We start from the raw sequence: 72,089 nt of genomic DNA, 5'->3' as shown, positions 1-72,089 counted from the left end.
TAATTAAGACATGCCACACAGTGCTTTAGTGAAGGACTCCTTTCATGCACAATCAAGTGAGTCACGACAAACGGACATTGCTCACGTGTAGAAATGTGGAAGGTAATGTGTCGCCCTAATGGAGTAATTCACCCTGAGTTACTGGAGAAATATTTGAAATAGGACAAGAAGGGGAACAGCTTTCTGCAGTCACCCACTGCAAGACTAAAGTATAGGTTTTAGCACAATGCTCGTATAGTAAATCATCATCATCATCAAATAACTGTATTCAATTCATTGAATCATAAAAGTAAGCATCACACATGAAACATCTTTAAAATTTTCAAATGCAACATTTGGGGTGGATAAATATATAGATGTCACAATATAACCATTTTGTGCATAAATTTAAACTTTCAGCATATTCTATCGCTATTCGAAAATAACAGAATGGATTTAAACCCTTCAATCGCAATGCCCAGTTTTCCTAACACAATTCATAACGTTTCCTAATTAATAATGCAGTTCTGATGAAATTAAGCACACCACTACAGATGGCAACTGAAGACAAAGATAATAAATAATTAAAGACCTCTTAATACGAACTAGGACACATGTCCTCAAAATTGGCCTAATAAAGCTGGCCCTTATATAATGTGTAAAAGAGCATAAAGTGCATTGTGCTTTGTTGGGCTAAATTATTACATGAACAGGGAGTCAGTCTCTCACACCAGCACACTGGTTTAGGAAAAGCCAGAAGAAAGTGCACTGTGCAGAAACGGAACCTAGTCAGAAGGAAGAGTGATTGTGTATGGGTGCTAAAAGATAAATACAATTCCTGGACTCTTGGCTGCCTATAAACTAAAAGCTCGTCAACCGAGTCAAGCATTCCTAATTCTTTGTAATAAGCATTTTTATAATTGGTTTCATATTAGCTGGTATGCTGTCGGGATTGTCATAATAATTTCCCAGACCAATCTTATTGAATGCATTTTTAACATAACAGACTCAAGGGACAGACAATACCTTTTCCAAGCTCATACAGTCCTTAATGATCCCTCCAGTAAATGACAATTCCTCTGAAGACCACACTTTCCCCCATAAAATGAATGGGGCAATTTTAATTCTGTCTTCAACATCATCCACTCCCAGTTCGGAGTGATAGAATTTGTATAGGAGAACTAATAGGGACCATCAATAGTCTTGTTTGTTTTCCAGAATTTGTATCTGGTTACTTTTTTGATAGCCCCATACTCTTGCCCCATAGGTTGTAACTGACCGGCATTTTGATTTGTATAAAGTAAGTATTTCTGCGACCGGCTTATGACCCAACTTGCATGCAAAGCGGAACAAGCCCTCTATGATTCTACTAGTATGTTGGGCCCTCACTGTGATCAAATGGTCCCAATTTAGGTTATTATTGAAGACATTCCCTAGATATGTGAAGTTAGGTACTTTGTCTGGAGTATTTTCCTTTACCACAAATGTTCTCGTTTTTGTTTGTATTGGGCCACACACCATGATAAAAGACTTGCTCAAATTTACTTTAAGATCCAATGCCATCATAAAGTCAGTAAAAGCAATCAAAGCTTTTTGTAGGCTATTAACAGTTAAAGTCATCAATACTGTATCATCCACATATGACAAAAGGGGACCTGGCTTTCCTCCTATGCTCGGATAGTCAAAGTGCTGATCTAATAAATATTTCTTCATCCTAGTTGTATATAAAAGAAATAAAAAAGGGGCCAGTATACATCCCTGTCTGACACCCTCAGTAGACGCAATAGGCCTAGTTTTTCACCCCCTGGTCCGTAGCGTATAGAGACAGAGGTTGTCGAGTGCAATCTACGCAACAGGGTAATGAGTGCTTCCTCAAAGCCCATTCTTTCCATTAATGTCCACAGCTTCCCCCTGTTAACTGTGTCGAAAACACTTGATAAGTTCATGAAGGCCAGGTGGATTGACCCACCCTTGGCCTTCATGTACTTACCCATAACTAGGGACAGGTTGAGACATTGTTCGTTCGTTCCCATTCCCTTCCAGAAACCATATTGTGATTGAGATATAAGACCGGAGTCATTATCCAAGGTTTCCAGATGGGCAAAGATTACCCTTTCCAGTACTTTACATGTTGCATCAATTAGGGATATGGGCTTATTGCATACGCGATCATTCCAATTGCCTTTCTTATACATCGGCACCACCACAGCCTCTTTCCATGTAGTAGGGATGCGACCCACTATTATTGCTTTAAAAACATGTGCCAAAAAAGGAGTCCATAATTGAGATTGCCCTTAATCATGTCTAAAGGTACCCCGTCTGGCCCTGGGGCTTTTGCAGAGATGCCCTTTATCAGCGCCTCTTCAACCTCGCTGGCAGAAATGGATAGACTCAATTGGGTCGCAGTTTCCAAATTAATAATTGTATTGTCTTTTTGGTCTTGCAAGGATACGCCGTTTGGGTTAAATATTTTCAAAAAGTGGTCTACCCAGGATTCCCCTGTTATAGTTGATTCCATATTTCTAACAGCGTCTGCAAAAAAAGGACGATTTATGACTTCCCAGAAGCCCCTGGAATCCTTAAGAGCTCTCTTCAAGTCTTCCCAGGCAAGTCTTGTTAATTCATCCTTCCAGAGCCCAATTAACTTGTTTATAAAGTTGTCTTGTCGAACTTATTAAGGCCCTATCACGGGGGACCATGTGCAAGACTTTCTTAAGGTCTTTTAGGGCCCTAGAACACTCTGCATTAACCCATCAAATTTCCTGTGGGTCATTGTTCTTCTTCACAACCTTAGTCAAGTTATTGGCAACCTCTTTACAAATGTCTTCAAAATCCTGTATGACCGCCTCCGAAGTAGAAGTCTCAGATAAACATATCAAGATCTTGCCAGTGTTAGCTCTGACAATACTCTTTTAAAATTGTACAGCATCTATTTTAGACCATTTTATTTTCACCCCCTGGCTAGGATTATAATTTGTAGGATATTCATCGCCTTTGCCCTTTACTGCCATGATTTGCAGACTAGTGGTCAAAGGGTTTTGATCACTAGTAGGATTAGGTTCTACCGAAAAACTTTCCACCAAATGTGAAAATGTACATGCTATCAACATGAAATCTATAGTGTTAGTCCTGCCCCCACCCATAAATGTTGGATACTGGATAGGAGGGGTACAAACTAGAGTATCAAGAAAGCAGAGGTCATTGACTATAACTATATCATTTAGTGCTTTGCCCTGCGGAGTATGTTGAAAATGAGCAAAAGGTTGGTTTTCAATATCTAACATCCCACATGCCCCATGCTTACTATAACGGCATAGGGTGCAATTAAAATCTCCTGTCCATATTATGCATACAGGGAAATAAACACCCGCAGCCTTATTAATCTCCTCTTTAACGGAGTAAATAATCCCCCCATCATTTTGGTCAAAGATATTATAACACCAATCAATCAATAGTATTGGGACTACAATTAAATTAGAGATCATGATAATCTTGTACCAGGGCAAGTCCACGATGTTCTCTATCTTTACTGATCCATATTTGACAGAGATGATGGGCCCTAAACCTCCCTTTGCCCTCCCTGCGGGTGACGGAGTGGCCTCTACTGTAAACAAACAAAAGCCGTCAATAACCACTTCCTCTCTGCACCATGTTTCCTGGAGGCAAATAATATCAAACGTCTTAATATATAGTAGCCAAGTCTCATCAGCGAGTCTAGTTCTAATACCTGCAATGTTCCAGGAGACTATTCTCAGTGCGTGGACATATTGTTGGTCAGTGGCCACCTTATCTCCCCTAAATCCAACAATGGGCTGTTCTGCATGCTCATTACTTATATTACCGTTAACCCTTTCCTCTCAGTCTATGTCCAGATGTAACGGATAATTTGGACTATTAACTAAACCAGATAGGAGACGAGGGGCCTCAGTACTTTTTAATAAACCAAGGCTATATTAGATTCATTATTTAGGTAATCAGTATTCTTTCGGCCTCTAATTTTAAATTCCAGTCAGTCCATGTCTCTGAGGCCACTTAATGCCTCCTAGCGATTTGAATGATACCAAGGAGGGTACGAGGTATGCTGAGGATCTGGTCTGTGTTGCTCCCTTTCTACATCAGACCACAAGGGCCTAGTTGGCTGATAGAAGAAGCCCAACGGAAGAATTGAAACCCCCCCCCTTGAGCTCACAGACCAGGTATTAGACCTTTCCAGAATGGCCTTAAATAGGCCTGGTGATCTAAAAGTTAGGACAATACAGTCGCCTGAGAGGTTCTTGGTGGATTTTCCAACCCACCCAATCTGTCGTGCCATTTTAAATTCTGTAAACAGCGGATCGTCGATCCCAGTCTTGGGGCTTAGAAAGTGAAGTGATTTGTTCATCAAGGACGACCAGTGTTCAAGTGCGCCGGGAAACAATGGAGGAACATTTGCTAAAATGATCGTATAGGGGGTTGGTGCAAGAGGTAAATGGAAAGTTGGGTGACCGTCCCCTGGAGGCCTATGCTCCTATATATTTACTCCTAATATACTTGGAGTATGATGCCTCCCTATCTCTGAACTAGAACCATCTAGAGTATTGGAGGCCTGGGCATACTTGCAAGTGGAATCCTGTAACTGTGAACAGTCTTGAATTCTATTCTGAAACTGCCCCCCTCCGCCCCTTTCATGCGATACATCACTCTGATTTTCGGTGCTGTTAACAGGTTTTTGTTTGCCCATGGTCCCATTATTGGCATTGCTCACCCTCCCATTGCAATTTACCATAGGCGGGCTGCTAATTGACACTGGTTTTTCAAGGTTTGATAACCTAATCTCGATTTCAGTCAGTCTTTGTATCAATGGTTCTAAGAGGCCTGCAACCTTGCTTTCTAATTTCCCCAAAAAATCGCCCTCAATTAAAAGTGCCCCCCCCCCCCCGAAACTGTGTCCGTGTTCAGTACAATGGGCTCCTGAGTATGCTCTTTATCAGCAGGATTATTCCTGCTCCTTAATGGCTTGGGCAATTGGGGTTGATGGTTATTTACAGTTTGCCCCATTCTTTTCTTTGCAGGAGGTGCAAGACAATTGCCATAATTAGTTTTTGCCTTCGCTTTTTGACCCCGAGTAACCACATTTCGTCGGCGTCCCAGCAGCAACAGATTGGTCATTGGAATCAATACTATCACATATAGCAGATGCATCCGTAGATTCAGTAACTGGGGCAGTAGTATGTAATCTACTGTCCTGGGATGCATTAGCTTCCGGGTTTGAACAGCAAGCCGGGACAGTTATAGTGCTAGCAGGGAAGACAGTTCTATTATCCTTATTGATTAAGGGTTCGAAAGAAAGTCTCAGCTCAGTAAGTTTGATTTCGTGCATGAGAACTGACTCTGCCCTTAACAGAAATGCGCCCAGAGTCTCAGCTACACCCTGCCCATTGCCCGACTTTAGCTTACTCATAGTAATCTCGCCCTGAACCCACTACAAGATGGCATATCAATATCACAGTACCTTTAATGTTCAACAAGGTTGAGTCCAGTGCCGAAAGTGGTGCTGATTCAAAATAGAAATAAGGTGGCCCAGCCCAGCCTCCTTCGGCCTCTGACGGGCTTCGTGATGCGGGAGTTCCGTGCCGCTTATATGCGCCTCCAGCCACAGGATGAGGACGTGGTGGCGTGCGCGCCGCTTGTGGTGCTGGGAGGGGTAGCTCCTCAGTATGCCGAGAATTCAGCCCCAATTTAACCCCAATTACTCCAATGGCGGTGGCAGCAACAGCGATAAGCAGTAGGGGCGTAACAAAGGCCCCCGCAGCCCCCGCAGAGAGTGGGGGCCCCAGGCTTTCCTACATTTGAAGGGGCCCCCTCGGCCCCACACTGAAGTGAGTGCTGAAGCACAGGCCTGAGCAATGAATGCATCAGGTCTGTTTAGCTTCAGCCTTTGTAACCGGCAGGCAGCAGTGCTCTGAAGAGCCCGGCACAAAAAAGAAACAGTTTAAATTTATTAGCTTTAGTTTCTTGACAGCATAGAGAGGCCTGGAAGGAAAGACACCCCAGCGCTGGAGTGCAGAAAGAAACATTGGGCAACCAGGAGAGGTCAAAGGGCAGTTCAATGGAAGAAGCAATGCAGAGGGTAGAGAGAGATGGTAGAACTGTGTGAATAAGGGGGGGCACAGAGGGACTTGGTGCAGGAAGCCTGGGGACCCTTCAGCCTTGCACCTTGCTAGGGGCGTAACCACAGCCAGTGGGGGGAGGAGGGGGCACTCTGCAGTAAATGAAGGGGGCCCCCTGCATGAGCTGGCCCAGTACTGAAGAGAAACAAAGTTACAATGTTTCTCTTCAGTCAGACCAGGGCTGAAAAGAAACAAAGTTACAATGTTTCTCTTCAGTCAGAGCCAGAGCCAGACCCGGAACAAGGATGGGGTGGGGGCCCCAGAGACAGCATTCCCCACAGGGCAGGGCACTGCTCAGGAGTCAGACCCTGAGAAGGGTGGGGGCCCCAGAGACAGCATTCCCCACAGGGCAGGTCACTGCTCAGGAGTCAGACCCTGAGAAGGGTGGGGGCCCCAGAGACAGCATTCCCCACAGGGCAGGGCACTGCTCAGGAGTCAGACCCTGAGAAAGGCGGGGGCCCCAGAGACAGCATTCCCCACAGGGCAGAGCACTGCTCAGGAGTCAGACCCTGAGAAGGGTAGGGGCCCCAGAGGAGACAGCATTCCCCACAGGGCAGGGCACTGCTCAGGAGTCAGACCCTGAGAAGGGTGGGGCCCCAGAGGAGACAGCATTCACCGCAGGGCACTGCTCAGGAGTCAGACCCTGAGAAGGGTGGGGGCCCCAGAGACAGCATTCACCACAGGGCAGGGCACTGCTCAGGAGTCAGACCCTGAGAAGGGTGGGGGCCCCAGAGGAGACAGCATTCCCCACAGGGCAGGGCACTGCTCAGGAGTCAGACCCTGAGTAGGGTGGGTGCCCCAGAGACAGCATTCCCCACAGGGCAGGGTACTTCTCAGAAGTCAGACCCTGAGAAGGGATGGGGTGGGGGCCCCAGAGACAGCATTCCCCACAGGACAGGGCACTGCTCAGGAGTCGGACCCTGAGAAGGGTGGTGGCCCCCTGAGACAGCATTCCCCACAGGGCAGGGCACTGCTCAGGACCCTGAGAAGGGTGGGGGTGGGGGCCCCAGAGACAGCATTCACCACAGGGCAGGGCACTGCTGAGGAGTTGGACCCTGAGAAGGGTGGGGGCCCCAGAGACAGCATTCCCACAGGGCAAGGCACTGCTCAGGAGACAGACCCTGAGAAGGGTGGGGGCCACAGAGGAGACAGCATTCCCCACAGGGCAGGGCACTGCTCAGGAGTCAGACCCTGAGAAGGGTGGGGGCCCCAGAGACAGCATTCCCCACAGGGCAGGGCACTGCTTAGGAGTCGGACCCTGAGAAGGGCGGGGGCCCCAGAGACAGCATTCACCACAGGGCAGGGCACTGCTCAGGAGTCAGACCCTAAGAAGGGTGGGGGCCCCAGAGACAGCATTCCCCACAAGGCAGGGCACTGCTCAGGAGTCGGACCCTGAGAAAGGTGGGGGCCCCAGAGACAGCATTCCCCACAGGGCAGGGCACTGCTCAGGAGTCAGACCCTGAGAAGGGTGGGGGCCCCAGAGGAGACAGCATTCACCACAGGGCAGGGCACTGCTCAGGAGTCAGACCCTGAGAAGGGTGGGGCCCCAGAGGAGACAGCATTCACCACAGGGCAGGGTACTGCTCAGAAGTCAGACCCTGAGAAGGGTGGGGGTGGGGGCCCCAGAGACAGCATTCCCCACAGGGCAGGGCACCGCTCAGGAGTCGGACCCTGAGAAGGGTGGGGGCCCCAGAGACAGCATTCCCCACAGGCCGGGGCACTTCTCAGGAGTCAGACCCTAAGAAGGGTAGGGGTGGGGGCCCCAGAGACAGCATTCCCCACAGGGCAGGGCACTGCTCAGGAGTTGGACCCTGAGAAGGGTGGGGGCCCCAGAGACAGCATTCCTACAGGGCAAGGCACTGCTCAGGACCCTGAGAAGGGTGGGGGCCCCAGAGACAGCATTCCCCACAGGGCGGGGCACTGCTCAGGAGTCGGACCCTGAGAAGGGTGGGGGCCCCAGAGACAGCATTCCCCATTCCCCACAGGGCAGGGCACTGCTCAGGAGTCGGACCCTGAGAAGGGTGGGGGCCCCAGAGACAGCATTCACCACAGGGCAGGGCACTGCTCAGGAGTCAGACCCTAAGAAGGGTTGGGGTGGGGGCCCCAGAGACAGCATTCCCCACAGGGCAGGGCACCGCTCAGGAGTCGGACCCTGAGAAGGGTGGGGGCCCCAGAGACAGCATTCCCCACAGGGCAGGGCACTGCTCAGGAATCAGACCCTGAGAAGGGTGGGGGCCCCAGAGACAGCATTCCCGACAGGGCGGGGCACTGCTCAGAAGTCAGACCCTGAGAAGGGTAGGGGTGGGGGCCCCAGAGACAGCATTCCCCACAGGACAGGGCACTGCTCAGGAGTCAGACCCTGAGAAGGGTGGGGGCCCCAGAGGAGACAGCATTCACCACAGGGCAGGGCACCGCACAGGAATCAGACCCTGAGAAGGGTGGGGGCCCCAGAGACAGCATTCCCCGCAGGGCAGGGCACTGCTCAGGAGTCAGATCCTGAGAAGGGCGGGGGCCCCAGAGACAGCATTTACCACAGGGCAGGGCAGGGCACCGCACAGGAATCAGACCCTGAGAAGGGTGGGGGCCCCAGAGACAGCATTCCCCACAGGACAGGGCACTGCTCAGGAGTCAGATCCTGAGAAGGGCGGGGCCCCAGAGACAGCATTTACCACAGGGTAGGGCACTGCTCAGGAGTCAGACCCTGAAAAGGGTGGGGGCCCCAGAGGAGACAGCATTCACCACAGGGCAGGGCACCGCACAGGAATCAGACCCTGAGAAGGGTGGGGGCCCCAGAGACAGCATTCCCCACAGGGCAGGGCACTGCTCAGGACGCTGAGAAGGGTGGGGGTGGGGGCCCCAGAGACAGCATTCATCACAGGGCAGAGCACTGTTCAGGACCCTGACAAGGATGGGGGTGGGGGCTCTCAGAGGCAGCATTCTCCACAGGGCACAGCCTCTGAGAAGCTTTGGATACGGCAGCACAGAGGAGAGCTGACAGGGGTCGGAGAAGGATTGCAGCTCCCTCCAGGAACAGCATCTGCTGGGACCCATTTGAAGGTAAACAAGCATTTGCAATATATGGTTTTGCAATATATGGTTTTGCAATATATGCATTTGCATATACGCAAGTCATATAGGGTTTGGATTGGAATAGTTAGCTATGGAATTGTGTTGTGTGGATTGGATCTGTGTCGTGAAATAATGTGGCATGGTGTGTAGTGTAATTATGTGGATAGAAATTTTGTGGGATTGAGTAAACTAGAATTATGTGGAGTGGGATTGTGTGTCATGGAGTGGGATTGTGTGTTTTGGAGAGGGATTATCTGCAATGGTATTGTGTGCTGTAGAGTGTAGTGGTGTTTACTTATGTGGTGTGCTGTTAAATATTGTAGCATGATGTGGAATTTTGTGGTGTAGATTAGATGTATGTGGTGTGTTGTGTAATTGTGTTGTTGGTTTGAATTATGTAGTTTGTTGAATTATGTGGTGTGAAATGGAAATGTGTAGAGTTCAATTTGTGTGACGTGGAAGTGTGCGCTGTTGAGTGAAAATTATATTCAGTGGTATTAGGAATGTTGCTACGTGGTGCTGAGTGGTATTATGAGTAGTGTAATTATGTTGTGTGATGAATTGTGTGGGGATGAATTGTGTGACATGTGGAATTATGTGGCATGGTGTGGTGTATAATTGTGCGGAGTGGAATTAGGCAGCATGTTGCAGAGTTGTATTTTGTGGAGGGTAATTATGTGTTTCAGAGTGGAGTGTAAATATGTTGTGTGAAGTATAATTATATAGGTTGAAGTGGAATTATGTATAGTTGAATTGTGTTGTGTGGAGTATAATTATGTGGTTTGGAGTGGTATTAAGTTGTGTGGAATGTTATTATGTGATGTGGAATTATGTGGTATGGCGTGAAGTGGAAATATGTGTTTTTTAATTTTTAGGATTGCAATTATGTGGTATGAAATGCTGTAGGGTTAAATCATTTATAGTAGAGTTCTGTGGAATGGAATTGTGAGATGTTCTAATGTGCTGTGTGTGGTAGACATGTGTGTCGGTCTTCTATTTTTATGCCCCCATGTGTGTCTGTCTTCTATTTTTATGCCCCATGTGTGTCCGTCTTCTATTTTTATGCCCCCATGTGTGTCCGTCTTCTATTTTTATGCCCCCATGTGTGTCCGTCTTCTATTTTTATGCCCCCATGTGTGTCCGTCTTCTATTTTTATGCCCCCATGTGTGTCCGTCTTCTATTTTTATGCCCCCATGTGTGTCCGTCTTCTATTTTTATGCCCCATGTGTGTCCATCTTCTATTTTTATGCCTAATCCTTGGACCAATCCGGTCTAAGCATATTAGACACTGGATGCCTTGCGTGTTGGACGCCAGGAAATCATTCAAGCCGACTAATCCGGTAAGTGAATCCCTCTATCCTTCCTTCGGCACCGTGTTTATTTAATTTTCTGCATAGTACTGATGCGCCCCTCTTTAATAGGTATCCTGGCCAGCCGACGGAATCCACATTGTCCGCGGCTTCCGCGAACCCGACTCTGGTGAGTGGCTGTGCTCCTAGACAGAGCCTCCACGGCTCTTCACTTTTAAGCACCGCGACTTCTTGGTTCTGACCCCCTTTTTACCCTTGCAGGGCTCTCGCGTTTGTATCGTCTGCCTGAGGAGCCAGCCTCTCTCTAATGAGGCGACTCGGTAAGCCTGGTTTTCACCCTTAACATAACCCGCGCCGCTTGCCCCTCCACGCCTCCTCACGTCTACACGCCCCACTCATCTGGAAATCGCCTTCACCCATCGTTACTAGTCCCTTCACTCTTGACTGCTAATATGGAAACCACTTGCGCCGGTATCTCCTTCACGATTTTTCACGCCCACGCGGTTTGCTCGGAATCACTATTACTCGCTGTAAGGCAATACTGCGAGCCTTTTATCAGTCACTGAGACACTCTCACTGTCATTATCAAGTCTCCATCATCCGGATCACATTTATCAGTGCACATCACCAGCACTATAGTCCACGTGATTCAATTGACCGGTACGTCGTTGCTCACTGGTCTCACTCATGTCACCAATTACTGAATTTTTGTCCTTGTATATGTTTTGAATATCTTCTTTCTCTCCCCCCTTTTAGGCATTTAGAGGCTTAATTAATCTAAGGCTTTTCATTGTATTTGTCCTGATGATGGTCCCTGATACTTTATAGGGGTCCGAAACGCCGTCGACCTTTTATGCACTTGAACTGAATTGTGATTACTACTGAAATGTCTAGTGCATGTATGTTATACTCTGTACAATTGTACTGTTTATAGAGTAACGCTGTTTTGCCTTACAAAGCCCTTCTTTGCTGTCTACATCACCACTTGTACTCGCTCTGTTAGTACTGGACACAGGCTTGTTGTCCACTTTGGTTGATTGTTGGAAGGTATTCTCTATGTGACTTCAATACATAAATACTGAGTAAAATCTCTGGAAGACCCCTGTCCGGCTGGACATGTCTGTCCTGAAAATATAGATTGACTCTGTCTATATTTTATTCTTTCGTTATTGCTTTTGTTTGGGACCACTGTTGTTTTTCAAAAGTGTGTGGTAGACTTAGCATAGTTGCCAAGGTTTCAGATTACGATGTGTGAAATTTTCATAATTTCAGTGTAATTATGAGTGACATTTCAACATGACAGGGGCATAACAATCAACCACATTCCAATAAATTAAAGGATACTGTATTAAGAACATGTTTAAGAATTAATTAAGATCATCAGGGTAAGACATATCAGAGCTGGCTCTAAAAGGAGCCCCCTAAAAGGCTGGGGCCCTGGGCCAGAGCCCACGTTGCCCATGTCTTAAAACGTCTCTGCATGGCTGGCACTGTCCCTTGTGGTGATGTAGCTAGAAGTGCTGGTACGATCCATTTAACGCTATGGAGTCCCTTGAGAAATGCTGCACTGTCCTTTTAGGCACTATGGGGTACGGTTCAAAAGTGTCGCCACTGTCCATGAAATGCTTTAGGACCTGTATGTACTGCCTATGAAATGTTACGAGGTCTGCGCGGATTTATGTATGTACTGTCCGATTTGTGTATGCACTTCGCATTGGAATGCTGTGTGTCTTTTTAGAAATGCGGTGCTGTCCTATGAAATTGACTGAGATCTGTTTGGGTTTGCCTATGTTATCCCTTGAAATGGTTGGGACTTTCTAATTTGTTTGGATCTGTTTGTACTGCCACATGATATTCTTTGGAATCTGTTGATACTGTCCAAAGAAATGTTCTGGGAACCGGTTGTACTGCCCCATAAAATGCCCAGGGATATGTTTGTACCCCCATGGAATGCTCAGGGATATGTTTGTACTGCCCCATGGGATGCTCAGGGATATGTTTGTACTGCCCAATGGAATGCTCAGGGATATGTTTGTTCTGCCCCATGGAATGCTTTTAGATCTGTTAGTGCTACTGCCCAGTGGAATGCTCAGGGATCTGTTTGTACTGCCCCGTGGAACGCTCTTAGGTCTGGTGGTGCTACTGCCCCGTGGGATGCCCTGGGATCTGCCTTTACTGCCCCATGGAATGCTGTTAGTTCTGTTGGTGCTACTGCCCTGTGGAATGCTCAGGGATCTGTTTGTACTGCCCAGTGGAATGCTCTTAGGTCTGGTGGTGCAACTGCCCCGTGGAATGCTCAGGGATCTGTTTTTACTGCCCCATGGAATGGTGTTAGTTCTGTTTGTGCTACTGCCCTGTGGAATGCTCAGGGATCTGTATGTACTGCCCCGTGGAATGCTCTAGGTCTGGTGGTGCAACTGCTCCATGGAATGCTCAGGGATCTGTTTTTACTGCCCCATGGAATGGTGTTAGTTTTGTTGGTGCTACTGCCCTGTGGAATGCTCAGGGATCTGTTTGTACTGCCCCGTGGAATGATCATAGGTCTGGTGGTGCAAGGTTCTCTTCGTACTGCCTATGGAATGTTCTGGGATATGTTTGTGTACTGTCGCATGAAATGCTATGGGATCTGTCTGTGCTGTCCCACGAAATGCTGTGGAGTCGGTTGGATGTATTGATACTGTCCCATAAAGTTCCGTTGAGAAGTGCTGCTTCGTGTCCTAGAAGATGCTCTTAGATCTGTTTGTGTTTTCACTATGCCACCGCACGTGCAGCAGACTCGCAGAGATCGGCATAATTCGTACTGCCCCATCAGCAGTGACGGATGCCTGCTGAGACTACTGGCTCTGCATCTGCCCCACTAAATGTAATCAAATTATTCGGAAAAATGCTTCTGCCGGTCCGTGGAAAGCATTGTAGGTATGTTGAGACGTGCCCAGGGTGTTCCGTTAAAAGTGTGCTAAGTGTCAAGCGCGCACTGTCCCTTTAAACGTGATGCACCATTCTAGATGCTAAGTGCTGCTGCTATACCATAAGATGTGTATTTGTAAGCGCACATTCACCCCGAGGTATCTTGGCGCTGAATAACAGATGTTTCTTATTACCCAACTCAATGGTACTTATTTTATCGACCTCAGATGGACCCACCGGGATTTGAACCTGTGACCATGAGGTCCACACAGGTCCCTGCCATGGAAGCGTTAGTCCACTGAGCAACCAAACCTGGCTAATTGCCAATGAAAGTGCTTGAAGGGGTGAGGCAGGCGGTGTCCCTTTAAATGTGATGTAGCTGTGGATTCGAACTGCTATCACTGTCCCATTGGTGCGGTTACAGGTTTTGGTTGTGAATTGCCGGTAATTTGGCTGCTTTATTCTTCGTAGTGTATTGGGTGAGTTACTGCGTTTGTAGCTGCTGTTATCATGTCACCATTAATTTATTCAGGACAGTGGGGATTTTGCAGGCCAACCAAGCAGGGAAGAGCCAATGTAGTTACGTGAAAGTGCCAGCTCTATCTGTAAAGTGCTGCTACTGACTAAATGAATGCCGTCATGTTGGAAAGTGCTGGGATCGCCCCAAGTAAAGTGCTGTGTTCCTCGTTGTGCGAAAAATTAGAAGTGCCTTACGCCCTCCTAGGCAGTAGTGTAAGGCTTGTTTTTTTATTTATTGCTCATGTTGGCCTTCATGTCCTTTTCTTTAACATCAATGGTGTTCTTGCAGAGTGTTGTGTGAGTGACTTTGATGTATTGGTCAAATCTTTGTGTCTATATCAAACAATGAAGGATTTTATTTATTTTTTGGAGTTTTTCAGTAGGTCAGTTTGTCAGGTCTTCCTATGAAGTGTATATGACGTCGACATGGTCCTGTGTGCTGCCAGACCCATTGGATGATTATCAGTGTCACTTCTACAGCACATAACAGTTGCGCTGCGGATGAGTGGGACAGCCTTGGCCACGAACAAGGATGTATGGTGGCCAAAGCAGTGTTGGCAAGTGTTGGCCGCAATGGGGTTCTTCCTTTGGCGATCTATAAAATCCATCAGCTAATGGACAATTCCTGTGGCATTGTGACCTATAGAAAGAGCGGGTCAACCCTACATACTCCACAGGGGCCTACAGCTGTAGTCATGCCACAAAGACATGGTGGGCCAGTCCGGGACATATCAGCAAGAGGACTTCATGGGTCACACCTTCTTGAAGGTTTGCAGAACACTAGCCATGAAAGGACAGATGCTCATTTAACAGATCAAATATATATTTTTTAGTTTACATGTTGGGGGGTTTTGCATCAACGTAGCAGCTAATGGGTAGCGTAAGGTCACTTTGATTGTAGACGGTGGGACACTACTCAAGCCATTGCATGTCCCCTTGAAAGCAGAAAGACTTATCTAGTTACACAGGTGGTATAGTCCGATTTTCCCAATTGATAAGTGAAATTTGTGTTACAAAATCATCAAAACCAGGTCCTGTTTTTCAGGAATTTGTGATTGTGGCACATACATAGTAGAGGAGGGAGGGTCTAGAGTCCAAGGAAGTAACACTAAGGCTGAAGAATAAGCAGAGATCAGCAGCTGGCTGGCCTGTCTCAAAACTGGGACATTTTCTGAAAAGATCAGTGTCTCTGAAAGCGTGTGAAGGTCAGGACAGAGTCAGTTGTTTCTCAGGCAAACATGCTTAATTTGTGCCGGTGGATGCATGTTGTAGACTCAGCGTTCAATATTTGGGCATCCAGAATTATTTTTCATTTCCAAAGATTGACCTAGTGCAATAGAGAGAAAGGCAGACAACGGAGAAAGAAGCAGGAAGAGAAGGATACGACTGCAGCAGTGATAAAAGCAGGACTCGGGATGAAAATAATCCCAGCTGTGAGCTAAGAGGCAGGGTGGGAGTGTGTACTGGAAGAATCAGGCATGGGGTAGAATAAAAACTAGGCTCCCAGTTTTCTATTGTGCCTGCGAAATTCTTATCTGTTGCTCACAGCTTGTATCTAGAGAGATGGGTTGGTAGATGAGTGAATAAATGGATGGTAATATGGACAGAAGGTCTTGGTTTGATATGTGTTTCGATGCAAGAGGATGGATGGGTGGGGATGAATGAATGGTTGGATTGATGTGTTAGGTTGGCTGAATGGCTGGGAGGGTGAATAGATGGATGGGTTTTGCTAGTTTGATGGATAAAGGGTTTGGATGGATGAATAGATGGGGTTGGATAAGTGGGTGGGTGGATGGGTCATTTGGGTGGTTTAGTTGGTAGCATTTGACTCGAAAATGGTCACACAAAAGTGTCCGATATTGGCACAGCAATGACAGTGTGATTAAAAATGCTCCCGCCCTCGTCTGCATATTTGTGAGCATCCTCATAATGCGGCCATATTGCTCTCGCTGGCTGTTGCTCACCCATATCCATTTATGATTGGTGCCAGGGCAATTGTGTCTGCAAGTGTGTGGTTTTTACACCAGTCCTTTATCAAAGAAATAATATTGGGTCATTCCCCATTAGGCTTCTAGTGCCAGCCCTCTATATTTGAGTAGCATGTGAGCTGGTGGGATTTAAATGTCCCCCATTGCATTATGCTTCCCTCTTCTCAAAAAGGGGAGCAGATGTTAAGTGTCTTGCGACATCTTCCATGGCATGTGCGAGCTGTATCAAAAAGGTGTGCAGTCACCTTGGTCCTACACGTTTCCTCAGTGGGTTCCGCTTTTGAATCCAGTCCTGGATTTGCTCTGGTAAGCGCTCGGTCAGCAGGGGCCCTTGACCATGAGGGATCATCTACCTTGTCCCACCCCTAAGGACCATCGGAGGTTCAGTGGGTGGTAATTGGATAATTTGGAAACAGGGAGGGCATCATGGTGGGGCGGCTGGGGCCCGGCCGGCCATAAAAGTAAAACATATTGTAGGGAGGTACATACTTCACCCACTCTCCATCTCATGCCGGTCTTACACCTGAAGGAAATTCGCCAACATATACTATAAAATCAATAGATTTATTTATTTATTTTGAAAGTTTTATATAGCGCGAACAAGATCTTTGCAGATATCAGAGCGCTTTACAGAAGAAGGTTATAGCATGTGAGTACATATCAATTGGGGTGGGGAAGGTACATGTGGGAGCATAGTTGGACTCAACAGCATATTCAGGTCAGACAGATGCATCCAGATACAGATACAGATACATATACATAATAATGATACAATTAGGAATATATACGTATAATAATACCACTGTAAGATGCAGACACCCTATCTTCGTCTGGCGTGTAAATAAATGTGGTAGCACTCGGTGCATCCAGGTGAGGAAAAAGTGGAATGTGTAGGATACAATTAGGAATATATACCTATAATAATATCACTGTAAAATGCCGACACCCTATCTTCGTCTGGAGTGTAAATATATGATGTAAATATATGAGGTAACATCGGTGCATTACAGGTAAGGAAGAGTGGAATGTGCAAGATCCAACTGGGAATATAATGCCCCTGTAAATAAAATACCCTGTGAACATATAATATAATAGCATACGGTATAGCAACATATTATACCACTGTAGAAAGGCAGACACTCAGTCCTGAGGAACGTTAAATTACAGAGAACAAGGTGTAAGTGTAGGTATAGTACTGATAGTATATAAGGGCAGGATACCAGTGCAGACAGCAATTACATGAATCAGAAATCACAGATCAAAGTGACATTAATTAGCAACCAAGAAATATGAGGTAGCAAACTGTGCATTACCAATGTTCAAAATACAGGTAGGAGTGACACTAGAGAGCAATCAAAATATATGAGGTAGCAGTCTGTGAATTACAAATGTTCAAAATACAGGTAGAGATGACCCTAGAGAGCAGCCAGACATATATGAGGTAGCAGTCGGTGCAATACAGGAGAGAAGAGTGAGAATGTGTGCAGGTTGCAGAACTGTGTAGAATAGTGCAAAATACAAAAGAAGAATGCGATATATGGGAGAGCAATCGGTGCATAACAGGAGCGGAAAGCGGGGATGGGTGCAGGTTGCGGAAATGTGCAGAATAGTGCAGAATACAGGTTCAAGTATAATGCTGATCGAGTATAAGAGCAGAACACAGATGAAGCCAGTAGTGTACATGAATCAAAAATCAAAAATCGGAAATGACATTAGTTAGCAACCAAGGTATCTGAGGTAGTAGTCTGTTCATTACAGGTGTTAAAAATACGGGTAGAAGTATAATACTGCATTGATAGGTATAAGAGGTGTTTTGAACATTACAAATGTTCAAAATACAGGTAAAGTAAAGTCTGTGGTGGGTGGGATTGGTATAAAAAGGCCAGTTCTTAGGTTATGTTCAGATGGCCTCCTGAGTAGCACATGCAGAAACCAGCGTCTTTTGTAGTAGTCCTTTGTCTGTTGTTGAAGTCCTTTAGAGAGTTAGGTTTCCCTTTCTACTCTAGGGCAGGTCTGGTTAGTCCATCATCTGTGTTAGTTGGTGGGGAGGAGAAGGTACAGCTCCAGTGTTGCAAGGAGGAGAGGAGCGCGTCTTATCTCTGTTTTGGTGACCCCTGAGCTCATTGGTATGTAGCCTCATGGTCATCTGGTGGGCAGTGGAGGAGATTTATGGCTCTTCTTTATGGCCCCCGCCATTTTAGTTAGTGGAGAGTGCAGGGACCGCTTTGAACACAGCATTAATTTTGCATGCCAGTACCGCTGTGTTAGACCATTCAGAGCATTCATAGTAGTTATTTGCGTGTCTAAAACTTCGGGAACCTCATGAACACCGTGCTCACCATGCTGCAACAGTGTTAATCAGGACAAGCAGCTCCCCAACTCGCCTGTGCAGACACTGCCTTTGGGAGCAGACTAACTTATACTTGTGCGCCAATTATTGGGGGGGGTGGCGGAAGGGCATCTGACTGAGAGACACGATGTGAGCAATGATCCACAATCTCACCGAGAGTCTCACAGGGGTAGGGTTGCCCTCGCTCACCTACACTCGTTCAGACCGCTCTCCCCCCCATCTGCAAGGTTACATCCCCGATCACAGCTCCAAAACATCTCAGGGAGTGGAGTGGGGGGGGGGCGCAGAGCACAGCTTGTAGAGTGGGGGGGGACACAGAGCTCACCTTGGCAACAGAGCGCTTGCTTTCTCTGGTGTCGCCGAGTTGTGTAGATTCCGACCCGGAGCCCTGGAGCCCCGGTGCAGCAGTCAGGCAGGAGCTCAGCGAGCAGGACAGCCTGTGGGGCACCGGGGGTCTCGGCGTTGATTGCATCTCACCTTGGCAGCAGGACGCTTCTTCCACCGGTGTTGCCGCGTTGCGTAGAATCCGACCCGGAGCAGCAGTCAGGCAGGAGCTCGGCGAGCAGGACAGCACAGCTCCCGACGGGGCACCGGGGGTCTCGGAGGTGATTGCAGGCAAGCAGGAACACTCCGCAGCGGGGTTCCCGTCATCCGTCCGGCGCCAGCATTGCTCCCGGTCAGGCTCCAATTCCCCGATGACCGGCGCCAGCGGAGGTGATTGCAGGCGGGTCCGGCACCACTTCCCCCGATGACCGGCGCTAGCGGTGGTGATTGCCTGCGGGTCGGATACCTCTGGAGCACAGCACAGCTCGTCACGCTGGCAACCACTGGCTCACAAGCAGCCACAACGTGCACCAGTCGAGCGCGGTGGGCTCCTGGCAATCGACATCCGTGTCGTGCTCTGCAGACTGGCCAGGGGGGCCCAGGGACCGAAGAGGAAGGTGTGGATGGCTCGTCTTCTCCTGCGAGGCTCAGCTTCCAGGCTGGTCGGGGATCCTCAGCAGCTTTCGTCCACCGCCAGGCAGGTAAGGAGGTTACTGATATTTCAAATCCAGTTACTTGTTCCAGTTACTCTTGTGTTGCTTAGCACAACACGGAGGGGTTGCAGCTGGGTGCTAACGGGGATAAAACCCAAAATTGGGATCCCCAGCACTTGGAGCTCCCACCAGGAGCTCCTACCCGGCGGCCATTTTGTCAATCTACAAGCTAAATGAAACCCTTTCCAAACTATATCTAGATTTTAGTATTTCTACTAGTGGTTGTCTAATCTCACATTGGAACTCTAACGGAGCCAGTATATATTGATGAACATCATGATCCCTGTAATAGGCAATGTTTCCTTAATTCACTTACCGCTTTAATTTGTTTATCTACTTTAGTTGATCATTGTCGTACTAAATCCTATTTTACATCATTAGTGACATTCTAAAGTCTTTAATGTGGCTTTAAGTTTAGATGATATAATGTTTGCTGTGCTCCCATTTCTCACATATGTCTCCGTCATGTATTAGTTATTCCTGGAAGACATTCCGGCAGTTTGTCCATTCAACAAAACTTAGAGCTTCCTTTATCAAATGCCTCAGAGCATTCTACGAGGCAGCAATGTCTATATATACCTATCTGTGATAAACACGCCACTTCTACCACTTGTGAGTTTAACCTGAGGAATTGCTGGACTGAGATGTCGAGATGATATACTGTAAGTGGTGGGCCAGGCTGCGGGGGGGGGGGGGGGCTACATGAGCTTTGCAGGGGGGCACCCTCAAGTTTCGTTACGCCACTGATAAGCAGAGGAGTTCCTTTTGGCTCCCAAATACCTGGTCGAGTGGGATCTGTGACTGTATTTCTTGAATTATCCCATGACATCAGGAGGTCTTCAGTGGACTAGTATGTCCCCTAGCAACTTGCTAGTACAACGTGGAAACTCAATACAAAAACTATGATTAATACCTCCTTAAATTGAGAAGAAAGTAATATTGTGTGTGTCTAATTTCAGTGGGAAATATTGTCTTTCTATTTTTCAGGAACACTCTTGGATTCAGCGAGGTTAACATAAAAGGAAAGGAACGATCTCCAGAGACGTAAATGTTTTTAGCAATAAAAGAACTTTGGCAGTGCATGCGCACCATTATCTCTTAATTCAGAATGACTTGTTGGTTGTTTTTGATTTCTTTGCAGGGCCGAACAACATTGCTTGCTGTTACGTATTTGTGAGCCCGACGGAGCCCAGAGGAACCCCAAGATCTCGCCGCTGGGAGAGGACGATGATTCAGGAGCCTGCGTGAAGTAGCCGTGACGAAGCCTAGATGGAAGCCAGGATCGCGCCGCAGGAACAGGACACATGCAGGTTCGCTTCGGGAGCCAGCCATAACGCAGCCGAGAGGAACGCCAGAATCCCGCCGCAGGAACAGGACGTGTGCAGGTAAGTGACCGGAAGTGCTATGAGGTGCTTTATAGTAAATCATTGTGGCCAGGGCTTAAAGTGAGCCGGATCCTTCTGGTGCTCAGCACCTGGCAGTTCTAAAAAGCAGGTGCTAAGACTGGTCCCTATCGGGCTCTCCATTTTTGCCCTCATCCTCAGGGTGGGAAAAAAAATCCTAACTCTGCAGCAGTACCACCCTTCACTGCCCGTGAAGTAACGTCAAAGAGCCTCTTAATAGTAACTAACTAAGCTATAGTTGTTGCTTACTTATCTTATGCAACTAACAACCATAGACAAAGTCAATCGTTCTAGCTTGCTGTAGGTGCAATGTTACATGATGTATCAAATAGCTGAGAGAACTGACAGAAGCAGCAAAATAACAGCCGGGCGGCACACTATACCAAGCACAGATTTTTTTAGCTTGCGTGTTGTCAAAGGCCACGCCCTTAATTAAATAGACAACGTCCCTTTGAGAGACCCCCTGTGTTTTCATCCCTGACAGTGACCCTTGAATTAAGTTGCACCAGTGATCACAAATACAGCCACCCTATCTCTTGTCCATGTGATGGTTATTCAGGTCATCAAGGAAAGGATGTTTCTGGGCCAGTGCGCCCTTCTTACCCTCCGAAACGACAGGAGGAGCTGGACGGCCACTCTTAAGCGTGTGATGTTTACGCCCTACGCTTCCACCTCAAACATCAGCGTGCTTGCTAAAGCCTTATACAAATGAACAAGTTGTATCCAATCACGATATGGGCATTTCAGTTGCTAGGCTACGGATGTAAACACCAACTGACACGAAGCCTTGAAAGATATCACACCCGTTTGTGTTTGCTGAGGAATTAGATGTTGCTTGTTTTATTAAGTGGTGTACGTTATCAGGTACAATATGCAATGGACATAAAACAAGATGTTCTGATTATGCAAAAAAGATCAGTTTATTAGGTGATTAAAGTGTAAAATGCACTAGTGACAGACAGAGAAGATCTAATGGCCTATGTGGGATTCAGAGAGATAGTTCCTGTAAGATTATGGGATCCTCCTGAGTGCACATTGAATGTATTTTTAAACGTCATACTGGCCCACGCTACTAAAACCTCAGTGGTCAATTGAAGGCTGTTCACCAGTCCAGGTGCCCAAGTGGGGAATGAGGGATATCATTATTGCAAGAGTAAAATCTAATGAGTGGTCAGTGTGAGGAAAGGCCCCTTTTTAATTGGCTATCCCCTTTTTTGCTGAATTTTATTCAGGTTTCTAAATGCTGCACACTGTGGCACTGGTGTCCAGTACCCAGTGCAGGTGCTATGTCCCCTAAACATGTAGTAATTGGCTAATCCCTGATCGGGGTATTTTGCTTCCATAAAAAGCCACAGTTTATACGGTAGAAACTGCATTGAAAGTTAAATGTTACCTGGGGGCTGCAGCCCTTATTGTGCTATCCAATAGTGTCACAAGGAAACTATGGAGCCAGGACTACCATTTTAGCCTGACTGCTGCAGCTTTACCCTGCAGAGTGCACCCTTTTCGATAACCTGTTTTGACAAGTAAAAAATGCTCCCTTGCAAATATTAGTAAGTCACCCTCATGGAGTCCTTGTACCCATTAGGTCAGGTGCACAGAATTTAAAAGCTGGAATAATAGCGAGAGTCGCAAACGCTATTTTGGGAGCCGTGACTTGCAAAATAGCATTTGTACATGCTATGACCCTTTATTGCTGTCGCAAACGGGTCGATCTCCGGTTTGAGAGCGCAAAAAAGGGTCATACATCTGGCCCTTTGAGAATTACCTAATTTTGGTCTGTCTTGCTTAGATTCCTTTATTTTAAGAATTATCTTTGTGTAGCTGTACAGCTGTATGTTGCTCAATATCATATCCACAAAAAGGAGAGAGTTCTATCAATCTCACTATTCCTTCCTCCGAAGGTAACGCACATCATACAAAATGTTATAGTGAGACCTAAGAAAGAAATAATTTATACTACTTCTACTATGTAGATGAGATACCTCTTTTTGGAAAAGAAGCCCTTGTCCGCATCTCATGGCATCAAATCAAATCAAGGCGTACTAGTACAGAGCGGCTTATCACCCGAGAAGGTATCCAGGTGCTATGCTGCAGGTTTCATTTGAAGAGCCAGGTCTTGAATCCCTTCCTGAAGTGGGTCAGTGAGCATAAGGTGCCGAGGTGGAAGAGGAGGGCATCCCGGGACTTGGCAGTGAAGTGGGAGAAGGAGTGTCATCCAGAGGAGCAGCAGCTGATACGTACTATCTGTGCGAGTGCAAGGTGTGCAGAGTGGTTGTTCATGGGAGGTCAGTGGAAATGCAGGCAGTCCTTCATGTAGGCGGGTCCTTGGTCATAAAAGGCTTTGTTGGCGTGGGTCAGGAGCTTAAAATGGCATCTCCTCTGGACAGGGAGCCAGTAGAGGTCCTTCAGGTGCTGAGTGATGTGGATCCTCCTGGCCAGGATGAGGATGAGTCTGGCAGTTGCGTTCTGGATCGTTTGGAGTCTTTTCATGAGTTCAGTGGTGGTGCCTGCATAGTTTGTTGCAGTAGTCCAGCCGTCTGTTTATGATGACCTATGTCACCATTTTCCTGGTGCTGATGGGAAGACACTTGAAGACTTTGTGGCGCTTGTGGAGCTTGTGGAAGCAGACTGAGGAGACGGCATTGATCTGACGTTTCATGGAGAGTTTGCTGTCCAGGATAATGCCGAGGTTGCAGGTGTGGTCTCTCGGAGTGAAACTGGGTCTGAGTTCTGATGGCCACCAGGAGTTATTCCAGGGGTCGGAGTGTCTGCTGAAGATCAGAACTTCAGTTTTGTCAATGTTGAGTTTCAGGCAGTTGTTCTTCATCCAGGCTGAGAGATTCTTCATACAGTTGTGGAAGTTGGTCTTCGTGGAGATGAGGTCCGCTGAGAGCGATAGTACGAGCTGGGTATCGTCGGCGTAGGAAAAGATACTGATGTTGTGTGATCTGGCGATGTCTGCGAGTGGTGCCATGTAGATGTTGTAGAGGGTTGGACTGAGGGATGAGCGTTGGGGGATGCAGAAGATGGTGTGCTTGGGTTGTGAGGTGAAGGGAGGGAGGTGGACTCTCTGGGTGCACCCCATGAGAAAGGATGCCATCCATCTGAGTGCATCATCTGTGACTCCAATCTGGCATAGTGAGTCGATGAGTGTGTGATGGGAGATGTTGTTGAAGGCTGTAGAAAGGTCAAGCAGGATCAGGGGGGCTGATTCTCCTCTGTTGAGTAGAGTGCGGATGTCATCTGATGCGGCGATAAGGGATGTCTCAGTGCTGTGGTTGACTCTGAAACCTGATTGGGAAGGGTCCAACAAGTTTTTATCTCTCCAGGTGTTCAGTGAGTTGGCGGTTGATGGCCTTATCCAGGACCTTGGCGGGGAACGGGAACAGTGAGAAGGGGCGGTAGTTCTGTAGCACACTGGAGTCTGCAGAGTGTTTCTTGAGGAGTGGTTCAACCTCTGTGTGTTTCCAGGCATCGGGAAAGGTGGCTATGGTTATGGAGGCATTGAGGATGGTGTTGAGCTGGTGGCTGATCTTGTCTCTTCCGAGGTTAAACAATTGGTGGGGGCATGAGTCGGTGGGTGCTCCAGAGTGGATGAAGTTTGTTATGGTGGTTGCGTTCCGTGTTCTAAGATGTCCATAATTGTGAGCGGGTGGTCGGCGGTGGTGGTCGCTAGGATGCTGAGGAGATAGGTGGGTTGGGGATGTAACTTTCTGTAGATGGTTGCTATCTTGTTGTGGAAATGGTCAGGGAGGGTTTGGAGAGTTCCTATGAGGAGGGGATTGGGTTTTCGGTGGCTGATGGGCAGGTGAACTCTCTGAAGATGGTGAAGAGTTTCTTGGTTTGGTTGACGCTGGTCTCTATCTGGTGAGTCAGGGCCTCTTGTTTTGCAGCTTTGAGCTGGCAGTGGTAGTAGTTGAGGGCTGACTTGAATATAGTTCCTGCTGGTGTGCGATCCGCTTTCCAGTTGTTTGCACCTGCGCTTCAATGTGCTGAGGTCCGGGTTGTACAAGCTGGTTCGTTAGGATGGTCTGTGAGTTTTGGCTGGTTTGGTGGGAGTAACTCTGTCAGCAATGCTGGTGATCCAAGAGTTGAAGTTCCGTACCACCTGGTCCAATTTGGTGGTGTCGTTGGGCAGTGTGATGCTGAGGACGTCAGTCCATTGGTGCTGAGTGACCTTGGTACAGCTGTGGTGGTTGTGGGCAGTGCAGGGTGGTCCGGTGATGGTGATGTGTAAGATGGCATGGTCTGAACAGGTGAGTTCCAAGGTGTGGCTGTATCTGATTCTGCTGCTGGGCGTGAAGATGGGGTCCAGCATGTGTCCTGCTCTGTGTGCAGGTCCGTAACCAGTTGCATGAGGCCAATGTTGTCTAATCTTTCCAGGAGGTCAGTGGAGTTGGTGTCAGTGGGGTCTCCCAGGAGGAAGTTGAGGTCTCCCAGGAAGACATAGTGTTCGGATTCAATGGCGAGCAGGGTCATGAATTCAGCAATGGCATCACTGAGGCAGGTTTGTGGTCCTAGTGGTTTGTATGTGAGGCGTTCCTTTGATGATGGTTTTGTCATTGGCACGGTCATGTGTTCCATGAGCGGCGTGGTTTCGTCAACGGCGATGGTGCAGGTGATTGATTACTTGTGTACATTGGCGATGCTACCTCCATGTCTGTTGGTTCTGTAGCTTTATTTTTTTCTTGTAGCCATTGGGTGTTGCCATGGCAATGTCTGGGACTGAGGCAGGGGTGAGCCAGATCCCAGCGATGGAGGTCACGTTGGGGGTGAGGGTGGAGATGGTTTCCCAGACTTCATTGTCAGGTTTGCAGAGCAGTTTGGCATTGATCAGGAGGCAGTTGAGTTGTCCTGAGGAGGTCTCGGCTGATGTGGCTGGCATGGGGCTGGTTGCTGCAATGGTGATCAGTCCTGGGGTGGAGGACAACTAACAGCGTATGCAGGTGAAAGGTCCCACTGTGGAGCAGAATGATGCAAGGCAGAGATGTTGTTGCTTCCGGGGTCCAGGGCACAGAGTCTGTGACGGAGTATCTGTCGGAGTGTGGAGGGACTGAGTTCCTGGCACTGGGCACGGTCCATGCACAGACGGGCACAAACGGGCATGCTTCAACATTGGGCTTTTCCCTCATCCTTAACAAATCATTATGTCAATATGGGCTCTACTACATAGTAGGAACTCAGGTCATTGGGCCTAATTCACAAAGGTAAACTTAGACGGTTGGCTTAAACTTAGACCAAACGACTAAGTTTATGACTTTGGGAATTCAGAAAGGGCATTTACAAGTAGAATATTTGGAAAACAGCCCTTAGATCACATGCTTTACATCGCATGCTATTACAACGTTGTTGTTACAACGACCATGTTGTTGCAGCACGACCCATTACATCGCAAGTCATTACAACGATTTGCTGTAGGGGGCAGAAGGTGTTGGATTGTAAATCCAACACCTTCCCTGCTGTTGCACAAACTGGAGTTGGAATTGTAAATGATACTATTCCTAAGTCAAGCCTGCCCCCTACAGCAAGCCGTTGAAATGGCTTGCGATGCAATGGTTTGTGATGTAACAAGGCAGTTGTTGTAATGACCGCGTTGTAATAGCATGCAATGTAAATAAAGCATGCGAGTAAACATATATATTCAGTATATTTAAGTCTGCAATTGGGGCGGATCTCCACCCAGAGTGCGGATGTATCACTCCCCTGCCTTCCGCGGGAGCCTTTAGCTTTAGCTACAGCCTGATTTTAACCCTGCACTCTCTCAACTCAGCGCTAGCCTGCGCTTTTTAAATACATATTTGCTCACCTTGGCTTCAGGGACCTTGCCCTCGACCCTGCCTCCCGCGCAGCCGAGCTTGACGCTGCCGCGGCCCCACTACCACCCGCCTGCCGCCTTCGGCGGACGCTCCCCCGGCCACGCCCACTTTTTTGGCCACGCCCACTTGGGCCGTTACTTAGGAGCTGACTGCGAGCTCTACTCTACTGGATCACTCCCCTGCCTTCCGCGGGAGCCTTTAGCTTTAGCTACAGCCTGATTTTAACCCTGCACTCTCTCAATTCAGCGCTAGCCTGCGCTTTTTAAATACATATTTGCTCACCTTGGCTTCAGGGACCTTGCCCTCGACCCTGCCTCCCGCGCAGCCGAGCTTGACGCTGCCGCGGCCCCACTACCACCCGCCTGCCGCCTTCAGCGGACGCTCCCCCGGCCACGCCCACTTTTTTGGCCACGCCCACTTGGGCCGTTACTTAGGAGCTGACTGCGAGCTCTACTCTACTGGATCACTCCCCTGCCTTCCGCGGGAGCCTTTAGCTTTAGCTCCAGCCTGATTTTAACCCTGCACTCTCTCAATTCAGCGCTAGCCTGCGCTTTTTAAATACATATTTGCTCACCTTGGCTTCAGGGACCTTGCCCTCGACCCTGCCTCCCGCGCAGCCGAGCTTGACGCTGCCGCGGCCCCACTACCACCCGCCTGCCGCCTTCAGCGGACGCTCCCCCGGCCACGCCCACTTTTTTGGCCACGCCCACTTGGGCCGTTACTTAGGAGCTGACTGCGAGCTCTACTCTACTGGATCACTCCCCTGCCTTCCGCGGGAGCCTTTAGCTTTAGCTACAGCCTGATTTTAACCCTGCACTCTCTCAATTCAGCGCTAGCCTGCGCTTTTTAAATACATATTTGCTCACCTTGGCTTCAGGGACCTTGCCCTCGACCCTGCCTCCCGCGCAGCCGAGCTTGACGCTGCCGCGGCCCCACTACCACCCGCCTGCCGCCTTCAGCGGACGCTCCCCCGGCCACGCCCACTTTTTTGGCCACGCCCACTTGGGCCGTTACTTAGGAGCTGACTGCGAGCTCTACTCTACTGGATCACTCCCCTGCCTTCCGCGGGAGCCTTTAGCTTTAGCTACAGCCTGATTTTAACCCTGCACTCTCTCAATTCAGCGATAGCCTGCGCTTTTTAAATACATATTTGCTCACCTTGGCTTCAGGGACCTTGCCCTCGACCCTGCCTCCCGCGCAGCCGAGCTTGACGCTGCCGCGGCCCCACTACCACCCGCCTGCCGCCTTCAGCGGACGCTCCCCGGCCACGCCCACTTTTTTGGCCACGCCCACTTGGGCCGTTACTTAGGAGCTGACTGCGAGCTCTACTCTACTGGATCACTCCCCTGCCTTCCGCGGGAGCCTTTAGCTTTAGCTACAGCCTGATTTTAACCCTGCACTCTCTCAATTCAGCGCTAGCCTGCGCTTTTTAAATACATATTTGCTCACCTTGGCTTCAGGGACCTTGCCCTCGACCCTGCCTCCCGCGCAGCCGAGCTTGACGCTGCCGCGGCCCCACTACCACCCGCCTGCCGCCTTCAGCGGATGCTCCCCCGGCCACGCCCACTTTTTTGGCCACGCCCACTTGGGCCGTTACTTAGGAGCTGACTGCGAGCTCTACTCTACTGGATCACTCCCCTGCCTTCCGCGGGAGCCTTTAGCTTTAGCTACAGCCTGATTTTAACCCTGCACTCTCTCAATTCAGCGATAGCCTGCGCTTTTTAAATACATATTTGCTCACCTTGGCTTCAGGGACCTTGCCCTCGACCCTGCCTCCCGCGCAGCCGAGCTTGACGCTGCCGCGGCCCCACTACCACCCGCCTGCCGCCTTCAGCGGACGCTCCCCCGGCCACGCCCACTTTTTTGGCCACGCCCACTTGGGCCGTTACTTAGGAGCTGACTGCGAGCTCTACTCTACTGGATCACTCCCCTGCCTTCAGCGGGAGCCTTTAGCTTTAGCTACAGCCTGATTTTAACCCTGCACTCTCTCAATTCAGCGCTAGCCTGCGCTTTTTAAATACATATTTGCTCACCTTGGCTTCAGGGACCTTGCCCTCGACCCTGCCTCCCGCGCAGTCGAGCTTGACGCGGCCGCGGCCCCACTACCACCCGCCTGCCGCCTTCAGCGGACGCTCCCCCGGCCACGCCCACTTTTTTGGCCACGCCCACTTGGGCCGTTACTTAGGAGCTGACTGCGAGCTCTACTCTACTGGATCACTCCCCTGCCTTCCGCGGGAGCCTTTAGCTTTAGCTACAGCCTGATTTTAACCCTGCACTCTCTCAATTCAGCGCTAGCCTGCGCTTTTTAAATACATATTTGCTCACCTTGGCTTCAGGGACCTTGCCCTCGACCCTGCCTCCCGCGCAGCCGAGCTTGACGCTGCCGCAGCCCCACTACCACCCGCCTGCCGCCTTCAGCGGACGCTCCCCCGGCCACGCCCACTTTTTTGGCCACGCCTCCAAGTTGCACTATAAATCATGTGCCTCCACCGTTCGCGCAGCGGACGGGCGCAGCGGGCGCGCCAATTGCGCGCCGAAGGCGCGCCTAAGGCAAGCCCGTCTGCGCCCGTCCGCGACGGGCCGGGACCAGGGGCCTTAGACTCTGCCCTTTCTTTGGTGTATTCCTCTGCCCAACTATTTTCCCTCTCTGCTTCTGTCCCCCTCTCCCCCTCCGTAGTCCAACACTTATCCTCGCACGGTATCTATGTCCCCCCTCGCCCTTGTCCTGTCTCTCCTACTCCCCTTCCTTCAATCTCTCCCACGCCCCCTGTTACTCGCCCCACTCCCGGCTCCCTTGCTGCCTCTGCTATGCTTCTCAACACTCGCTCTGCTGTAAAAAATCAAACTGCCCTTTTCAACCTTTTGGACACTGATTCCCCTGACTTTCTTTTCCTCACTGAAACTTGGTTTTCCTCTGACTCACTTCCGGACCTTCTTGCTATTCTCCCTGGCACCCACTATGCCCTTCGCGCTGACCGCCCCGATGGAAAAACTGGAGGTGGTGTGGCTATGATAGTTCGCCGCTCTTTGAAATTCCAGCTTCTCCCGCACCCTTGCATTCCCAGTGTTGACTTTCTGGTGGCCCGCTCTCTCAATCTCCCGGTACCCCTCACGGTGATACTCATGTACCGTCCCCCTCAAAGCATGCCATCATTTGTGTCTACCTTGCAGGACCTCTTGGCCACCTTGGCTGTAAATAATTCCTCGCTACTCCTGCTCGGCGACTTCAATTTTTGGCCGGGTGATCCGAGGGAGGACTTCTCTTCTAAAGACTTTTCTGCTACCCTTCGCTGCCTCAATTTCTTACCCCACGTTTTGGTCCCCACCCACACCCGCGGTCATATCCTGGACCAGATCTGGTCCTTACGCTGTAATCTCTCGGCCACTTCTATTCTCCCCTGTGTATGGTCGGATCATTCCTTGATCTCCTTCTCCATCCACCTGGGTCAAACCGAGAAAGCCTCCCTGCCTAAAAACATCTTGGCTCGGAGTTGGAACAAGACTGATCTCAATGATCTTTCTTCCTCTCTGTCTTCATCGGCTCCTACCCTGACCAACCTGTCTTTGGAACGTCAGGCGGATGCCATTAACATCTGGCTCTCTTCGGCGTGTGACCGGGTCGCCCCACTCAAAAAGATCAGATCAGCTCGCCTTCATGATGCCCACAAGTGGTTTTCCAACGACCTCAAAACCCTGAAATTAGAGCTTAGGCGCTCGGAGCGTCGTTGGCGCCGCAACTACTGCCCTACCCTCCGCCTTAATTACAAAGCCCTCCTCTCTAACTATAAAAAAGCCATCTTAGCGGCCAAATCCAAATATTTTACTGAGCGCGTAGCCCTCTCGGCTAACAAATCCCGCGGGATCTTCTCACTGGTCCACAGTCTTTCCACCTCTGACCGTGCATGCCTTTCTCCTGCCCCCTCTCAATCTCTCTGCCACTCTTTGAATGATTACTTTATCAATAAAATCATTACCATTAAGGCCAACATTCCGATCGTGCCTCAACCTGATTTGCCGGATCATTCTCACCCCTCTCCCTCTGCTTTGGATCACTTCGAACCTATCTCACCTGAGCTCTTCCTTGACCTCCTTATCAAGGTCAAGTCCGGCTCCCCCGCGGACTGTGCACCTGCACGGATCCTCAGATCTCTCTATACCAGCTGTCCCATCCCTCCCCTCACTTTTCTCAACTCTTCCCTGGCTTTGGGTTGTGTCCCCTCTTCCTTTAAATCTGCCATTGTTCTTCCTATCTTGAAGAAAGCCGGTCTGGACCCTTCCCTTCCATCGAATTTCAGGCCGATCTCCCTTCTCCCCTATCTAGGGAAGATTCTTGAGAGCTATGTGACATCCTGCCTTTCCATCTACATTGAGGAGAACAATATCTTGGCCTCTCACCAGGCTGGCTTTCGACCCGGCCACTCTACTGAGGGTGTGGTCCTTGCGGTCCTGGATGAACTTAAGGGGAAGGCCGACAGCAACCTCCCCCAGGCCTTAGTCCTCTTGGACATGTCCGCTGCGTTTGATACGGTCGATCATGCCATTCTTCTCGACCGGGTCAGCGCAGCGGGCATCCAAGGCACTGCCTTCTCCTGGATCGCGTCCTTTCTTCAGGGCAGATCACAGGCAGTTCACCTTTCTGACTTCTCCGCTCCCCCCCTCCCGGTCACTTGTGGGGTACCCCAAGGTTCTTCCCTCTCCCCCCTTCTCTTCAATCTTTATATCCGCCCCCTTATCTCTTCCCTTCTCGAGCTGGGGGTCTCGGTGTATAACTACGCAGACGACCTCCAGCTCGTTTTCGATCTCTCCTCCCCAACTGACTCTCTCCCCAAGTTTTGCTCTACCCTTGTCTTCATTTCCCAGTGGATGAGCTTCAATCATTTGAAGCTCAATCCCGACAAGACAGAGCTCGTTCTCACCGGTGGCCCTTCTAATCCTTGGTCCTCAGTTCATTGGCCCCTTTCCTTTGGCCCTCCCCCCTCCCCAGTTTCCTCTGTCCGGACTTTGGGCATCAAGATCAGCAATGATCTATCTATGCATGCCCAAATCAGTTCCGTCGTCTCCTCCTGCTTCCTTTCCCTCCGCCTCATTCGCAAAATCTCTCGGTTTTTTTCTGTTGATGCTCTCAAAGTTATTATCACTGCCCTCATTACATCCCGCCTGGATTATGGAAACGGCTTGTACGTAGGCATTCCCGCCTACGAAACTCGCCGTCTCCAGGCCATCCAAAACCAGGCGGCCCGTCTTATCCTCCGTCTTCCCAAATCCTCCCATATCACTCCGGCCCTCAAAACCCTTCACTGGCTCCCCGTTCATTTCAGGTCCCAGTTTAAACTTGCCTGTTTGGCCTTCCGGGCGCATGCCCGTTCTGCTCCGCTTTTCATTAACTCTTTAATTTCTTCTCATGCCCCTTGTCGCTCTCTCCGCTCTTCCTCTCTCTCTCTTCTTCACGTCCCCCGCTTCCGTAAATACCGCACCGGGGGCACCCGCTTCTCGGTGCGGGCCCCCCAGATCTGGAACAATCTCCCTCTCTCCATTCGCTCTATCCCTATTTTTTCTCACTTTCGTAAATCCCTGAAAACTTTTCTTTTTCTTCAGGCTTTCCCTAGCTAATCCCCCTGGGCCCCTTGGCAGATACTGATGTGTTCCTCAGCGCCAGGAAGCCGCTTGGCCGCAGTGCGCTCTAGAAATTTCTTTTTCATTTCATTTCATGTAAAGATACTACTCGTAAGTGTACTTTGTGATTTACTAAAGTCGTAAACTTAGACGTTTGTTTAGACTAAACATCTAAGTTTACCTTTGTGAATCAGGCCTACTATAATTAGGAATCACATGTTTTTTTTAAACAGATAGGTTAGAAATGCCTAGTACATAAGCCGACTCAATGTTTTTATTCTTGGCTGCCCTGACAAGTGTAATAATATACATTATTGGATGGTAATGGGATTATATTGACCCTCTGTCCTTAAGTACTATGAGAATGATATGTCAAAGATAAGGAAAACTTGATGATGAAGCATGTCATGAGATGTGAGTGAGTGCTTATTTTTCAAAAAAGAGTGATCTCCGCTGTGTAGCTAAAGTAGTATAAAATTGTCTACTACTGAGGTCATACTATACCATTTTGTGTGATGTATGTTATTAAATGTGCTATGTAGCTATTAAATCACTTTGTGCCATTGTTTAAACAAGCTCTATAACAAAATACACTAAAACCGAACCCTTCTGGTTTTCAGTAAATACCACTGGTAAAAGGTTCTGCTAGAGCACTTCGGCCCTTTTTTCAAATCTCGCTGAAACTGAGCCTTCTAGGTGCCTTAAGCAGAAGGAGGAGTTAACTTCATCCACAAATTCAATTTACAGTGTAACCCGATGATGATGGTGAAGCTTTATTGCTCAGTTAATTTAAATTTTCAATAAAAAAACAGGTAAAACAGAAAACTAAAAGGGCCTGTCATTTAAAAAAAATGCAGCAAAAGGCCAGCAATAGTCTCTAAGTACTGTACCTTTCACTAGCAAGAAGGACTTAATTCAGTTGAATTTTTTTTTAAAACAGTGAAGATCAAAGAAACATAATTACTCGGTTAGTTCAAATTTGCAGGGGAAAGTGCTTGGTGCTTCAGCAGAGATGACAAGTGCTATTCAAAGGTATGCACTAAGCCTTATGGGATTATTAGATCATAGTGCAAATTCTAAAAAAAAGGGCTTGGTATATTAGTAAAGTTAGAAGAGCGAATGGCCAGCCGGAGGCGCTAATTGTACGGCGTTAGTGCAATTGGCAGGATTAGTGAACAGAGGGAGGGTGACAGAAAACGAGTTTTGGGGGCACACTAAGTGAAAGAACTTAGGTCAATGGACAAGGTGCAAATAGTGTGTGCATTAGAGTTGTAGTGTCTAACAATAAGATCTGTTTAGCCAGCCAGTTTTAATTCCACCAGCCTCACGAATTTCAGGAATAAACTCGCAAGCAAGAGATCCTCAACAAAACAACGGTTAAGATTTAGGAAGCGAGATCTGACTTGGTCAATTAACAATGTGAGCATTAGGGTATTAGTAATTGTGCCTGTGTTTTTGACAAACCCTGTTTGGTTCACTGGGACCAGTGAGCCTTCCTCTGCCCAATCGACTATTTGGACAGCAGAAGCTTGGTGATGTACAACCCATTTGGCCACACAGTAAGGACTGAAAGTCGGTAGATCAGATTAAGTATAGCTTTATTACAAATTCAGTGCCAAGCTGACATACACCAATCTTAAGAATTTGTTGTAAACATGCAAAATCGCTACTGGCAGACCAAACCATCTGTAAACTATTGAGCCTTTACAACATGAAACAAACAAGAAATTCAAGAATGGCACTGCAGAAAATTAGGAACAGAACATGATTTGCTTTCTCCTTCCCTATACATGGGTAAAGCCAGATTATCTAACTAAGTCTAAACAAGTTAATATGGCTGGAGAAACCCTAAGATAATCCAATAAAGCAAAAGGGTGTTAACATTGTGGAGACCTTCCGTAGAAGCTCTCTCAAGTCAAAGGTAATGTATAGCATAAAGCCACACAACAGAGAAGGTCTGTACGCATTGAAGTCTAAATGGAATCTGTGTAAAGCTAAGGGGTGATCATCAACTAAACCCACAAAAGAATATTTGAGAATCTCATATCGCATGTCTCATGGCTCATACACCTTCTCACTGTAAAACTTTGGCAACTACACTTGAAACTCCTTTCTTCTGATCTTCACATTACAACGTCCATGGGTTCCTTCCGTCTTCTGGTACAGCACAGACCGTGGTCCTCCCTTTGTTTGTTAGTGCTTATCATCCTTGACAATGATTCTCCTTTAGAGCCTCACTATCTCTCATACACAATGTGCCTTTCACTATCTAGGAGATCATACAAATGCACCTGCAGAGGAGAGAAAAACATCACAACCCAAACAAGCAGGAGCATTAAAGTTTAAACATTAAAATCCGAATGTGTAAGGCCTTTGATCAAATTAATGTAGCAATCATTCAGTACACGTTTAAATGCATGGTCATGGAGTGTTGGATCCAGCCATATGCAAATCAATCTTGATCCTGCTTCAATGGGAGCAGTCCAGCCCGAACTGCCAGGCCGTAACACAAGCAACCCAGAACTGGTTTTACCCTCATTAGGGCTCATCAGCCAACTATAGCTTGGTCCAGTGACACAGTGTGCATGGGACCCACGTCTGGGCATATCCGTCCCACTTAGGGCGACATACTCAAGTGTACCAAAAAGAGATGAATGAAATGCTTGAATTTATCTCAGCCACTGTTAATTTGTTGGGCCACATCCCAGTCCACTGACATTTTGCACACCATCCCACCTCAGTTTGGACCCAGCCATATGCAAATTAGTCTAACCCTGCTCCAATGGGAACAGTCCAGCCGAAACTGCCAGGCCAGGTCCTCCCTGAACTGTAACACATGCAACAAAGGACCAGTTTCGGACACATTAGTGGTCATCAGTAAGGTATAGTTTGGTTCCACTGACACAATGTGCACGGGAACCACTTCTGAGCATACTGGTTCCACTTAGACCGACACACTAAAGTATACGAAAAAGTGATGGATGGACTGCTTGAATTAATTCCACGAAACATAACTGTAGCATACCTCTGAACGTCACGCAGAATACTAAACATTCTGCACACACGCTGCAGATACACTATCAATCATGCACAACAAACTGAGTAGCTCCTTTACGCAGAAAGTGATTTGGGGCTTCATAATGAGTAGGAAAGTGCTATACAAATGGTACAACACAATACAATACAATAAAATATAATTTTGTAGAGGAAATATGAAAAAAGACAGCATGATTCTACCTAATAAATATTCATTAATGTCCTACAAATCTAAAAAAAACTCACCAACTCATGCAAAATCCCCAAACAATCCCACCCACAATATCCACCCACCCTTCTCCCTAAACCAAAAACAATTCCACTCACAAAACATACCCTCCCCTTCGCTAGACCTGGCAAGAATCCCACCCACAATGCACAAGCCATCTCTACAACCAACAATCCCACTCAAAAGAATCCAAACGTATTCCCTCCTACAGACAACAATTACACAAACACCACCATCCGCCCTAGACCTGACAACAGTCCCACCCACCACAAAAATATTCACCTGCACCCAAACAATAAGTATGTGAAAAAGGCCAGCCTGATACTTTCACTAGTAACGACTTTTCAAGAGCAGATTTTACGTCTGAAGCTAGTATCTGTTGCTATATGTCATGCTGGGCCTCAAGGTGCTTGTTGGACTTGGCACTGCTTGCAGGGTCATCCCGAAAGTTTTGCCTTTCCCCTAGCCCTTTCGCTGTGATGGAATTGGTAGGTTCAGGATGTTGGACACTTTGACGCTGGTTAGCAGTGCAAAGTGTGTGTGCTTTCTGCCTTACATAGGTATATTAGGAACACCCCCCCCTTTAGGGGACATCTCCCCCATAGTAGGAAATGTATATGCCGTGTGTGGTGTGAGAGGAAAATAATAACTGCTGTGTAATGGTGTACGCACCTTTATTTTCACCATTGCAGAAATGTCACTTTTTAAATGGACACCATTTCTGTCTGCTTGTGCCGCCTGCCTGAGGTGGGTTGGCGGTCTAGTGTTTGAAGTGACAAGGTGCTCTACACTTCCCTCACAGTGACAGTTTAGGCTGGAACTGCCAGGGGCCTTCTAGAACCTTCCAGCCCTTTCTGGTAGGTGGAAGGAGGGGTGTATATGTAGAGCAGTAGAGATGCCATGTGCTCAGACTGAGTGTGGACTGGAATGAGAGGGGGCACTCTGCCAGGAGGTAACGACGCATTGGCCTGTGTGCTGGCCCCTGAGCCCATCTGTACCCCTCTGCTGTTCACAGGGCCAGTGAGAGCCTTTGCTGGAGTGAGGACTACTGTGTCAGGAGGAGTGCCACTTTATGGGAGATGACTGCTTCTAAGAGCTGCTGTCCTGTAATGATGAGTGCCCACTGTCTGATGATCTTGCCCAGCCTGGCCTGCCTGATCTGCTGCCCTAGCGCCTCATGAGTGCTATACTTTAACTGCCTGCACTCCAAGTAGGTGAGGAGCATGGGCACTACTCCCACGGATGGGACCCCGAGAACTGTGAATCACCTAGTGCCTGGTGAGCGCCATATTTGAAGTGACTGTGCTGCTCTGCCTGCACTCTAGCGCCTGGCGAGCACTATTTCCCTGATTACCAGAAGAGGTACACTATCTTCTGTCCCTGAAGCTTCTAGTGGAACCTAGTGCCTCGCAAGCGCTATATACAAGGTGCCAGGGGAAGAGGAGCTGACTCCTGCAGCGCTGTGCTGTCAAAGCGCTATATCTCAATTCACCTGCGTGTGTGCTGCATTGGGGTGCTGCCAGAGTGCCATATTCGCATTGACTGCGCTCTGCTTGCTGCCAGGGCTTTACAACTGTGCCCAGGAGAAGAGGGGCTGACGTCTGCAGTGCCAAGATTCTAAAGCGCTACAAGGGAATCCCGGCGTGGGGGATTCCCCCCTGCCTGCTTAGTTGACAGCGGGTAGCTGCAACATTGTGGGGCACTCTTAAGGGCAGAGTCCAGAAGAGGGACTTCAACATCCCAGTGTTCTTTTGGGGGCAGTTTTGAAGTTAATAGCCCCGGAAGAGGGGCTTCATTTTCACCAGGCGCTGTGGCCCCAGAGGCTAACCTGCAAGGCTGATGGCACTTATAATGTGTGCCGCTTTCCCTCAATGACTGCATTGCTGTTAATGTTTTATGCCCCCTCCTAATGTGACTTATGCTAATCTGGTGATCCTAGTGCATTTATGCTAATGTGTCAATGTTAACGCTTTTATGCTTATTGCATTGCTGCTAAGGTTTATGCTTCTGTCCAATGCAGTGAGGCTGATCTATGCACATTGTGATTAATGCCTAGTGACAGTATTGCCCAATGCTAATTGTGTTTCATGCCTGCATGCTTCATGTGAGATGCTGCATGCCAATGCCCTTCCCTAGTGCTGGCACTGATTGTGAATGTGTTGCTCATGATAACGCCTACATGGTAAGGGGGCTTAGGCTGGTCTAGTATATAAGGTGTTCTTGTGCCTATAATAATGCCATGATGTTTACCTTTTATGCCTAATGCTTTGATGTTAAGGATGAAGCCTCTAGGCACACACGTTCCGGCCTAATGCCTAATGTCACGCCCTGATGTTTTTATTGCAGGATTGAGGCTGATAGACTTACCTTTATTCTTTGTCCTTCGTAATGGTTCTGGGAGCGGCCCGATTGGCCCTGCCATGGATATAATCCCCTGTAACTATTGCTTTGGCGTCAGTTGGCGCAGTGTAGAGATTACTGTGATTATTATCTTGTGTTTTACACAATACAAAAGTTATTCTTACACAACCTTGTGTAACGTCTCTTTTTGGAGTGTGCCTTGTGTGTCGCCTGTGTGTACTGCGTGGATGCTTTACACATTTCCTCCGGAGTTTGTCCTGCTCGCTCTGCACCACGCTACCCGTTTCTAACATTGGTGGCAGCAGTGGGATAGGACTTGTGTTTGCGCAGTACCACAGCGACAACGGATTGCACTGCAAACTGAGCATTTAAAGTAATCACTGGTTTTAAAGATTATTGTTTTTTCTGATTGTGCTTTCCTCCTGGAAGTGGTGTTTTTGGAATTGTGTTCCCCTGTTGCACTGTGAGTGGTGTGTCCCGGGTGTACCTCGCCAGGATGGGGTTAACCTACAATGAGGATTACCTTATGGAGTACACGGAGCAGGAAGTGTTGTATTTCTGCAGAGAGAGAGGGATACCCCTAGTAGGCAACATTCACAGGAAGTTGTTTCTCTATGAGGCCCTCAAGAGGGGGGAACCCTTAGAGCCCTGTGGGGACCTTTCCGATTACCCCTCCGCATATTTAAAGGGTAGATCTGGTGGAGACCAGGAGGAGGACCTCGAGTGTGAAGAGGACTCTGAGAGTGAGGGTGCCCAGTCCATAACCATGGAGAGTGGTGATACTGACAAGGAGGAAGAAGTTGAAAGGACGGAGACGCCAGTAGCGAATGAGGACACCATAGTCAGGGAGTCCTGTGCTGGGTCCAGTCCCGGGAGCACTGCCCCATCCCTTTCCCTGTCCCCAGAAGAGTGGGTGGATAGGAGGGAAGGAAGGGAATATCAGCTGGAGTTGGAGAAGCTCAGGTTGGAGCATGCCAGGAAGTTAGCACAGCTGAGGGTGGAAGAAAAAAGGCTAGAGACTGAGAAGCTCCTAGCGCAGGAAAGGATGGCGGAGGCAAAGAGGTCCTTCGCTAGAAAGAGACTAGCTCAGGAAGGTAGGTTGTCCCCTGAGAGTGGTTTCAGGAGTCTGGATTCACCAGTGAGGGTGGGATCCAGTGGTGGCCGCGAGAGTGAGTCCAATGTAGGGAGTCCAACTCCCAGAGCCCGGAAGACGGTGCCTGATTCCAAGGAAGAGGGTGACAGGTTGGAATTTTGGGGCATGGGAAAACTGTCCCGCCTGTCCTGGGGGGAGTTTGTGGATGTGTGTTTGACTGCATTGGAGGATTGAGTGGTGGGTAGCGGAGTGAATGGCTGGGAAGAGCTGTGCACATGCTAAGAAGTTGTTTTCCCAGGTTGCGTCACCACTTGTTACAGTGTGGGTTCTCCGACCCCAGGGAACTTGCACGGGAGGCACACCTTTGGGTGAGTGCCAGAGAGTCTGAGATGGCATTGGGGAGTGATCCTGAAGGGAATGGTGCAGGGATCTTCCGACCCAGCGGGGCAGGAGAGGTGCAGAATAACCCAGCTAGGTCCCAGGTTAGGGAAAGAGTTGTAGGGCCTCACGTCCTATCTACAGGAAGGAGTGAGACGGGGAGATGTCCCGAGGTGCCCCAACCGCAGTCTCAGGGCCTGGAGAGTTCCATAAGGGAGTCCCAGGTTGGGAGCCTAGGCTGTCCTGATAGGCCATCCAGTGAAGGGGAGCCCCTAGTGTCAGGAGAACCCGGGGCATCTGTAATCAGAGCTCCAGAGGTTCAGGTGTTGCCTGACCTGGAGGGAGGGGTACTTGTAATCAAGGTCCCTACCAGTTTGACTTCCAGGGGTACTTCTCCATGTGGGAAGGTGCGGTACTCTGGAAGGGGTGAAAGTCTCGCCTCTGGCACCGGCTCAGCCACAGGGCTTAGATCCTGGGTTGGGAGACCAGGGACAGGGACTGCCTGACCTGGCGCGTGGGACATCTGTAAGCAGAGTCCCCCCAGGATTGTCTCCCAGGGGTACTTCTCCAGTTGGGAGGGTGCGGAACTCTGGGAGGGGGTGCAGAGGGAAGGAGGACTCGCCTCTGGCACCGGTGCAGCCTAAGGGTTTAGACCCTGGGCTGGTGGAGCAGTTGGAGGGCCATGGCCTTGGACGAGTGAGAGAGTGGTGGTCTGAGGGTGCTCCGTATAGGAGGAGAGGACGGAACCCCAGAAGGAAAGGTAGAAGAGGAGAGCCTCGCCCCGGACTGTTGGTCAGTCTGAGGGTGCGGACCCCAGGTGGGAGGACCTGTGGCAGTTTGGAACTGCAAGGAGGAGAATCAGAGTGGGCAACGGGTACTACGGGCCTGGGGCTACTGCCTCCCACTCTGTGAGAGAGCAAGTGCCAGAGACATCTGGATGGCCTAGGGGCCGGTCCAGGCCGCAACCAACTAGAGAGTACCAGTGGGGTGGCTTAGTTGGTCCTGGGAGGTTTGAGAGAGGGAACCACAGGGTTCCAGAGTGGCGGAGATCCTGCGGGTGCCTCTGCAGTTGCAGGCCCGCGTCCATGTTTTCTCGCCCTAAGCAGGGAAGCCCATCTAGGCATTGATTGGTCTATCCTGGCTTTTGGCTGGGAGGGGGTCATGTTGAACTTGGCCCTGCTTGCAGGGTCATCCCGAAGCTTTTTGCCTTTCCCCTATCCCTTTCGCTGTGATGGAATTGGTGGGTTCAGGATATTGGACACTTTGGTGCTGGTTAGCAGTGCAAAGTGTGTGTGCTTTCTGCCTTACATAGGTATATTAGGAGCCCCCCTTTAGGGGACATCTCCCCCATGGTAGGAAATGTATATGCCATGTGTGGTGTGAGAGGAAAATAATAAATGTTGTGTAATGGTGTACACACCTTTATTTTCACCATTGCAGAAATGTCACTTTTAAAATGGACGCCATTTCTATCTGCTTGTGCCGCCTGCCTGAGGTGGTTTGGCGATCAAACAAGGTGCCCAACACTTCCCCCACAGAGACAGTTGAGGCTGGAACTGCCAGGGGCCTTCCAGAAGCTTCAAGCACTTTCTGGTAGGTGGAGGAGGGGTGTATATGTAGAGCAGTAGAGATGCCAGTGTAGAGATTACTGTGATTATTAACTTGTGTTTTACACAATACAAAAGTTATTCTTACACAACCTTGTGTAGCGTCTCTTTTTGGAGTGTGCCTTGTGTGTCGCCTGGTTGTTCTGCGTGGATGCTTTACACATTTCTTCTGGAGTTTGGCCCCGCAGTACCCGTTTCTAACAGTGCTTGTGAAACAAGCAGTTGCATGAATTATGACCTTCATCAAGGTCACGCTGTGGAAGGGCCGAGGGCTGCTAGTATGGGTGCCTTTGCTTCCACAGCTGTCAGTAGCTCTCAGCTGGTGTGAGGCTGCGCAGTGATTCTTGCCATCACTGCAGGTTGGTGATTTCACTCAAGATCCGCCACTGACGGTGACTCTCCCTCCTGGCCTTTCATACGAGTGGGCTCTGGTGGTCTCAATGAGGAAAGAAGAAAGGGCCTGATTAGTAGCACCCAACAAAGTAAGGGCATTAATTCATAATGTTATCAAATCTATTGGTTCATTACATTTGCCATACTACCTCAACCACTCCCCTCCCCATCCCCTTGTTTATTATACTACCTGTATCTTTTTTGTATCTTACTCTGTTGTTCTACTCATTTTATTCCTAGTTTAGGATTATGTTAGCTTTATGGGTTGGGCTAGAGTTAGGGTAAGAGTAAGTCCAGGTGTTATCGTTAGCACCACAGCAATGATTAGAGAATGGGTAAAGTTTGGTTTAGAGTTATAGTTATGGAAGGTGTAAGTTATGGTGTAAGAAGAACATAGAGAAAACGATAGCCAGGGACGGGTGTTGGATGGTACATGGACATCCCTGCTCGTAAAATGATCGACACCCTGGTGTAAGAGAAAAACAGGTTAGGTTTAGGGTAAACAAGCAAGTGCAGTTAGGAATTAGGGCTAAGGGTTAATGAGAGGGGAATGATGATGCTGGATTCTTATCTAGATTTTTACCTCTATTTTACCAATCCTTAGAATCCTCGGTCGACTGAATCTTTGTTCTCTGCTAAGAAGTGTAAAGGGAAGAAAACCCAATTCATTTATAACCTTGTATAATTCAATCCAATTTAAAAGGACCACTGACAAGGAAATAAAAGTTTTGAAGATTTATTACAAAGCCAAAAACAATTGAACATACAGGCACCTCAGCAAGAGGTTAAGAAAATAAACAGACACTAATACAAAAATAATCCCAAGCAAGAGTCTCAGGTGACTCAAAATAATAATCAGTGTTATTTCTAAAAGCATCAGGCAAAAAATGATAGTCCCTACTTGAAGCTTGGACTGCGTTTACCTAAAAGAAAGAATATTAGTCTGTCCCTACACTAACTCTAAAGTGGCATCCCTACGTAGCATCTTCCCCAGGCAAGAGAAAAAGGTGTCAGCAGTGAAGACTTCCTCAGAAGTACACTCACTTTGCATAGATAAGTAGCCAAAGCTACAGAGCTTGTTCTAAGATGCTGCTTCTTGCTTTCCCTCTAGACCGCCTCTGCTCCACTCTCGGGGGTACTGTTCCTAATACAAAATGATGTGTCCTTGAGTCTCAGGCACCTTCTCCGCTAAAAGTATAATCTCGACATTCCTGTACACTCACATGGCACCTGCCTCTACCATCCTAACTCCTGAAACAAAGGATTATTCTGCCTAACGAGACATGAGCCCTTGCACCTGCAACAGAAAGCCTGTGAGCAAATCAACCTTGCACGCACACCGTTCTACAGTCTACAATTTGACTAAGAAAATGAGCCTTCCCAAGGAAAATATATTTTTCGGCCTACAATATTCACCTAACATAAGAAATCACTATTAGCCCTCTACTGATACTTATATGCAATCAGGGCTTTACACATTTAAACACACATTTTCTAATATCAAGTTATAAACATTGCATCTACGATCATCTAATGCATTATCTCTAATTTCATGAATAAGCAACCTACACGTGCAGCTTTAATATGGTGCACATTTTAATCCTAATGCATCACTTTATACGTAAACAAATACATTTTTCATTACCTAATGCACATTCTCAATTAAACACTGCATTAGTCTTCAAATGATATGGATAGACTCCGAAGCACTCTAATGTAAATTGATTTAATACTACATTTCTAATGATCACACTTTAATACAGTCCTCTAAATATGCGGGTGCTAACTACCCATGATTATGATGCACCCCTACAATTTCAGAATAAGATGGCGCTCTATCAGTTTCCCCCTTTGATGACCTGTGTCATCACCAAAATCATACCATCCTTGGAGAAAGAACCAACTTAAACAGAACTTGTCGCCATTCTCCCTCATCTGAGCAGCTCCATGTTTTTAAGATTCTGATATTGCCTGTCCTGCAGTCTTTCCATTCGCCTCTCTTGCACTCTCAGTGATCTCTCAATCCTATTGGACTTATACCACTTGTAAGCCCTGACTAAACCCCACAATACGATCACACAAGCCACAACTATAATGAGAGGTTTTAGAACATAGCCAAGGAACCCTTTTCCCAGGATCACAAACCAACCTCCCACCTGACTAAATCCCTTACCACCCTTCTCCCAAACGCCTTCTTCAGTCAGATCCTCAATCTCATGATGAATCGTAGTGATGTTACTTACATATTTCTCCAGGTTCTTGCTGTTATCTGGTATATAAGTACAGCACTCTTGGACCTTCAAAAGGTTACAGACTCCACCCTCTTTTGCCAAAAGACATCTAAAGCAAGGCGATTTTGCAAAACCATAGCCCTTATCAACAACATCTCTCCTTCTACCAGCACCAATGACTTAGCTGTCTTCATTGACAACTCATCAACTACAGTCGCCAGCCTTCTGATCTTCACATCATTCAAAATCACTCCCAATCCTGGTATCATTGCTCCAAAAATATCTCCAACTATTGCTCCTTAACTTTCGCCACTTTTTACCCTCAGATGATGTCCTCCTTCTAAAAGCTCCAAATCTTCTGCATGATAAATCTTAGGGAAAATGATTGCTAAATAACATGTGCCATATCATTTCACAGGCAATCTCACGTAAGCATTCTTTCCACAGACACAATACACAGTTGGTATCATTTGCACAAAACCTTGCAAAAAATCCTTTGCTGCATCTTCCAAAGTGAAGACATGATCACATGTGGTCTGTCCCAAAGCAACATTCTCATAATATGTCTGATGACGTCTAATGCACAGTTTCCCTCTCTGTTCTTTGTCTAGCGCTATCGGACCATAGCTCCTCTTTGATTTGTGTAACTTCTCTTCATCCATCCAATCCACTCTGCATTCTCCTGAACTCGGTAACTGTGTTTGTTTTCTGTATCTATCTTATACCTGAACTATGAACTTTTTCTCTACATCGAACAATAAACACGTCAAATTATGGCGATGGGCAAAAGCTGTATCTGTGAGAAGTTGGCCTGGTATATGATGTTCACTATTCTAGTGAGCAACTTGCACCAGTCCAAACAACCCTTATGGTGATGGTTGTAAAGTCAACCTTATAGACCAGCTATCCTAGAGGTAGCATGGACAAAGCAGTCTTAGGCTAAACTCAAGAGGGCATGTGAAGCCAGCTGTTTTACCATATGTAACCCTTTTAATATCAAGTGAAAGGACACCACACAGGTTGTATATCAAAATATATATGTATTTATTTCTAACACAATCCTCTGAACTCTTTATGAGGTCAGAGGCACAAGCACATAACAAGATACTCAATTATAATACAATAAGTTGCACAAAATACAGTCATGCCCTAGGGGCACTTTGAACCATATACTAAAATAGTGGTATAAGAACCACGTCACGAACAAAGGATAGGCCTAGGGCCTGGAGAATCGCTGGGGCTACGCTGTACTACCAAAGGATAGGGAGCAGGAGGCCCACGGGATGCACGTGCAGTGTCTTTACACACACGCAAGTTACCATAGAGTTAGAATGGGAACGAAAGAATTGGAAACTAGTTCTTTTAGTTCACTTCCGGATGGACAAGGAGAAAGCTACTTGAAAGTTAGACACAGGATAATAAATACCCACAGGAGCACCGAAGTACTCGCGTTACCTCACCCACAGGAAGCAGGTGCATAGGTGTCAAAGTGTGTCGGGTTTCGTCGCTGAATCCTATGGAGCCTTGAAGAAAGATGTTGCAGGCGACCAGGAGGGAGGTGTCCGGGTGGATCCAAGGGCGGATTGAGGATGAAGAGTACCTGAAAGCAGAGGGGACAGAGTCTGGGTCACTAGCCAGTGACCAGGAAGGAACCAGGAAGGAACGAGGCGATGTCGCGAAGCAATCAGGTGATGTTGTGAAGCTTGTCTCGGCAGCCACGTGGACCAGGAGGTGTCGACGACAACCAGGAGCTGGATACGGACTGTCCCACAAAGGCTCTTGCTGTCGGCGGTGTCGGCTTCCGGATTGGAGTCAACAAGCCTTGGCAAAGGCAAACCACGGAGGAATCAAAGATGGCTTACGGATCAGACCAGCAAGGTCTGATGGACTTCTCCTTTTCAGGGAAGCAAGGGCCAGTCTGGAGCAACCAGACCAGTGGTGTAAATCAAAAGGTTCGTCGTCACAGAGGCCACTAGCCAACGGGCAAGTGACTGGACAGACGCGTCGAGCAGGAAAATGCAGAAGGGCCCAACGCAGAACTCGTGGAGTGTGGAGGGCTGATCTTCGGTGCAGTTGGTGCTCGGGGCTGGGGCTTCTTAATCTCCAATGCACAACTTCGAGGGTGCCTCAGAAGTTGCACAGAAAGCAATTTGCTGGCTTTCCAAGATGGCCGGTCCCACGTCTCTCGTCGCCTCCACGGGTCTCAGCTCTGCTGTGACTGTGGATCGGGCTGTTGGAAGTCTGGAAGTCCAGGTCTTGTCAGGCTCTGTGCTCGGGCTCCGGCAGGAGTGTCGACAAAGCAAACCGTTGAACGCTTGATGGTGCCTGCTTGCACACGGTGGTCACTCCTTGACCACAAGGGAAATTCTTCAGTCTTCTATCTTCAAGTAGAACGTTGAAGGTCCAGAGTTTCGTTTCAAGTTTTAGTCAGGGTAAATCTAAAGTCTTGGGACTCAGCTCCTACCTATATACCAAATTTAGGGGCTGGATTACCTGCTAGGTCCCTCCTAATGGGTGGGACCAGGGAAGGGGGTGGTTACATCCCTTTCCCTTTGTCCAGTTTTGCGCCAGAGCTGGGGCTGGAGTGCCCCAGCACCGGTTTGAACTGGACTATGCATGGGACACCTTGTGGTAAATAAATAATTAATTACCGGATCTATTTTTGACTATAATCAATAAACAGGTAGCTCAATAAATAAGAGTCAAGATTCGAGGTAGCTGAAGTTGACAGGCTTTAATCAAGCATAAAGGACAGGAACAGGACAGCCTGTACGGGAATAGGATGGCAGCTGCCGGGGGCAGGAATAGGCTAACGTTTAATAACAGTGCACAATATTTATAGTTAAACAGAATACATTACATTCAATATAGTAGGCGTAGCAGTAGGCGGGGTTTGTAGCAGTCGCGAAAGATAAGGGCAACATGATGTAACAAGAAGGCGTGTACAGGGCGTATACATAGACATGTGATGTAAACGTAACAGAATATGTCATAAAAGGGGCGGAAACATGGAGGGGGCTACCTGAGCAGCTGGGACCTTTAACCTAGTGGTGCGCGCAAACTGACAATGACGTGTTACCAGGGAAAACTGGGGGGCTATGACTTCTGCGCTAGAAGAGGAGACTAAAGTCTGGAGTGTCAGAGTGACATGTACTCAGGCATATCTGGTATCTGGTGTTTATAGTACATGTTGATAGAATCCAAAAGTTATCAGGGCAAAGGCTAACAGACTTTAAGACTGGTGCATGCATTATTCTACATGTATTGCGTGTGTGAGGAATATTCTATGAACATTAATACAGTATTTCTCTTTCATGGAGACATAAAGGCTAGACCATGACGGAAACTATTGATGCGATTCAGTAGCTTAGGAATGCAGAGAAGGAGGGTTGGACTGATAACTAGAAACATAACATATTCTTGGCAGACTGGGAGGCAGAGCCAGGCCGAGCCGGGCACTGCGTGGCAAGAAGTAGGCTAAGGGTCAGGGATACAGGTGGGGGCTGTATCGCTCCTCGGAGAGGGTTCAGGAAACAGGAGCTGAATCTGAGTCCGGGCCCTTTTGAGGCCTAGAAACGGGGATAATTCAATGAATTAACGTGCACACTGTAAAATGTGGCAACGTAGCTTTGCATAGGCCTAATATTCGTTGTATTCACGAGAACTGGAAACTGACATACTAGAGATGGACACAACTGTAATTGCGTCGTTAATCGATCAGAGGGGAATACATGCATATCGATCATGCACATATGACATAACATGGGGAACACGTAGGCACATACAACATGGCAAAATTTACTTTTCCACATTCCCTCCTTGTGCCCTACGTTTCCATCAGGAAACATCAATATTCATGATACCATCTATCATTTCATATAGCATCATTTGCTCGTCTCGAATTGTCTTGGAACGGGACTTAGGACTAGGAATACAAGAGGTAGCGCACATGCCGCAAATCACAGGGCCACATTGTATACAGAGGCAGCAACTGAATATGATCATTACTGCAATACCTAGGAATGACAATACTTTCCATCCCCAGGCAGATATGATACTCCAGAGCCAACCGGACCATGTCCAGGTGCCTGGATTCTGGTGTAACTGATGGGCAATTTTATGAAGTCTGGTTATAGCTGAATAAACAGACGGCGCGTTATTAGGAATGAAAATGCAGCAACTAGATCCGATGACTCTACATGCTCCTCCTCTATCGGCCAGTATGACGTCAAGAACGAGACGATTTTGGAGCACGACAAATCTCATAGCAGATTGCTCTTCAGTTAAGTTACCTAGAGCAGAAGTAGTCTCATTCACTACTGCTTCAAGGGTTCTGGTTAACCTACGTATTAACTTACTATTCTGGATAGGGCCTATAAAGAAGAAGAAACCTTTATTAAAGTCTTGATACTGTTCTAGAGTAGTTTCAGTTTGATCGACAATTGGGGACTCGATCTCCCTTCTAGGTCTGACGTGTACTAGATGTGTGTTTCTATGATAATCAGATGGGGCTAGAAAAACTGGTGGCAGTAGGAAGGCAATGTAACATGTTCCATCCCAATCGAGGGGCAGACGAACATATGCGGTCTGACCACAAACAAAATAAGAATGACGTGAAACTTTGAAAATAGATTTCCCACTGTCACTATACTCGACAATAGTAGTACAATCACTATGTCCTACATGTGCGGAACCATTCTTTCTGACACATAATTCGCTTTTGACTGGTAGTACTGAAATAGCAGGTAAATCTGGAGTAGTATCAGACTGAACATTCAGGACCATAAAAGTCGAAGAATAATTACCCAAATCATATACTTCATTTTCTAGATCTAACCCTGTTCTATGGGAGAGACCTTGCTTGTCTGGGAAACATGTTCTGTTCAGAAGAGACATATCATTGGAGGATGACGTTAACGTGGACCATGCTCCACACGAACCATTATGTGAAAACGGATAAGGAAAGAGTGGCAGAACTCCCTTCGGTGTCTGGAAAGGGGGGAGTCGACCACACACCCAACAATTAGTGGCATTGCTGGTCTGGTGTGAATAGTGTAACATTCTTATAAATGTATTATTTCTCATAGCAAGACGATAGGATAACTCGTGAGGAGGCAGATCACTAAATGTGTGCTCTACTGTAGCATTAGAAAACTTATTTACATGTGAACTTGGAAAACATAAATGTAATGCATAACTTGTGCAGGTAACCATCAAACTTAGAAACAATAAGAAACTTAGAAAAACGATACATCTTATAGAGTTTTGACTAACTCTCTCACTATGGGGGTCTATCTCATACATGTCAGATACCTGTCTAACCGTTTCACCCGAGAGGGACTTAGACAATTAAACTGGCTGACTTATTTTACTAGACCGGAGCTTTGATTTATACTCCTGTTGCGGAGTTTTCTCTAACAGAGGAACTTTCAGTTCAGGATTCAGATCAAAGTCTGGTTTCAGGCAGTCTTTAGAAATGGAACAGTCCTTAGAAAATGTCTTGTCTGGTAGTCCATGAAATTTCTTTATATGGGACAGATGGACCCACCCCTTGCGGCCTTCCAACTTCACGGCCGTGCGGGTGGTCAGAAGGACAAGTCGCGGCTCTTTCCAACGAGGCTCCAGCGGACTTGAACGATCAAAGTTCCTTACAAGGACGAGGTCGCCTGGAATGACCTCATGCGGTTTCACTTCGGTATTGTCTGGAAATGCAGCGGCAACCTGTGAACGACAAGAGTGTAGGGCAGACATCAAGGAAGCTAGGTAATCTGTCAACATATTACTGGAAACATCTGTAATACTGCGGGGTCTAGGTGTACCCCACATGTTTGGGGGGCGGCCGAATACGACCTCATAAGGGGACAGACCTGATCTGGAATGTGCAACCATCCTCATGAAGAATAGAGCAACTGGCAGGGCAACTAGCCAGTCTACACCTTTCTCTTTACATGTCTTGGCAATACGGATTTTCAGGGTCTGATTATGTCTCTCTACTAGACCGGCTGCTTCAGGATGGCGCACACAATGGAACTTCCACTGGTACCCTAACAAAAGGGAAACATGTTTCATTAACTCGGATGAGAATGGCTGGCCGTTATCAGAATACACGACCCTAGGGAGTCCATAACGGGGAAAGAATTCACGAACCAACTGCTTGGCAGTGGTCGCGGCTGTGTAATCTGGAACTGGATATGCTTCTGTCCACCTGGACAAAGCGCATACAACTACGAGGACATACTTGAAACCTCGACATCGCTCCATCTGAATATAATCCATCTGGAGGACTTCAAAAGGGTGGTCAGGGGGTTGGAATCCACCTTGTTCCACCGGGACACTTTTACCTGGATTGAACTGGCAACATATCATACAAGTACGGACTTTCTGCTTGGCTGCAGCTCGTAAGTGCTTGTTGAACCAAAGGTTCTGTATACTGTCTAACATAGCTTTTTCTCCTAGATGTGCTGGACTATGTGCAGTATTGATAATGACTTGAACCATAGAGTCGGGGAGAAACCATGTGGCTTTTCCCTTCGTCAACCATCCCTGATCTGTCTGGACCCCTCCTTGTTCGGACCATTTCTTGATTTCTTCGGGAGTAGCATGTAACTGTATGTCTATGACATCTTGTGTAGGGTCCTTAACTGTCATACAAGTAGTCTGTTCTGGAATGGATGTCTGGGTCTTGTTAACTGGAATGTCTGGAGTCTGAGCTGTAAGCTTGGCTGTTCGATCTGCTAGATCGTTACCTTGGGAAATGATGTCAGTAACTTTCGTATGTGCCTTGCACTTCATGATAGCGATAGCTGTCGGTAAATGTATTGCCTCTAACAGAGCTTGAATGAGGAGACCATGCTGAATCTTGGTTCCATGAGAAGTCATGAAACCTCTCTCCTGCCAGAGCACTCCGAAGTCGTGTACGACTCCGAATGCGTAACGTGAATCTGTGTATATGTTTACTTTCAGGTTCTTGGCACGTATGCAGGCTTGGGTCAGAGCAACTAGCTCTGCTGCTTGAGCAGACAGGGTGTCAATACGGTGCATTTCTATTACTTTGGTTTCAGTAGTCACTGCATACGCGGCTACTAGTTCTCCTGTACTAGTTCTCATACATGAACCATCCACATAAAGTGTCAGGTCGGGATTAGGTAATGCAATGTCTGTCAGGTCTTGTCTTGGCTTGGTCATAGTGTTAACAATTTCCACACAGTCATGTGTGGCAGGATTTGAAGTAACTGACAGTAACAATGTAGCAGGATTCAGAATGTTGCAGCGTCTGATTTCTATGTGTGGCTGGAACAGTGTCAGTTCATAACCTGTTAAACGTACAATTGTCAAGTGCTGAGTCTGTGTTCGGTTTAAAAGAACTTCCACGGAATGTGGAACTTGTACTGTCAGGGAGTGTCCTAACACTATGGAATCACTTTGTCTGATAGCTAGAGCTGTGGCTGCAACTGACTTGAGGCACGCAGGCAGAGCCTGGGCTACTGGATCTAATGTGCTCGAAAAATAAGCACAGGGCTTGTACTGTCCTGCTTGATCTTGTGTGAGAACAGATAATGCAGTACCATCACGTTCTGTGACAAAAAGTGTAAAAGGCTTACTGTAGTTCGGTGTAGCTAGAACAGGTGCTTGGCATAAAGCTTTCTTTAATTCATTAAAAACAAGTGTATGTTCCTGGGTCCAAGGGAGGACAGTCGATACGGCTGCCTCCTGTGTCGTTAACTGTATCAGTGGCTTGGCTAGAAATGCATACTGAGGAATCCATTGTCTGCAGTAAGAAGTGCGGCCAATAAAAGCACGTACCTCCTTCTGCGTCTTGGGCTGTGGAAGACCCGCTATTAACTGGATACGGTCTGGTGTCAACTGCCTACCCCACTTGGACAGTAAGTGGCCTAAGTAGATCACTTGCTGGACACAGAACTGGAGCTTCGAAGGGGACACCTTGTGCCCCTGCTCGGCCAGAAAATACAGGACTGTAAGTGACGCTCGCTCGCAGTCACGTTCAGAACGGGCTGTGATCAGTAGATCATCGACATTCTGGAGCAGGGCAGTGTCAGTTGGCATGTGAATATTGTCTAGTTGTCTTTTAAGTGCTTGACTGTAAATACTAGGACTTTCTGTGAAACCTTGAGGAGCTCGTGTGAATTTATAGCTCCTTCCATTTAAACAAAAACCAAAAAGGTACTGGCTGTCTGGATGAATGGGAACACTGAAAAATGCATTCTTGAGGTCGATAACAGTAAAAAATGTAGCTTCAGAATCTATAGCTGTCAATAGGGATGAAATATCTGGGACTACTGGATACTGGGGTATGATACATTTATTAAGCTCTCGAAGGTCAATCACTAATCGATATACTGGAGGTGCATTTGGGTCAGTACGTTTCATGACTGGAATGATAGGAGAATTACATACATTGGAGTCAGTTTCTACAACCACTCCTTGAGCAATGAGCTCGTCAATAATTTTGGATAAGGCTGCTACAGCCTCAGGTGGCAATCTGTACTGTCTGATTCGTGGCAAGACTATACCTTGCTTGAGGGTCACACGATGGGGTGTGATTTGCATAAAACCTACATCAGTTGGACCTTGCGCCCATAAATGCTGTGGTACATTTAGGAGTCTTGAATCAAAATCGCGTAATACATAGTGACCTTTAAAGTCTCTTAAAAACAATCGGATTCCTTCTGGGGAGCAGCAAATTACTGCACCTAATTCTTTCAATGTTTTAATGCCTAACAAATTTTCTGGACATGACTTCGTGAGTAACAAATCAGTAGTTCGGGACAATGGACCAACTTCTAGAGTAACTGGTTTTGAAATCTCGTTAACAATAGGCTTTCCTGAAAATCCAAGGGAAACATTTTTAGAGCCTGAGAGCGGAGCCCCTGGAACCTCGTCATGACTGATAGTAGTCCTACTTGCCCCTGTATCAATCAGAAACTTTCTGTCTTTCCCCAATACTTGACTGTGTACATAGGGACCCTCTTGGTCTACAGGTATCTCGATGAGAGGCAAGCCTACCTCCCTCTCTAGGCTGTTTCATGAATACTGTTGATACTCTGGATACTCTGACTGGGCATACTGGTACATCTGCTGTGTAACATGCTGTGTTGCAGCGATAGGCTGCGGTGCTGGAACTGTCTGTTGTGCATTCTGTGGTGACTGAGAAGTCTGTGAAACTTGTTCTTGCCTAGGCGGACGTGGTCTTTCTTTAGTTTTACCAGTAGCTATGTTGTGTTTCAGAACTGCACACTCGTTTATAAAATGACCTGGCTGTTTACAATAATTGCATGTCCCTTTAACGGGAGCTGCAGGATGACTGGCTTGATTCGGACCCCTCTTCTGACTGTCTTGTGGAACAGATTGTGCAACTAGTACTTTCATTTTCGTGTCTTTCATACGTCTCCTTTCGTGTTCTTGCTCTTCCCTGATTCTGTTCTGGTGATACTGGAGCATTTGGAGCATTTGTGACGGAGTATTAGCTTGCCAACTACTTTCGACTTTCAAAACACGATTTTTAACTTGTGGACTTGAATTCTCGACTAGTTTAGTAACAAAAAGATGAGGGTATGACTCGCTACTTGTCTTCAAACCACTGTTGATAATAAAACATTTTTCAAATCTAGAATAAAAATCACTAGTGTCTTCATCCTGTTTCTGTTTACATGCTGAGATTGCATCCCAATCTTCCTTTTTCGTGGCTAGTAACCTTGGCAAAACTTGAATCAATAACTCGGGCAATTCTTTACATTTGTCCCCAAGACCGGTACCTGGTACTCGTATTTTATCTTCAGCTTCTAGAGCTGTCCAATCAATCTTTTTCTCTCCCACCTCCCATTCTTTTTCCTTGAGTTTTTCATATACCCCTGCGGGCAACAGGACCTTTAGCATTTTAATGATATCAGGATATGTGTATTCTCCCATACGGAGCATATCTTTTAATTCTCGATGGAACCCTGCTGGATCTTTGTCGTGACAGGGAATTAATTTCTTCATCTCTAAGAGTTCCATTTTTGTGATAGGGGTGTAAACAAATACTCGTTGCATTTCACCACCCGGTGTCCTAACTGGGTGTACTTCTCGTAACGGATGCTGTCTATCCATGTAAAATGGTTTACTTTCTGGAGGTGAGACGTGAACAAAATGCGGATTCAGAAACGTTCTATATTTGTGGCGCTGTTCTAGAATGACGCTAATTAAATCGGTACCTAAACCTCTCCGTTTATACTGGAGTAACTCGTTCAGGACATCATGTAACGGACCTGGATCAGAATGTTGTCCCTCATACAGTGTAATGAGGTGCTGGATCATATACATACCCACCAGTCGCTGCTCGGCTGGGGGCAGTTTCAGAAACATTTGTGCCACTATTTCGTCTGGAAAAGTGGTAGAATCAGTAGTCCATCGGACTGCTGAGCGGGCTAGTTCTTGTTCATGCATGGTACTAAGTTCACTATAACCGATACGTGATTTCAGAATGTGATCGGTAGCTTGAAATACTTGTTCTAGAGAACCTTGTTCTAGTGCTGGAAGGTGAAAAACTTTCTTGTGTTCTAGGCGCGAGTGTCGGTCTGGAAATCTAGATTTACCTACATACGCTATTCTGGCGGTATTCTCGTCTTCTACCTCTTCAGTATCAGTGTTGTCTTCTTTCTCGGACACTTGTGCTGCTTTGCGTTTCTCGTGTAACCTTATTATTTCCTTACGAATTTTCTTGTACATACTGTCTATACTACTGAGTGTCTTGTGTCTTCCCTCACCTATATGATCACTCCACTTTGTCAGGATTCTCATTTCGATCGGATCTTTAGTCGGACAATCTTGTTCCCTTATTAAACAATTAATTAAAAACTTTAATAGCATGAGCTGGGTCTCAGCTTTCCTTAGAGACATGATTTCGCCAATACTTTCTGGGTCTTCTCCTGTACGGATGAAACGATATATTCTGTCTAGATCTTCTTTCATATTCGGTAGGGTGTCCAAATACTCGGTCACCCGTCTTACACGCAATGAATATATAACCATATTATCATCGCCTGGGACTGGATCATAACGGCATTCGGTAAGAGCTCGTTTGATATCTGCAACGGACTGCTGTTTGGGCGTACGCTGTAACGCACGTTCATGTAACTCAAGTAGTGTCACACGTTTGTGTTGGGGCGGGGTACGAGGAGGATCTCCCCCCGCGGCTCCTAAACTAGAATCGTCGACTGACACTCTTCGTGCTGGCAGAGTGACCGATGTAACGGGTACTTGTACTACGGGCTGGACCGGGGGTACCGTAACAGGTGCTGTAACAGGTGCCCCGGTGGCTGGAGGAACAGGAATTACATTATTTACAGGAGCTGGCGGAACAGGATTTGCATATTCTGGGACTGTGTCGTCCAAATAGGCCGAGAGAAAAATATCAGCTGCGGTCGGTTTGTGACGTAGCTTAATCGGAACTAATGGCGGCGGAAATTTACATGGTGCTTCCGGGGTTGCTTTTGGCAAGCCCTCGGCAAGAAGAGGATACATACCCTTAATGAGGGCATTTCTCTGTCTGTCTGACTGTTCGGCTTTAACTCGTTCACCTATTTCGATTAATTCCCTTTCTTGGGCTCTTTCTGAGGATTCTCTACTTAATTCTGACTTTCTGATTTCTTTTTCGGTTCTTTTATGAGATTCTTTGCACCATAACTCGATGGCATCTTTCTGGGACTGTCTGGCTTTCTTTTTCCATAATACTTCTTCTACTCGCATGATGCACTCGGCATCCCACGTACCTGATACGGGCCATCTATATTTTTCCTCTAATTCTTTGGTGTACTCTACCCATAAGTCTAGATATAATATGGCACTTATGCCATGCTTATGATACATAAAATGACCTGGACTGTCCCTAGGCGGGACAGGAACTGCTTCCTCGAGCAGACCTTTTCTGGTTTTTAACTGACGTAACTTCGTGAACAGAGGCATAACTTAGACTGGAATCTGGACACAATACAATACACGATAAACACAATAATAACTTAAGAAAACAAATCACTCATACCACGACATTGAAAACACATGAAATAACATTTAAAACAACAGTTCGGACAGAATATTACCTGGAATACTGAAAACAGAATACATGAATTTCTCGAGAACAGAACTTACTGGAATGACTAGATGCACTGCTAAAACAGTACGAAACTTACCGGTCCCATAAAGAGACACGTCAGGACCCGCATCCACCTAGGTGGACACTTCGTGTTGGATCTGTGTACCCAAACCCACGGACCAGAGACAAATTAATTGACCCTGTCTAGATACTACCCCAGCAACGGTACTCACCGGGCAGCAAGAACGGAAGGCCTCGGACTGGACTGGACTGCTACGACGATGGACGGACGAACTTCGGACTTCAGTTACATTACAGGTGGGCCTCCGGATACCTCGGACCTTGGACTCTTGGCTTGGGCTCTGGTCGGGACTCGCCGCGTTCCTCCACCGCCTCGTCTGGATGCTGGACCGCAACCTCCGTCTCCTCCGTGGGCCTGAGGGATACTTGAAGCAGAAATATCTGCACGTGGCCGGTATGGTTCCGTCACGGCTGCAGAGGATCAGGGGGCCTGCGTGGCTTCTCCGGCGCGTGGGGAAAGGGCAAGTCCCTATTCGGGCGCCATTATGTGGTAAATAAATAATTAATTACCGGATCTATTTTTGACTATAATCAATAAACAGGTAGCTCAATAAATAAGAGTCAAGATTCGAAGTAGCTGAAGTTGACAGGCTTTAATCAAGCATAAAGGACAGGAACAGGACAGCCTGTACGGGAATAGGATGGCAGCTGCCGGGGGCAGGAATAGGCTAACGTTTAATAACAGTGCACAATATTTATAGTTAAACAGAATACATTACATTCAATATAGTAGGCGTAGCAGTAGGCGGGGTTTGTAGCAGTCGCGAAAGATAAGGGCAACATGATGTAACAAGAAGGCGTGTACAGGGCGTATACATAGACATGTGATGTAAACGTAACAGAATATGTCATAAAAGGGGCGGAAACATGGAGGGGGCTACCTGAGCAGCTGGGACCTTTAACCTAGTGGTGCGCGCAAACTGACAATGACGTGTTACCAGGGAAAACTGGGGGGCTATGACTTCTGCGCTAGAAGAGGAGACTAAAGTCTGGAGTGTCAGAGTGACATGTACTCAGGCATATCTGGTATCTGGTGTTTATAATACATGTTGATAGAATCCAAAAGTTATCAGGGCAAAGGCTAACAGACTTTAAGACTGGTGCATGCATTATTCTACATGTATTGCGTGTGTGAGGAATATTCTATGAACATTAATACAGTATTTCTCTTTCATGGAGACATAAAGGCTAGACCATGACGGAAACTATTGATGCGATTCAGTAGCTTAGGAATGCAGAGAAGGAGGGTTGGACTGATAACTAGAAACATAACATATTCTTGGCAGACTGGGAGGCAGAGCCAGGCCGAGCCGGGCACTGCGTGGCAAGAAGTAGGCTAAGGGTCAGGGATACAGGTGGGGGCTGTATCGCTCCTCGGAGAGGGTTCAGGAAACAGGAGCTGAATCTGAGTCCGGGCCCTTTTGAGGCCTAGAAACGGGGATAATTCAATGAATTAACGTGCACACTGTAAAACGTGGCAACGTAGCTTTACATAGGCCTAATATTCGTTGTATTCACGAGAACTGGAAACTGACATACTAGAGATGGACACAACTGTAATTGCGTCGTTAATCGATCAGAGGGGAATACATGCATATCGATCATGCACATATGACATAACATGGGGAACACGTAGGCACATACAACATGGCAAAATTTACTTTTCCACAACCTTGTGTGCCCCAGGCAGTGTCTCGTTTCATTCAGTCCTCCCTGCCCCAATACACTATAGCCTGTTTGGGGTGGTGCTAGCACCTCCCAAGACAGGAAACCTATTGTCCAAGCCTCCCTCGCTGGAAGGACTCCCAGCAGCATGAGGTCAGGGATTAGTAGGAACAACATGTCTTCTCCCTCTAGAAGGGTGGAATGCTACCCCCGTCGCCAGAACTGGCGAGGGGGTAGTATTCCAAAGCATATGACACCTTACACAACACATTTTGATAAAGCCAAACCAAAGTTAACATTCAACCGCGAGGATTATAATGCACTTAAGAGTATATGTTATGGCAATATCATAGAACAGCTATAAGGACATGGATCCGAAAGCTGCAGACAGGCTCAGCTCATGCTAGAGCACCATCTCACATAAAACCAAGCACTCTGCCCTCAGGATTGTTAAGGCCTGCCATAGGTGCATTTGTGTCTATATATAAAGGTAGGTATAGGAATACTATGCCTAAGCAAGGGGTGATTACACAACCTTGCCCCAGCTGAGTGATCAGCCAGTTGTGTCAGTTTGGATGGCCAGACAGGGGTGGCAAAAGATATGCTGCAGCCCCTGGTAGGCCTTGGATGCACCTATGCCCTAGGTACCTATAGTACACTATACAGGGGCTCATAAGGTGACCCAATATCCAATTAGGTATGTACCTAAGGTACATGGAGTCCATTTAATAGAGAGAGCAGATAGCCTGGGGCCCTGATTAGCAGGATCCCAGGCCAACTAAGTCAAAAACCAGCTAAACACAAGGCAACAAATCTGGGGTAACCATAGTCAGGTATTCACCTTCCTACAGTATCTAACTCTAAAGAAGGTATGAAATACTTTCTAAGTCTATCTTCAGTTTTATAATAATCATCCTCGTTCAAATGCTTGTAAGCTGGTACTTCAGGGAGCACTGCATCATAATTGGAAAATAAATACTCAAACTGGCCTCGTCCATAAAAAATGCTAAGCAACAAACTACACAAAATACCATACGTCAGTGGAAGGTGATGCTATCGAATACCCTCATCCACAGAGGCAGGTAACTGCATACACACATAGCAATCTTTTGCATCCATTGCATCAATATATACATACAACAACTTAGCACACGCATTAAGCTTAAAATCACTTCTAGAAAGATCTATATGAAATCTACGACTCTCTTCTAGCAGCAAAGCTCTTTCATCTCCTATTTTGAACTCTTTTTTGCTAGGATTCGTCGGTGTAGGTGTTCCCTGTACCTCCACTGCCTGCTCATGTGGGGCTAAATATGAAACTACAACTACTAGAATTATGAAAACTATCACTCCACCTACAAGTGTACCTACGATTTGGATTCCCAGCCTCCATGATCCCAGAATGGTCCTCAAAGTTCTTGGTTCAGCAACAAACACTCAAAAGTCTCTCTTTCTCCTTCTTCAGTTGCTTGTGAACCAGTTCGAACAACACTTCGGCAACCTGGAAGTCCCCTTTTTGATTTCCGTTCCTTATTTACATCATGCAAAAGGCTTCCTTAAACCTTCTCTGTCCCCTGCGGGAAGCCCCTAAATTTCTTCTTCTTCCACTCGGACCTATGTTATCTACCTTAACTTATTTACAACAAGTCTCTTTAATACAAAATAAGATTTGCTCTGATCGCCTCTAGAACATGCTGTAAAAGTTCAAGACGAAGAACAATAGTTTCATGAGACAGAACTTCAAAGCCAAACGTATGAAATATCAGTCAATTCTAAATCAGATCACAAATTCTGCTCAATATCAGGGGATTCGGAACTGTGAGGGTCAGTACTCCTTCGATTACAAGTCCTGGCACCAACAACACCACGTCCAGTTTCACGTTAGTACTGTTACTGACCACTGTCACTGCCCTCAGCCTCCCGGATCTCAGCACTCTTGGCATCGGTCACAACGTATGACCACTCTGGAGTTGTGTATCTCTGACAAAGCACTCTTGTTCGCCTTGATCTTTTCAGACCTCCACAAGCTTGCCCTTCTTCACCTTTGTCTGATTCAGAGTCTTCAGACACTGGAGCAAGATCCCTCTCGGAGACCAGTCGCAGATTCAACCGCCTCTGTCTCTCAGGCCACGTTTTTTCTGCGCTTGTTATTCTCCTGCTCTCTCCTTGTTCACCCTGCTCACAACTTCCCCTGCTGAGTCTGATTCCGGACCACCTTCCTCTTTCTGATGCAGTCTCAGTGCCACTATCGTCGTGACCCTCCTCAGCTTGATCTGGTGAGCAACCAGCTTCTTCACCCACCCTCACAGCTTGACTTGTCTCCTCCTGTGGCCCTGCCACCACAGCTGGATTTTCATTCGGGAGAGGAGCTGTTTCTTCCAAGGGTGCTGAAACTCGGTGGGTGTGAGAAGCAGGTACCCAGTATGCCAATCCTCCGTACTTCACTGCAGTGTTCATCACCACTATGATCTGGTAAGGACCTCTCCAGCGAACATCCAGGCAGCTCTTTCTCACGTGCTTTCGAACCAACACCCAGTCCCCCGGATTCAGGTCATGACAGAGATCACTTGAAGCCAGAACACCAGCAGCATGCACCTGATGAGACACAGAATGGACCACATCAGCGAGCCCCTTGCAATAATCAAGGATCAGATCATCTGTGATGCTTATTAAGACTTTTGATGGCACTGCTGGTAACCTCATAGCCCTCCCTATCAACACTTCATGAGGTGAAAGACCTGTTCTTCTGTCTGGGGTACTGCAGATGCTCATCAGCACCAGAGGTAGAGCCTCAAGCCACTTCAGAGACGTAGACGAACACACCTTTGCCATTCGAGCTTTCAAAGTCCCATTAACCTGCTCCACTATCCCAGAAGCCTCTGGACAATAGCTACAATGGAATCTCTGGTCAACATTCAATGTTGTGCAAAGCATCTTCATGATCTCACTATGGAAATGTGTTCCTCTGTCCGATTCCAAGGAGGTCGGAAATCCAAACCTAGGTATGAGTTCCCTCAATAGCAACTTAGCTACTGTAAATGTGTCACACCTCCGTGTTGGATAAGACTCCACCCACCTTGAGAATACACACACCACCACCAAGATGTACCTTAATCTGTTGCACCTAGGCATCTCAATGAAATCCAACTGCATTCTATTGAAAGGTCTCCCCAACCTCCCAAAGTGACTCAGTGTAACCACAGTCTTCTTTCCAGCATTCATCTGTTGGCAAGTGACACACCTCTGACACACAGCCTCAGCCACTGCACGAAATCGTGGATTGTACCATGTCTGTCTGAACACTCTCACCATCGCATCTCTCCGCAGATGTACCGCACAATGGATTTATCTTGCCATCGGGTTCATCAAGTCTTCTGGTAACACTGCTCTTCCATCACTCGATACCTAAATGTCCACATCTCCTTTCACACATCCTGACTTAATCCACACTCTTTTCTCCTGTTCTGAAACCTGTTCCTGCAGGCACTTGAGTTTGTCCCAAGTATCTGCAATGGCCAACATCATGTTGAACTTGGTTCTCTCTTGGCTCTCTCCCGTGTGTCTCTCAGTAAAGATGCAACCTTGTTCGGCACAGAAACGTTCAACTTCATCAGCATATCTATTTCCAAGAGAAACAAAATCCGTCCCCCTCCCATGAGTTGTACACTTTACCACAGCAATCTCCCTTGGGCGCCGTAAGGCTTCCAATAGTAGCCTCACAAACTCCCCATTCCTAATAGGCAATCCAGACGATGTCATGTAACCCCTCTGTGACCATAGCTGTCCGAAGTCGTGAACCACACCAAATCCGCACTGGCTGTCGGTGTAAATGGTCATTCGAATTTGATCAGCTGCCAAACAGTCACGAGTCAAGGCAATGATTTCAGCTACCTGGGCGGATGATACATACAGCAAACGCTGCTCTAAACTGACCGACACTGTCTCTTAGGCATGAACCATCAACAAAGAAGATCTCATCAGGGTCAGACAATGGTTCATACACAATATCAGGTCTCGGTTTGGTGCAAAGTTCAGTCACATCGAGACAGTAATGGTCCGCACAGTCTTCACCAAGGGTGTTTGGCAACGGCATCAGAGTTGCAGGATTCAAAACGGAACACCGCCTAAGTCACATTCTCCGCAGCAAGAATGACTTGCTCGTAGTGTGTGAGTCTATTATTGGTCAGGTGCTGTGTCTTGGTCCTTGTCATCAACAGTTCAACAGAATGTGGAACATACACAATCAAAGAATGACCCATGACAATACTTTCACAGCTCTCAATGCTGACACCCGTTGCGGCAATGGATTTGAGACATCCGGGCAATGCTGAAGCTACCGGATCTAAAGTAGCTGAGAAGTAGGCAACTGGTCTACGGACACTTCCATGATCCTGAGTCAGAACTGATAATGCGAAACCTTCTCGTTCACAACAGAACAATGAAAAAGGCTTGTTGTTGTCAGGCATCCCCAGTGCCGGAGCATGACAGAGGTCCTCTTGCAACTCCAGGAACGCCTTCATACAGTCATTGTCCCATGGTACCGGTTCACTCACATTCTTGTGCGTCAGTCTCTGCAAAGGCTTCGCTTTCAAAGAGAAGTTGGGAACCCACTGGTGACAGTAGCCAACCATCCCTAGGAACATCCTTACTTCCCTCTGTGTGGTAGGCACAGTCATACTCATGATTGCCTCAATCCTATCAGGTGACACCTTCCTCTTGCCTTTCTCTATTCGGTGACACAAATACTGCACCTCTTTCAAGCAGTACTGCAACTTATTTGGGTACACCTTGTGTCCTTTCTCTGCGAAGTGATTCAGTAAGTCAATGGTGTCAATCCTGCATGCATCCTCAGTTTCCGACGCAACAAGGAGGTCGTCTATGTACTGCACGAGAACAGAGTTCTGCGGCAGCACAAGGCTCTCAAGATTCTTTTTCAAGATCTGATTAAAGATCATTGGGCTTTCTGTATACCCTTGAGGGATACGACACCATGTTAAGACATGGTTTTGCAGCTTAAATGCAAAAATAAATTGGCTTTCTTCATGTAACGGTATTGAGAAGAACGCTTGACAAAGGTCAATCACTGTGAACCACTCTGCTTCACACGGGATCTGAAACAATATTACTGATGGATTCGGTAGCACTGGACAACATGGAACAACTATATTGTTGACCTTTTGCAGGTCCTGCACGATCCTGAATTTCCCACTTGGTTTCTGCAATCCCATAATGGGTGAGTTGCATCAACTGCCCAGTATCTCCTTTAGGATTCCCTGCTTAATCATGGAGTCAATCACAGGTTTTATTCCTGCAACCATTTCGGGTGTCAAATTATACTGGGACGTTCTTGGAAACTCAACATTCTGCTTAACCTGAATCTTAACTGGCTCAACTCCTTTAAACAATTCAATATCTTCCCCCGTGAAGACACACACTTTCTACGAGACCAAATCTCTCAAATCAAGTGGAAGCCCTTCCACTGTCACCACAGGGTACATTTCCACACACAAATGCTGATTTGTGACCTTAAAGGTGGCATCATCATCAATAGTCTGCAATTCCACTCCCTTGGGGGTGCAATAGATAGTGCAGTTGAGCTTGCAGAAAAGGTCTCTTCCTAAGAGACAGACAGGGCTTGAGTCGCATACCACAAACTGATGTCTATCTCTGAACGTTCCTATCCTCACAGGAATTGGTTTTGTCAATGGGTTGATCATTTTCCAATTTGCAACACCTACAACTTGGATTGATTGTCCAGAGAGGAGTAGGTTGGGAACTACTGCAGATCGGGTAGAACGGGTAGCACCAGTATCACCAGAAAGGTAGTAGGATGACCATCAACATGAGCTTCTACAAATGGTCCCCTCTGGTCTAACTCCAAGACTGCCCCAAGAGTGCAGTCTCCCTCCCCCCTCAGGCACCGTCATGCCAACGGGTCTGAGTAGTACTCATCACTGCCATCGAACAGAGGCATCTGCTGGTAAGTCCGAGTCCCTTGCAGGATCCTCGGTGGCTGGGGAACCTGTACTTGTGGAGCCAGAGTCCCCCCTTTCATTGAACTTGGTCTCATCACAGTATTTGTCACTTCAGGCTACTGTACTGTTTCTCCCTCCTGCTGCAGCTGATTTGCTGGATTCAAGGGACACTCGCACCTCCAATGTCCAAGGTGACAGGCGGTTGTCGTTCTTTGAGTCTCTACCATCTACTCTTGCTTTGGAGTCCCCTGAATTTCCCTTACTTTGGTTTTGACCATTCTGTCTTCTCCCTAGCGTTCCTCCATTTGACTGCATCTGGACTTCCTTGTCAGCCGCTTGCAACTGAACCAACTGAACCAACATCAACTTATCTTTAAGCTTTCTATGTTTTGAAACCACCTCATCGCTGCAATACCGGGCATACCGCAGTATCTCGTCTACCAGCTTGTTCTGCCAGCAGATCAAATGCTGTTGGACCATGAGGCAAATCTCAGGTCTCAGACCCAAGACGAACTTGGAAACAAACAGTTCCATGTCTTTGGGGTCTAAGGTCTCCAGCCCACTATACTGCTTAAAGACTTGCAAGAGCCTCTCATAGTATTCATGCACTGTCTCCTTTGGTTCCTGAACAGTCCAATCTATCTTCACCCAATCAATATCCTGTGGTGATATCTTTGATTTAAGCCATGTGATCGCTTGCTCATACTTTTTCAAGCTGCCCACAAATCACTTGGGACCACAATATCAAATAGTGTGTTCAAATCAATCCACAACACCTTCGAGATCTTAACAAATCGATCAACCTGTTTGTACCACTCGACTGGCCTCTCCCTCAACTTAGGGAAATCATTTGTGAATGCTGCTAAATCACCTCTACTCCAATGTACATGCATGTACCCTCCACTGGATACCTCTAGCAAAGGGTAATTCCCTACTCCTACCGTTCCCCCTCCTGGAGGTGGTGTCTCTGCTACACTCCTTTTGGTACTCTTTTTCTTGGATCTTTTTTCCTCCCACTTGTCGAGCCTGTTCCATGCCCGTATCCCTGTAATCAATTCTCTTATGTGAGTCTTTAGCCCAATGACCCTGTTCTCTCCTAGGTCCTGATCCCTGTACTGTAATCTGTGGTTCCCCTGTAACATTTTCATTTCATACAGATCCACCTCGTATCTGTTTGCCAATTCAGTTAAGTTTTCATGTGCTGACCTTGCCTTGCGAGTCACATCCTTTGCTATAAAACAGCAACTCGTCTGGTTCATGAAGCCCCACTCTCTCCAAAGGCAAGTTTCCTTCAACTATCTCATCCACTTCTGCTTTTAGCCTCATCACATCTAACATCTTCGCCCTTATAGACACTTTTAGAGTACCTCGACAAGATGCACCGCTCGACTCCCTATATTCGCTGTCCTGTTCTCTGCACCGTTTCCATCTCATTGGTTTTCCTTAGGACTGGTCTGTTCTCTGTACTTCCATGATCCCTGTCTCCTTTCATCCTTTCACTTCGATTCTCCTCTGACTGGTCCCATGTCCTCAAATCTGATCTTAACTCGGCAAAAGATTTTGGCCTTGGCCCCCTCAGATCCATCGGTCCCCTCGACGAGTCTGCCGTAGCTGGTAACGCTTACTCAATTCCATGGGTCTCGGTAAGTGAACTAGTCCGCTCACTACACCATTCCCTCCAGAGCTAGTTCTCTCTTCTGCTCCTGACAGTGATGAATTTCCACTCCTCACCTGATCTGGATCATACATCGACACTATGGGACCAATGGTAACCAGTACCATAAGGTACCATAACCTCCTAGCATCTGCATTTTCTGGGATCTGTGTTCCCATCATCCTGTCGAGAGTTTCCCAACGACTTCCGCACTAGGTGAAACTTGCAATTCTCTAACTCCCTCCGTCTGGGCTGATTTTTCCCCCTCCGACTCTGGGTTGTCTGGGGGTGGTCTCTCACATACCAGCCTTTCTATCAAGCTATTGTCTGTATCACTGTCATCTTCCTCGTCATTCTTCTTCTGGGTGTTCCCTTAATTGACTGTTAGTGGGAACAACTTATCCCCTTCAATTGTCTGTACTCTCCATCTTTTCTCCAATGCATCCCATATTGCATTTTAGAATGTCCTAACCTACTTTTTCAATCTTTCCTGACTCCTGTCCAGTTTCCTTTTTTGTCCTGCCCTAATCCATGCATGTAACGCTTCAAACTGTCTTGGTCTAGGCAAGGGTCGCAAAGAAGCCATGACTGTTTTTAACTGATACAACACTTCCAACCTAAAGGTCCCATAACGGGGAAAAGTCAATTCCTCATTTCCGTCTGTCATTTTGCACCAGTTCTCAAGCCAAAGTATAGTATGCAAACCCCCATTCGTGGCCATATAATGAGCTGGGGTATCCTCAGGCGGAGCCTCTTCTCCTCCTCAAATAGCCACCTTTCTTTCTCCTCTACACAAATCTCGTAGAACTTTAAAACATTTCATGATGAAACCAACTTTCCTCTTTTCGCAGCGCTCTTTTACTTCCTGATGACAAGCCACCAGTACCAGCGCGGCTTCACACCAACCGCCCTATTGCAGCGCAGCACCTTCTGACGTCACTTTCTCCCGCTCGCAGCAGTTCCCCTCCTTTACAATCCGTCTCTCACTCACTCATGCATCCCATTCATACACTGAAATAACTGTTTATCCGCAAAACGTCCAAACAGTCACTTCTCTGACTGTACGTCCACAGTCTCATGTAATTGTCTATCTCAATCTGGAAACTGTATGTCTGCGAAACGACCGGACAATCACCTCAGCTGATAGGTTACAAACGATCAATATTCCACATATAGCAACCCACGACCAGCGTCAGTTACTCACAAACTCATACTTTCGCTCCCCCTATCTCGGTCCAGGTAGTCGATGGTACCCCACGACTCCCTTCACAATGGCTGACAATTACGCTCTGGGTGTCTTCTACACCACAGTCTCTTAGACTACTCGTCGAATCTAAGATTCCCGGGCTGCGCGCGCTCACAGCCTGATCTCACAATCACACAACTCTTATTCCAACTCCGCAAGACATCACAACATTAAACAACACCGCAATCTAACAACACATAACCCTGTTCATACTCACTCTCCACCGAACTGCTGCTTTCCCCGCACCGTCACTTTCCATCAGTTTCCATGAAACGCTGACAATCCGCTGGACAATCATCACCTGAATTCTATCGGGCTCGGGAAATTTTATCCTAATCTAGATCTCCCCTCACTCTAGAGACAACCAACCTCGGTTGCTACCAATTGATGACACCGGTTTCTTGTCTAGATTTTTACCTCTATTCTACCAATCCTTAGAATCCTCGGTCGACTGAATCTTTGTTGTCTGCTAAGAAGTGTAAAGGGAAGAAAAACAAATTCATTTATAACCTTGTATAGTACCAATTCGATCATCCAATTTAAAAGGACCACTGACTACGAAATAAAAGTTTCGAAGATTTATTACAAAGCCAAAAACAATTGAACATACAGGCACCTCAGCAAGAGGTTAAGAAAAAAAATGGGCACTAATACAAACATAATTCTACCCAAGAGTCTCAGGCGACTCAAAATAATAATCAGTGTTATTTCTAAAAGTATCAGGCAAACAATGACAGTCCCTACTTGAAGCTTGGAATGCATTTACCTAAAAGGAAGAATATTAGTCTGTCCCTACACTAACTCTAAAGTGGCATCCCTACTTAGCATCTTCCCCAGGCAAGAGAAAAAGGTGCCGGCAGTGAAGACTTCCTCAGAAATACACTCACTTTGCATAGGTAAGTAGCTAAAGCTACAGAGCTTGTTCTAAGATGTTCCTTCTTGCTTCCCCTTTAGACCTCCTCTGCTCCACCCTCGGGGGTACTGTCCCTAATACAAAATCCCCCAAAAAGTAGGCACGCCCTGGGTTCACCCCTTCAGGCAGGTCTTCTTTCTGTAATTTTCCATTGAAACTTCAACTTCGTCCAAAAACCGTTGGTGTGTCCTTGGGTCTCAGGCACCTTCTCCGCTAAAAATATCATCTCAACATTCCTGTACACTCCTACATCACCTGCCTCTACCATCCTAACTCCTAAAACAAAGGGTTATTCTGCCTGACGAGACATGTGTCTTTGCACTTGCAACAGAAAGCCTGTGAGCAAATCTCCCTTGCACGCACATCGTTCTCCAGTCTACAATTCGACTAAGAAAAGGAGCCTTCCCAAGGAAAATATATTTTTCGGCCTACAATATTCAGCTAACATAAGAAATCACTATTAGGCCTCTACTGATACTTATATGCAATCTGGCCTTTACACATTTAAACACACACTTTCTAATATCACGTTATAAACATTGCATCTATGATCATCTAATGCATTATCTCTCATTACATGAATAAGCAACCTACACATGCAGCTTTCATGTGGAGCACGTTTTATTCCTAATGCATCACTTTATACGTAAACGAATACATTTTTCATTGCCTAAGGCACATTCTCGGTTAAATACTACATTAGTCTTCAAATGATATGGATACACTCCTAAACACGCTAATATAAATTGATTTAATACTACATTTCTAATGATCACATGTTAATACAGTCCTCTAAATATGCGGTTGCTAACTACCCATGATTATGATGCACCCCTACAAATTTTAGAATAACATTGCGCTCTATCAGGATCGAGCAGCCTGGCTTGTCTGGTTTTTCTATGAACTTACTACTCACTAGTTCACCAAGCCGAGCAATCGTAACTAGCTCACTCTACTATCTATACAAGCTCCTCGAATAATTACGTTTTGCAAAATGTATTATGCAAACATTTTAGACATTAAGATAAATATATCCCTGAAGTCTGAAATCGAATGGCAGGAGATGAGGCTACAGGAAATCATTTTCCCCCTGGTCAGTCAGGGATGCTTTTAGCCCCAAAAGTGGTAAAGGGAAAACAAATGCCACTACAAGTGAGCAACAAGCAGGAGACCTCTCCATTTTCCCCCGACTTTCTGCTGGAATCCCTTTGGCAACAGAAGAATTGGGCATGTGCAGTTCATGGGCGGGCCCCCACAGGGAGATGGTGAGCAGAAGCTGCCAATCAGGTTTTTTCTGTGCCTTGAGTGGCAGCAGGAGGGTTGACACAGTCATGCAGAAGGCACCTTCTTCTTGCCTCTGCTTCATGATGTAAAACTTCACCAGCTCCACAACTGTGCGAATCTGGAAGAAGCTGAAGTAGGAGAGCACGTGGCTCTTCAAATGCTAAGACTAAATGGCAGAGGCAAGGGAAGGCTATTTGAAACCGTTTCCTCATCCGCAGGCGGTGAAAATGTTGAGCGGGCAATATAAAATATTGGGAAGCTCCCGTTTTCACACTGAATCCTCAGGCCTTCTGTGTGGACCTAGTACACTTTATCCACCATAGCTCTCACACGAAATATGCATACTTTAAGAGAAAAGTGTTATAATGAAGACAAACTGCAGGTAAGTGCAGAACTCTTCTTTATTCGTATTCACACCACCACAGATTCTAGTCAGCTGGTGTGCACTGTGGAATGTTGGCAAACAGAACTTAGGACAGTACCAACAGGGACAGGGAGGGGGGTCCGGAATATACCAATAAGAGGAGATTACAACACACCTCCTTGCATAGTGAGAAAGAAAGAAGAAGAGAAAGATAGAAGGAGAGAGAGAGAGAAGCAGGGAATTGAGCGGGGAGAAAATGAGACAAAGAAGTAATGCAAGAAATACAATAGCAAGAATTTTCACTTTGCACAATAATCACTAACCCACACGGGAGTGGACCTGGCACTCAAATATTTCCTGGGCATAGGAAACACTGACTCTCTCTCTGGATTAGAGCTGTGAACAGCGTCACCCCCTTGATTGTGATGAATAATTCTGTCAATGCTCCTGGTTTGTCCTTCTCTGGTTGGACAACATGTTTCCCCACTTTGGATATTCTGTAAGGCTCAGAGAACCTGGAAGCTTCTTTTCTGTGTGGTTTGGGGAGGTCCGCGCGGACCCATCCACCCTCTTTGAACACTTGGGATTTGACGTGCTTGGTTTGGTCATATCGGTATTTGTATTTGATCTGAGGTTCGTCTACCCTTCTGGAAATTTCACTGCGGTTGAGCACAAAAGTGTCATTCCTTTTCAAACCTGGAGGAGACAGCCTTTTTTAGGGACCCTCCCTTTGAGAGAAGTGAACGGGGAAACTTCTGTTACACTGTTGGGAGTGAAGCGATAAGCCCAAATTTTCTCCATTAAGGCAGAGTTGGCCGGTGTCCCCATAACTTTTGCCCTCTGAAGGCATTCTTCGTACAAGCGGTTGATCCGCTCCCCGAGTACATTTGCGTGGGGACAATACAAAGCTGTCTTGTGATGATTGATGCCCATGTTTGACAGAAGCTCTCTCATATTTTCAGAGGTGAATTGCACCCCATTGTCTGTAACCAGGGTGTCAGGTATACCCTCATCATAAAAAACGCTTTCCAAGAACTGTGTGAGGACTTTCGTGTCAATTTGATGTACACACTTGTATACCACCCAACGAGTGTGGTAGTCCACTAAGATAAACCATTATTTTAAACTCTTTAGGTTGAGGGTTCCTATATTGTCCAGAGCCAACTTGGACCACGGCCTGTCCAAAACCTCCACTGGAGACAGTGGGGGTTTGCGGGTTTGGTAAATATTGTAGCTGCGGCTACAACCCAAACAATTTTTCACAAGGTTCTCAGTCATAGCATCCATGCCTGGCCAGCAGCAGTCCAAGTGATTTTTGTTCTTGGTGTGAATACGCCCTAAATGACCCATGTGAGCCAGCTCAACAATTTTCTCTCTTAGATTCTCAGGGGGAACTACTTTCTCCCCTCGGCAAACAATAGCTTCTTGTATATTCAATTGTAATCTTACATCCCAGTAATTACACAGGTTGCCGGAATGTCACTTCTAGTAGCGGGCCATCCATTTATGATAAACTCTTTGATAGTACACATATCAGCATCAGCTTGTACAGAACTATGCCATTCATCCTTGTTCAAATAAGTAAGTTGTAGTATGACATCATCACAATCATTGGAAACAGTTTTGCATTCATCCACCAATGGAGAGCAGGAAAGGAAATCTGCAACAATGTTTTGGGAACCTGGGACATACTTGACACAGAAATTGTACCCTTGAAGCTCCAGGATCCATCTGGCAATCCTGGGGTTGGTTCTAGTTGACCCGTTTATGGTAAAAGCAAACATGAGGGGTATGTGGTCAGTCTTTACAGTAAATGGAATCCCCCACAGAAAGATTCAGAAATGTTTGATTGCCCAATAGCAGCAAGTGCCTCTTTTTCCACTACCGAGTAGTTAAATTCTGTGCCTTTTGGAGCATGGGAGGCGAGTGCGACGATCTGTTCTTTACCATCAACAGTTTGGGTGAGACTAGCTCCCAGGTTTTTGTTGCTGGCATCGGTACAAAGGATTGTGGGTTTGGTGGGGTCAAACCTTCCCAGGGAAGGGGCAGAAATGATACACTCTTTTACCATTACAAAAGCATCCTGACAGTTATCAGACCACACATAGGGAGTTCTGGATTTGAGTAAACACTGTAGAGGTTCAACTATGGAGGCATCATTTTTGACAAACTTGGAGTAATATTCGGATTTGAGATCTTGAACGCAGGTGGTACGAATGGCCTCCACAAGGTCCAATTTGGGTCTGATACCAGCCTGGGAAATGGTGTGCCCAAGGTACTCAACTGATCCCAAGCCAATGCGTCATTTTTCCTTTTTGAGAGTGAGACCTGCTTTTCCCAATAACACTTTTCTGAGAGAGGAATTGTCTTCCTCCAGATCCTTCCCATAGATGAGGATGTCATCCTGGAAGCAAAGGGTTGTGGGAAGATCTTGTAAGACGTGTTGCATGATCCTCTGGAAGGCAGCAGCCGCAGAGGCCAATCCAAATGGCACGCATAGGAATTGGAAGGCCCCCAGAAGAGTAACAAAGGAGGTGACGTGACGTGAGTTAGGGTGCAGCTCTACCTGGTGGTAGGCTGAGGACAAATCCATGACACTGAAATAGCTGGCACTTTTGATAAGGGTGAGGACTTCGTGTATGCGAGGAAGGAGGTGCCTATCTACCCAGATGTTCTCATAGAGGTCTCTGAGGTCCACACACAGTCTGATGTCTTTACTGGATGCTTTGTTGGTGAGAACAATTGGGGCCAACCACTGTGAGCATTCAATGGGTTCATTTAAGCCTAAGGACAATAATCTGTTGAGTTCATTGCGAAGAGGGGCTTGCATCATGTGTGGTATGGGTCTGACTTTGTGTGCCACAGGCTTGGCATTAGATTTTAACTTAATGGAGTGTTGGTAATCCTTAAGAAAACCCACCTCATCGCAAAAAACTTTGGGGAAATCATTGCATACTTCCATCCCACCAACTGAGGGATCCACCAATAAAACCTGATCAGGACTGTTGGGATCTAGTTTGATGCCCAGTTCCCTTTGGTGTTTCCACCCTAACAAGTTAGATCCCTTCTGGGTGATGTAAATCCTGCCCACTGTATTCCTGCCCTTAAACCCAATCTCCATAGTGGTCATGCCCAATAAGGGAATGGGATCTTCATTGTAACCCCCAGGTTGGATGTCAGGGGGCAGTATGGTCTCTTGCCGAGAGGGAAAGAGTTGAGATAATTCCTTTGCATCAACCAGGGTGTATGGGGAACAAGAATCTGCGAAGACAGTTACAGGTTTATTGTCTAAGGTGATATTGCAAGAAGGAAATTTGGCCGTGTCATCAGTATCTTTAAATTTAAAG

The sequence above is a fragment of the Lissotriton helveticus genome, chromosome 4_1 (assembly GCF_964261635.1).
Source record: "Lissotriton helveticus chromosome 4_1, aLisHel1.1, whole genome shotgun sequence".
In the NCBI taxonomy this organism is placed as follows: Eukaryota; Metazoa; Chordata; class Amphibia; order Caudata; family Salamandridae; genus Lissotriton; species Lissotriton helveticus.
The sequence above is the reverse complement of the archived record's forward strand: the minus strand, read 5'-3'. Positions refer to the sequence as shown.